The sequence below is a fragment of the Syngnathus leptorhynchus genome, chromosome 1 (genome assembly GCF_054491065.1).
Source record: "Syngnathus leptorhynchus isolate UIUO chromosome 1, UIUO_Slep, whole genome shotgun sequence".
In the NCBI taxonomy this organism is placed as follows: domain Eukaryota; kingdom Metazoa; phylum Chordata; class Actinopteri; order Syngnathiformes; family Syngnathidae; genus Syngnathus; species Syngnathus leptorhynchus.
Window position 1 is genome coordinate 20,903,864 of NC_141195.1, and position 72,089 is coordinate 20,975,952.

General features: G+C 40.5%; 2 protein-coding genes across 4 annotated transcripts in view; both read left to right on the forward strand.

The window, feature by feature from the left end:
• The first annotated feature begins 858 nt into the window (after positions 1-858).
• Positions 859-29,159, forward strand: LOC147062644 (FERM and PDZ domain-containing protein 4-like). 2 transcript variants are annotated; one of them, XM_085926182.1, is made up of 16 exons: positions 859-954; positions 16,729-16,845; positions 17,787-17,938; positions 18,310-18,412; positions 18,809-18,854; positions 19,052-19,156; positions 19,389-19,496; positions 20,106-20,237; positions 20,656-20,775; positions 21,021-21,157; positions 22,244-22,370; positions 23,087-23,176; positions 23,294-23,476; positions 23,582-23,720; positions 24,082-25,065; positions 25,152-29,159. In XM_085926182.1, the coding sequence occupies exons 1-16, from the start codon at positions 905-907 to the stop codon at positions 28,355-28,357; spliced, it is 5,799 nt and encodes a 1,932-aa protein (XP_085782308.1). In that variant the 5' UTR covers positions 859-904; the 3' UTR covers positions 28,358-29,159. The 2 variants fall into 2 exon arrangements, with proteins under 2 accessions (XP_085782308.1, XP_085782299.1); XM_085926173.1 differs by lacking the exons at positions 859-954; positions 16,729-16,845; positions 17,787-17,938; ... (2 more) ...; positions 19,052-19,156; positions 19,389-19,496 and having other exon boundaries at positions 20,101-20,237; positions 20,706-20,775.
• Positions 29,160-47,114: 17,955 nt separating this feature from the next.
• Positions 47,115-72,089, forward strand: part of LOC147062645 (interleukin-1 receptor accessory protein-like 1) — an 87,346-nt gene continuing 62,371 nt past the window's right edge. The window contains exons 1-3 of one of the 2 annotated variants that reach the window (XM_085922922.1): positions 47,115-47,309; positions 47,457-47,529; positions 57,548-57,643. In XM_085922922.1, coding sequence (XP_085779048.1) covers positions 57,562-57,643 — 82 coding nt within the window. In that variant the 5' untranslated portion in view covers positions 47,115-47,309; positions 47,457-47,529; positions 57,548-57,561. Of the gene's footprint in view, positions 47,310-47,456; positions 47,530-57,547; positions 57,644-72,089 lie in introns of those variants that run through there. The other variant, XM_085922932.1, reaches the window with a different exon arrangement.

A 72,089-nucleotide genomic window follows, 5' to 3' on the forward strand; every position in this document is an offset into this window, starting at 1 on the left:
GTCTCAATGTGTGCCTCGTGAATAACTGGTGACTAATTCAGGGTCAGCTGAGAAAGGCTCTAGTTTCCTGTGACCATGAAGAAGATAAGAAATATAGAAAATGGATTGCTGGATGAATTTACAAAATAATGGTTAAATAAAGCAACATTTTACCAAACTTGTTTTTTAAGTCTTTTTTGTTTGTTATATGTAAATAATTTTGGTACAGCTGCGGCTGTTGTGAAATGATCTAGTATATGAAGTTGGGAGTATTGTACCGGGTCCCTGTCAGTTTGTTTCGCATTGTTTGCAATGAGGCGGGTTTGTATTCCAGTCATGTTTGGACTCCACTAAGGCTACCCTTTGTCACAGATTCAGTTCATAACCTTTACAGACAGAATGTTCAGTCACAACCAAGGCATTGGGGGGGATCCAGTTAAAAGTGACACATTTGGATTTGCACACAGACTGTAAGTCCAGTGCCATTGGTGAATATTGCATATTGATCCTCAAGCTGTTTGTGTCAAGCAGCGAGCCAGAGCTTATCACACTTCTAGTTTTGTCATGATCTCTCTGTGGCACAGGGAAACAAATCCAAGCGTGTATTTGTGTGTGTGTGTCTGCCTGTCAGTCTATGTGTGAATGTGAATGAAGTTTATCCCCACTGGCCCAGATGCACGCTAAATCATCATCACCAGCAGTGCTGTGCAGTGCTGCTAAGCTGGAACATTTGGCAACAAGTCAGCAGTAAAAGAAAAAAAAAAGGAACCGGAGAAATACGGGACATTGAGTTGAGGAATTCAAAGGAAGTGGAAGTTGGACCCAGGAGCGTAACAAGCGATCTTCCTGCTGGCTATTTGAGTCTTGGTTGTGGTGAGAACAGGGCTTCCATCCTTCTTGGTCTGATCACTCATTCCTCAAGGAGATGGAGCCATGTGATGAGGAAGATGAACATGGGGGGATAAACACTTTCAAGTGAGTGCTTATTTATTTTGGAATTTCTACGAGTCAAAACTGCATTTATTGATAGACATCTCACTGGATTAATATGTCATGGGAATTTTTGGAAGTATTTAAGTTTGTTGACTTCAGGAAGTGAGTTGGTTGGGTGATTCTTAGTTACGTCAGTTTCCCTGAGGTACTCCATTCTTTAAAAGGATGTAAAGGTTTAGTGATATCTGCAACAAAAGCAGAATCATTGTGTAAAAAAGTAATTGTAGTAATAGTGCTCCACTACTCTATAGGTTGTGGTCATTTGATGAATCTATTTTTCTTATTCTCTGTGGTCTGCTTAAGCTTATTGTGCTTGTCATGCCATATGTCATTTCGCTTGTTGAATTGTCATGCATGTGAGTGTTACATAATCCTGAGGCGGCTCCAAGATGCAATGCAATCCAAGTTCTTGTAATTGCTAAACACACTCTGAGATTATGTCATCGATTTTTTGGCTACTTGTATATTATTAGTTTGCACTTACTGTGTATTCAAATGCATTGTTTGGCACTATCAGCTGAGCACCTGTCATAAAATCAAAAAGAAAACATGCAGCATCAAGAAGTGTGTTAATACACACACATTTTCAGTGAGCAGTTAATGTTTTTCTAAGGAGCTCCCAAATTGAGGTCTTGAATGGTAAAGGGAGCAGTTTTGTAGAGTTTGGTGAATATCTGTGTTCCAATTTTTGTGATCAGTCTTATATTTGCCAAAAGAATCCCCTGGTTGATTTAAATCCACGATGCCATGTTGGGAACGGATGTAATGTCAAGTCATTGACTGGGTCCTCCCTTGCACCCCCACTTGCTCTTGAATGGTATGCCAGATCGCTTACCTGTAGCTGGGAATCTTTTTTTTTTTTTTCCCCATTTTTGTCCCAAAGCACAACCACATCATAATGATGGTTTCCCTCAAAGAGCAGTTGTGACTGTGAGCCCATATAAATGTACAGCCTCATCACATATGGATAGATAACTAGTTTTGAAATCAGAAGCCAGTAAAAATCCATACCTCAGGCTTCTTAAAATATTTATATTTTATAGATTGTCTAAAATATATCATTTATTTCAGATAGAGCCCATGTTATGAACGCAGTCGTGCTGACGTTGTACGTGTGCAAAGTGCTGTTCCTGAAAATTCTGATCACACCATTGACCAGCGAGGCCGTTCCATCAATAGCTTGTTCGCACATTAAACCGCCCTCAGAGTGTGCAGCATGTGTGAGATGACACGTTTTATTGACAAGGCACCATCGTGTTTGTGAGTTCAATATATTTGTTGTTGTGTATGCCTGGAGGCTAATAGCGGGAAAATGCTCATCATCTCAGAGGGCAAAACTAGTTCCAAACACTGATGTAACTGTCCCTGAAGACCTACCATTGAGAAGAAACAAACTGTTGTAGAATTAAGTGCAGATATGAAATCCATTGTCTCGTTCCTCATACGTCCTTGTGAATAGAACAGGCATATTACAGACAGCTGCGAAATGACTAAAATTCAGATTTGACAGCTAAAATTTGTTTAATTTGTTATCACTTGTGCTGTTTATAACGCAAATGTTTCACAACTTGCAATACCAGGAGCAATTTAATGGGTTGTGGCTGCTTCCGTACATGAATACTTTATCAGATGGCTACGACTTGATTTAACAACTCCTATGCGGCATGCCTTTAATGCTTTCGTTGCTGTTGTTTTATGAACATTATTATAATAATTAAATTTATTAAATTTATATAAATGGTTTAGACTTTATGTGACGTGCACTGAATTTTGAGCAGGAATGACTTACAGTATTCCGTAAAACATACAGGAAGTAGATTTGCATACCGGGTTTCCAGTTTAGTAGTGTGCATGTGTGGCTGCTTGATGTTAAGCTTGAAGAGGTAAATGACTTCTTAGGGTCATCTTTGTATGCAGGTTAAGTGCTCTTAAAAGATTCTGTTTGGTGTGCAAACTACAGTTTGCTTGACCCCTCTAAAAATGCTGCAGATGCAAATTTTCTACTCATAGGCTCATCACCCTCACTACTTCCCTTTGCCGAGGAGAATATTTAGCAAGCTGACAGCATGAAGATTAAGGAAAAAGCAGTTAGATGATTTGACCTGGCCTATGGATGATATTGAGACTCGCATACTTGTGGAAAACATGTTGGCATACAAACTAAATACTCCTGGGTTTGTTGAAGTAGTACTATCGCAGGCATGTGAAGCAATTACCAAATCTGGGATGAAAATCAATTGTGAAGTTTGTGGATTTTTGGCACACCATGATGAATAAGAGCTGTGCCTTTAATGACATTCTTAACTGGCAGACATGTATATCCAACTGTTACTAACACAAATACTGATGTAAAACGAGAAAAAATGTGCAAATTTTGATAATGAGTCAAGGGTATGGAGATGCACATGATGAGGGGAAAATTACTTATGTGCGGTGCTTTTTTGTGGAGTGAGGACAGAGAACGGGGTGTTTTTAAAAAGGACAGACTAAGCAAGGATGGAAGTGGGTTTTTGTCCGACCCTGTAATCAGCCCCAACCGGGTCAAGTACCGACTGACAAAAACACACCTGTCGGTTCCGTCCTACAGATTGCAAGGCTATTCATTTATTTACATGAAGTCACTATCCGGGTTAAGGTAGAAATTCTTGTTTTTGAAACATTCACTATAACCCATGGACATGCCTGGACGGTAGTGATACTCACACATTTAATTCCCCGATTGAAACCGTGACTTCATGACACAAATAGACAATATTTTCGGTTGTTACTTTCTACCATAAATCAAATACATCATAGTCATGTCACTCACCATAGGAAAAAAGCCAAAGGTTTCCTCCTTGCAAAGATATGTTCCGCTTAGCTCCATAAGTATGTTTTTTTTGCTGTGCCTCTGAGCGGTATCATAAAAGTTTACCTCTGCTTGTCTATTCCCAGTGAGTTGTTGTCCTCCATTATTTTTTTTAGATTTCACAGCGAGTGTGAGTGTGTTTGTGCGTGTATTTTATATTTTATATTTATTTAACTTTATTCGGCTGCTTCTGCTTATTTATGCGTTTGACAGAAGTCTGCTAAAAATAGTAATATCCGGCGTTAACTGGAGTGTGTAATGAGTACTTTCAGACTGAATGTGACTGTTGAAAAAAGTATAAAGGCCACAAGTGGGTTTTTTTTCTCAAAGATCCTGTTGATGAGCGATTACACTGACATAAATAAAACCAACTCCTACCAAATCTTGTAATATATTATCATCTGCTGATGTTTTTGCGTCGCTGCAATGACTGAGAAAGGTTTTCAAATAATCGCAAATTGGTGCCCGTAAGTCAAATGAATGTGAAAAGTTAATTAGCCAGCTAATGAGGTTTAAATCATCACGATTGCATTTTTATAAAACCTCAGATTTATTTTGTTTCTCATCTGTTGGACTATGACTTGGTTTGTGTTTGTTTGTTCGGACTGATGATGGACAAGCCGTTGACAGAAACCTTTTACAATGACGAGAACGCACAGGGACGGGGGACAACTATATTGTGAATAAGGACGGGGGGACGAGGACAGAAGATGCCCAGCTTGGGGACGAAGGACGGACCGGCAAAATTTCATTAGGTGCCCATCCCTGCTAATGGCTAGTTGTCTCACAGGCTAAACTTAAGTGTTGCACATATACATACGTACAAGTAAGTTCACCATCGCAGATTCCGTTCAGTTCGTGGTGATTTTGCAAATGCACCGTTCATTTACAGTCCAACTGCAGGTGCTCCAATACCACTTTATTTTGAAGAATAATCACAGTTGGGATCTTAAAAATCACTAAATTAGCCACAAATTGCTATATGAACAAAATTGAGACTTAGACTTTGGCTAGCTCATTTGTTAGTCATTGAGATAATGACAACTATATGCAGAAAACCCACATCACTGCATGGAATAATTCAGTGGGACTTGGAATTGTTTTAAATTGGGAAGAAAACCCATAGACGTGCAGTACATAGTAGATCTCTTGTCAAATGATAGCTGCAGGGAAAAATTGCAACGGTTTGCTCTTCACTTTGTCTCATCTTTGAATACAAATCTCTTGCTACGTTAATGTTTCTACCGTGACCTTTATCTCTCACTCCCAAGCCTCTCCCTCTCACATGCATGCCTGTTCCCATTCTCACACCCTGCCTTGTTTCCAACCCCCCTTCCCCTTATGCCTCATCCAATCAGATTAGGCCACAGGAAAAAGCGAGAGATTGCTTGTTGGATTATTGGCAGTGCACAAAGGAAATTTGATGATCTCATTGTTAGAGGAGTAAGTGTGTGTGTGTGTGTGTGTGTGTGTGTGTGTGTGTGTGTGTGTGTGTGTACATGTGTGTGTGTGTGTGTGTTAACAAAAGGGTGATGAGCAATTTAAGTACATTAATGATGGAAAGGTACATGTTCCACTACCCAGCAAAAGTCTTGGGCAACATTTCCATTTTGGCATCCGTGCCTTGGACGTTACTGATTACAGGCAAGATTAAAGAAACTGATGTTATGGAACAAGGAGATGAGAATCCCAACTCCATTTTCACACACTTTGTGCATCAGTCTGTACATTTAAATGCACACATATTCAGATTACTGAAACATTTTCTCTTCCGTTTGACAGACTTCTCTAGGAAGTCCCATGAGATTACATGTCCTGGATGGAGTTCAATCTTTTCAGGGGGGCTAGTGCCCCTGTGCCCACCCTCTAGCTCTGCCAGTGATCACAGTAGGTGCTCTTTACGGTGTTGTGTGTCAAGAAGAAAAGGTTGTGTCTCTCTCTTTGGATACAATAAGGTGGATATACTGTAGTCAGGCTGGGAAATGTCTACTTCTTGATTAAAAAAAAAAATTATAAAGCCGGCAATTGCACTCTACCAGCATCCAGGACGTATCTCTCAGTCGGTCCATTCTGTGTCAATAACTACCTACTCATTAGCTTTGACTTTCTGTCACAGGCTATTAACTCAGTGGGAGTTGCAATTGAAAGCAAACACTTTCAATATCGAACAGTGCGTGCCAATTTAAGGGCAGGGCTTGTCAGTTCTATGTGATATGATCCTATTAAGATTAAAAATGGGATTGGGACAAATACTGTCTATACTTTAATGTACTGTTTCGTCTCTTTTGGGACATCATTCTAAGAGTAGCATCATTAAAAGTAATGCAGTACTATATGCTTTTGTACGTTGTATTGTTGTACACTAGCTGATGAGTTTGAATTTTTAATACTATATAATATGGTTCGTTCTTGTATCTTTCTCTGCGTTCTATGAATTCTCCATATCAAAACAACTAATCCAAACTACCTATGAATAAATGTTTTGATTATTTATATTTTTTTTACAAATGAAACTGCTACACAATATTTTTGTTTTCTTTGCTTTGAACATGCATGTGTAAAAATGATAAAACACAGTTGCTCCAACTAGTTCTGAGGCCATATCCTTCACAGGTTGTTAAATCAATACCTCTTGCAAAACATTATCTTTGTCTGACTTTGAGTTTGCTTTCACTTCCAAAGGCAGCAGTAAAGGGAGATATGTGCAGGAGAAGGTTAATGATTTTATGCACACGTCAACTATCACCCAGGGGTTGAATAGCTTTATAAAATCAATGCAAAGCACTCTTTTCCATCTTCACACTCACACTAACATTGTGACCTTCGTCTGTATTATTATTCATGTGATGTCGTAGTCCATCCCCCCACTGCAGCCATCTGTCCTCATTGTAATAAGTATTGCTGTTTTAAATCAGCCAAGGTGAGGAATGGCAACGCAAATTTGACAAATAAAAGAATGGTGCTGCTATCCAGCCCAAGAGATACATTGACTGAATAAAAATTTAGCACAAGCACTTACCGCGCTATAATGTGTTCATGACAGGTATGATAGAGTTTAATTTCAGGAATTTGCTTTCATCTCTTTATCTCACAAGAAACAGGGGAGTGTTCAAAGTTGAGGTCACAGTCTCACGGCAAACAGTAGATCGCAACAGGGTAATGAACGTGGTCCTCCCTAGCAAGTGTGGCCCTAAACAACCCCATAGACTGTTTATGCAATGGTCCTGTTTTGCTGTCAGCATTTTGGGTACATTTTGTATCATCTCGGTGACAACATATTTTGATAGTCAAATCCATAAGCTCAACAAAGCTGCAGTATTGCTCGGTGGGTGCACAGATAACTGTCACTGAAAAAGGCAACTTATGGTAACTGTCACATACTCAAGTTTAAGGTGAAGCTGAGGAAAGGGTGTTTGTTTATAGCAATTATGTTATGCAAAAATAAGGTAAGGGTGATGCTAGAAAATATACTGCGTTTATATATTTTCTAGCTTTACATTAGCTTTTTTTCTTCCACAGTACAATTCTGATACAGTGCTCAAAACACCTTGTTGTCATGGTAACACGAAGCCATTCTCTTGCATGGAGAAGTTGCTCATTTCCATGCGTCATATTAGCTTAACTAAAACTGAATGGATGATTTCAAGACAGCTGTAAAAAGAGGATAAGTGAGCCGTGATTCTCTGTATTTTCACCAAAGCTTGCCATTTCACACATTTATTAATCAATCCATCTATGTATCCATCCACGTATCCAACAGTAACTTACAATAAAATGGAGTGATATGAGGGCTCACCAGTTATTTGTCGCTCTTCTGTGTTTAGGAAATACAGTGGCACATCCATATGAACTTGAGAGGAAAAAGGCTTTTCATATTTGATGCCAAGCTGGCTGTTTTTGATTTGAACAAGGCCACTGAAAGGACAATTAAGGGTAATTAAAGATCCTTTTCTCCAGGCCTGGTGGTGACCTGCTTTTTCCACTATGGAGGAGACAAATATAAGGCCTTTTATCAGCATACAGTAAATGTCTTCAGGGCCAAGGTTAAGTTTTATTTTTGCCAACTCAGCACAAAAGTGCTACATTGTCAAGACCTGTGAATTCAATTGGGATGAAAGGATTTCTGCCTCAGTGGAAGTGGAATACAGGTCATAGGAAAACCATTATGCACATAGACTCATGGGCAACGGCATTATTGACACTATCAAGAATTATAATAAGATAAGATAAAGCTCATTTTTGTGAAATGTCAATTATTTATTGATGGAAGCAATTCTGAAACTTCCATAATACACTTTTGACGCACTATTATAAGATTGCAAATGATAATATTACACAATATACACGACCAACAGAGAGACAGACAGACAGATAGACAGATACATATAAATAATGTGTTCAAATGTGTTCATTTGATGAAGACATGACCAGCATATGCAGGAGGTGTGTGTTTCCCTGCAGTGCAGTACATTTTGTGAGGCGTGTAGGGCACAATGGATGCGCAGTGCAACATTGAAGGTCTATATTTGCATAGGTTGTGGCTGTTTTGATCATATTATGCACCAAGATGTTTTTCCACAGACATTCATGTTTACAGTTTGGACAGCACCGTTTATTCCTTTGGTGGCAGTCGTAGATCACAGTGCTGTAGCTATTTGCATTTATTGAAGACAATTTATTTTTGATTATTTTTATGTTTTTTAAAGTTAACGCAACTAGATACAACTGCAAAAAGCAGCTCTGCAGCATCTATAAATAGCTAGCATATTGTTTCCCTATAGTTCATGGATCATTGGTGTTGATGGACAAAATAGACAACTTGAACAATTGATTTTTGTATTTGATAATCCACTAAAGTCGATATTTTGGTGTGGTAGAAATTCTCTATACAAATACAAACAGTCTTTTGACGTCAATAAATGGAAAACATTTAAAATATAGAGGATCAAGTCAGGACAAGTCAGTGGGTGCAGGAGAATGCATGTTTAATATGGTGAGACTTGGAACTGGTGACTGATACCTTGAATGACACATGGAAGCATAACCCATCATTAAAAGCAGCATGCCACAAAGAAGAAATCGTGATGGTTGAATCTGTTCTGTTGCTAGTTTCTGTTAATTGTGTCAGTTTCTCGTTCATGGAATTCACAGTTAGGTACATGTGTTGCACTGCAACAATGTTATGCTCTTTATGTGGCTGATGAAGCTCGCATAGGCTTTAGCATGCAGGCTCAGGGAGTAACGGAATACACATACTGGCGTTACGTATTCAGAACACAAATATTATGTACTGTGACATCCATTCATTTCATTTGCTACATCCTATTCAGGGTCACTAAGGATGCTGGAGCCTCTCCAAGCTAACATCAGGTGAATGTTTTTCGCCCCCCAAAAAAGGTATCAGAGTACATTTTTCTGCTAACACTGAATATAGCCGACCCTAAATCACTTTGTATCAGAAAGCCTAACAATACTTGATGGGTCATTTACAAGCATTAAAAAATCATCGTCCCTTTTGCTTTTACTAGGTTGTAAATGTCTTCGAAGATGTCTATCAAAGAGGGAATGAAAAATTGCTTGGGTCACTTAATGTCTTACAAGCTCACATCGCTCCATCACTGGGTCGTTGTCTTACCAAGCGTTAGATACAGTTTCATTGACCCCTCAGCCATCTTTAATGTTCATTCCTTCATTTCACAGCCTCCTTTTGCCAATTCCCTCTTTGGCCTTCAAAGGGACTTGTAGTTTAGAGAACTGAGCCAAATAACATCCATCATTCATTTAACACTGTGTACTGCCTCTTCCTGTCCCTCCCTCTTTGCTGTGTCCCATCCCTCGGCCACTCTGATGTACTCCCTCCTCCCTACTTGCTACATCTACCCATACCCTGAGATGGAGAGCACTCACACAGGCTCACTGCAGCTCAACTATGCAAGGTGGGATGCAGCAGCCAGGACTCGGAGAGACAGGACTCTCTTTCCTTACTAAAAAATTAACAGCAAGACTGGGAATTTGGATTTTCAGAGGACACGAGGGAGAATTCGGCAGTAATGAGGTTGTTTAAGATGTTACATGAATTTTTGTTGTTGCCAAAGGCTTTTGTTGACCACTGACATGGATCCGGGTTGACACTGGATTATTTTACAAGTTGGAAGGATTTTGGATGCAGTTTTTAGCATCAGACTGTGGAGTGTCTGATCTTGGCCACATATTACACAGTAGCAGAAGAGCATGGATATGTTTAGTTTTTCTAAAGGGCAAAAGTCCTCTGGGTAAGTGTCCCTTTGGTTTTTGAGCCAAATGTCCTTTGTAATTGTCACACCTCCAAGGAACTATCTCAGAACTGTGGCAATGTTAGGAGAAAGTTGTTCGAGGAACTTAATTTTGTGTCAAGCATTAAGAGGCACAGTCTTAAGTAATGATCACCATCTTGCGCTGTAATACTCTTACAGGTTATTTTACAAGATGTTATCATGCTTGTTGTGAATTTAGAGACATTGAGCCTCCATAGTTGTACTGTAACGTCTTAAGTGCTTGGCCTCTAATTTACACGAGTTGCATATCACTTTGCTTTGTCATGTTTGCCATAAAAAAACGTTTATTTGACTCAGGCCCATTATTTTTCAACAGAATTCAAAATAACAGCGAACACTTCCAGAAGTGGTATTGCTGGCAGTTGGTTTCCAGATGGCTTGTGTCATTTCTGTGTGCGCCTTATGTTTGCATATGACACACAAGCCAATTCATCTTTCTAAACTTTAATAAATTGCTTGTCCCAATTGACTTACATGATTCCCAAGGAAGCGAGCAGGACCGACATGTGGTCCTCCTCTCTTAGTTTGCCATTGTCGATGGATCAGTTGTCAGTGGAATCATGAAGCCTAAAGGTCACGCTGGTATTTGCTCTGGAAGAAGTTTGCCTGTTGCGTTTTGGCATTTGGCAGCAAAGCCGGGTGAGCAAGCCTCCTTTGTGCCCTGAATATGAGATTAGGGTAACATGCCACATTACCCTCTGCCCTCTGCCATTGCATGCTGCTCTGTAGATTTTTATGGTATTCAGAAGGATCTGACCAATGAATTCTTAGGGTTATTTCCCAACTGGAGTAAATCAAAACTTCTTTGGCTGAAGCGTTTGGGTTTTTGTACCATAGGTTTCACTCAATGTAAGCAATTTAACTTTAACATGTCTAGAACAAACATGATCCTGTGGGCAGTGCCCACCATAAAAAAGCATCAAACAATCAGAAAAACATTAGCACCGTGTGTCACTCTCTCACTATTTGTAACTCTCCACGATGCACAGTTTGTCACGGATGGACTGGAGCAGGGCGACCAAGTGCAGCTTAGACCACGGTTTATTGGAGAACACAAACTATCCGACTCGGCAAAACTGACATGACTTAGCAAAATGATAACATGACTGACTGATTAACCGAAACAGACTTGAAAACAACAGGAACCAAAAAGACATGAAGACAACAATGATCCAACGGGGGGGTCAGACAGGACTTATATTCACGACAGGTAACAAGAGGCAGGTGAGAATAATCAAACGAATCATGGGCACACAGGAGGGGAGGGGCGAGCACACGGACAGAAACCATGACAACAGACACATACTGGAACGGCTGGGGACGAGACGTGACACAGTTGTCTTGATTTGCAATGGTATAATCCTCCAAAGGGGATTTGATTTGTGGTAATTGCAAGAGGGGCTGCATGCGTGTTTATTTTAGAAATGTTTTACGTCAAATATTGTGATTTCTCGTTTTATATGCTTTTTTTTTTCTTTTTTTTAGTTCTGATCATCTTATGCTTTCTGAGATTCAGCTATTAAGCCTCGAACCCGTTGTGTTTTTCAAAACAATTTTAACTATTATTTCGGAAGCACTTTCATTTAAAAATGGGCCCTCGATTGTCCATAAATCCAGTCATGTCTCACACCAGATGTGTCTTTATGATATTATTCCTCGCCTTAATATATTATCCAAACTCTGTATGCATCTTCAAGATATGATCACATTGTCTCTCCTTGATGAAAACAAATGGCATCACTTTCAGAACAACTCTTAGATTCACAAATGGCATTCTTTTCTGCAAATAAGACAACATAGCACGGAAAAGGAGATGGGGAAAAGCTTTTCCGGTAAGAATATGTCTCTATCTTTCTTCACAGAACCGTTTTCCCACATGATTGTGGTGAGAAATAGGAATTCCATTAGGAATTATTACTATTAAGAAAAAAAAAGCGCCATTTTTCTCAGTGAAAAGAGGTCACGTTTCAAGGTTCTTTGACCTCCAACGAGATGTATTTTTAAGTCACTGAGGCATTCTTCTTGAAATGCATTAAAAATTCAGACAGATTTTACCATGACCAGCATGCAAGATGTTTCAACGGTAACCTGAATGTTACTTAACTAAGAGCATTCTCAATAATTAATTACTTTATCTGGGTTTTACTACACACAGTAAAGTTGGGTAGAATACAAGAAAATACACATATTTATAGATTCCTACACTTGAAACAGCAACAAATTGATCAAACATAGCCCAGTAGTCATCTTTAATTCATCAATGAGACTGTGTTGTTTATATTTTAACTACGGAACTAATATTGTGCCAACCGTAGTAGGTGGTTCTAGTGCGATGCATGTGTGAGCTACCAAAACATGGAGATGCTGGAAATTGATCCCAGGACCTCAAGCATGCTAAGTATGCGCTCCACCACTAAGCTACATCCCCATCTGCCAATGGACAGTTGTCAGCCGCCATGGTGGTTATATGCGATGCAGGTGACTAAGTTTGCATGCATGGTTAATTTAAAATCAGAAAGATAATTTATTCAGATTGAGATACCATAACGTAGAAAAGCTGGGAAACGATCCCAGGGCCTCATGCATGCAAAGCATGCGCTCTACCACTGAGATACATCCCCATCTGCCAATCACTCTCATTTGTTTATACAATAACGTTTTGGAAGAGAAGATTTCTCTGTCATTTCAAAAGCCATTTCTTTCACCTAAACATAACTGAGAGACGGCATACTTAATTATGTCATTTGTTGATAGAGCCATACCGGAAGGCTTGTTAAGCAGTTACTTCTGCTCCAAATAGCTCCATAGAATACTCAAGTGTAACATGTATTCATCCATAAACATGCATGCATTATGTACACATGTGCATGTACAAGCATTGGGTTAAACATTTTAACTGTTCACGATAGTGAGTAAAGAAACAAGTACTCTTGTGTAAAAATGCATCTCTAGTATGCAAAAATCAAAGTTAGAGGAAAAGGTCTTTCTTTCGATTTATAGGTTGGTTCAGTTATTCAAGTATATCATACAATAACTGGCCTTTGCTTCATTTCTGGTAATTATATATTACCAAGTTTGTTCTAGTACATTTAATTTGGAAATCGAGGTTAATACTGTGACTGGTGTATGAATCAAATTCATCACCACACTGCACACGCTTTCCTTTCTTGAACTGTTCCAACTGAACAACTGGTCAATGCCTGACTGAAGATCACAGTGCAGGCAGTCAACCAGTAACTAACTGGTGGTGGAACTAGCCACAGGCTTACAGTCACATTCATCCAGTTGTTGAGCAGAAACTGAACACACACTGCCTGTTGAGGAGCAAACCATTGATCTATCAGTTTACTATGACACAGCTATTGTTGTTATTTTTTAAACAAATATTGTCCCTCAACTGATTAGCCCCCCTGACTTCCAGTTATTGGACTGAGTGTGGTATCTGAATGATCGTCCTCCGCATCCCCCAGAATGCAAAATCCATGCATGTTAAGTTAATCGACTAAAAAAGTTCCGCTAGTTTTGTCAATTTGCGCCTCCAGGATATAGCAGGCCGCTGGTACAAAGTCAGCTGGGATCAGCTCACCTGTGACACTAATGAAGATGGGCACTACAGAGAACGGATGGGTAGCAATACCGGCAAATTACCTGAAGCGCTTAGCTGTGCCACATCAAGCTATCCATCCATATAATGAATCGTAACCTTCCATTGGGTTGTGCGAGCCCTGCAAATTATTGATCTGTGGTTCATGTTGCCCTTTCATCACTCGTGGTGATCCTGTCAATTCAAGTCTTTATAATAACTTATCGGCAGCAGGTTTTCAAACCAAGCAATATGCTGTCAGAAAGTGATTATCTAAAGGTTGCCAGCTTCAGTTATATGGTCATACCTTCAATAGCAATTCATTTCGTTTTTATTTTATTTACCAGTTATAGAGTAAAGATGCAAGGTTGGTTTAATTTTAAAGTGCATTGTTTAACATGAACACAATGATCAGACGTTTGATGCGGCTGACACTGAACTAACTGACACAACCGTGCGCGACCTGTCTAATTTGTGTGTGTGTGTGTGTGTGTGTGTGTGTGTGTGTGTGTGTGTGTGTGTGTGTGTGTGAAGAACAGCTTTTTATCATTAGCTTGTAACGAATTACATCATCACAAGAAACCTGGTAGTTTTAGTATGTGGTATGTACAAAAAAATTGGAACGCTGCCCTAAAGAAAATTGAGAGAGACTAATTGTTGATAGAGGTGTCACTCTGTGGTGCGTCTTCAAGGATGCAAAAGATCTACATTTCATGGCTGGTTCATCAGAGTTGATTTAAGACTTGATAACACATTGCAGCCATAAAATAGTAAGAGTATCAACAATCACGTGTCAGACTGTAAATAGCAGATGAAATACTAGGCAGCTATTTCCAGATACATGAATGGGATGTGTGATATTTCATGACACCTCCATGAATATAATATTTAACGGTATAATTTCAAATGCAAATGCAGTTATGGTGAAGATGAATGTCTTGATTTGTCTCAGTCATAAAGCTTTGCACAGCACTTGTGCTTTTCTTTGACTGAAAAAGAAAAGCCTCTTTCAAATTGAGTTGAAAAACATTTCACACCACATCTTCTCTTTTTTTGTGGATGTTATTCAAATATTTCCGTTCCAACAGATACTCACCATGCATGAATGATTGCAGCTAACAAGAATGTTGGCGCATCTGTATGTGTGCACTCAGGAATATACTCACATGCTTTTGTGTGTTAAATCCACTAAAAGCCAAAACATGCTGTTGGCGAGTAGCAAAGCTAAATAAAGCAGGACCACTCAAATGGAACTTTTAACAACGTCCTCCAATGTTTCATTCATGAAGACATGATGAAGGTGTAGGAGAACAAGATGGGATGGTGAACGGCTGACCAAGGGAAAGTTTGTGAAATAACTTGGGAGAGTCTCACATTAAATAATTTAGTCTCAGGGTTTAAAATAGAATTAGTAAAATAATCATTCACAAGTCTTGCTTAAACATGTTATTTTGACAGGCAATTGATGCAGATACCAGTGGTCGACATTGTTTTGCTTAAAATATAATTTTGTTCAGCATTTTGTGTTACGTGATTGGCTGCCTGGCTAATCCAAGTGGCGATGTGACCACATCACAAAAATTGCATTGATGATTGGCTGACTAGCCCACGAGTCATTACTTCTTTATTTTCATACGTGTGTGAAATTCATCACTGCATTGCACTTCTTAAAACAGCTAAATTAGAAGACAGACGATCAATATCGTTAATGGCAGCCTATGAAAGCAAAGACCAGCGTAATCAATTATGCTGAGGTCATTTCAGTTTACCATTGAGCAATTGGGAATCTAATTAGACAAAATAACTGACTTAGCAACAAATACAGCTTTCCTTGCTGTCTCCCAATTACCATTTACATTTATTTGGTTTGCACGTTCAGTTCTTGATTGTCCCACGGTTGTATTTATTTATGATTGAAATACATGACGTCCACCACTCACATCCGCCAGTTTGTCTACCAGAACCTCAAGCAATACACCAAAATTGCATTTGTCTGCCTGCGCTCGGAATTAGACCTACTTTTCTCCAGTCTAACATTTTGTGTATTTTTTCGTCAACAAATTTGCAGATGGCCTGGTAGGTGAGGCAGAAATGCCTAGTGAATTGTAACAAAGTCACAAATGTGGCAACATTCAGAACCATATGATGATGATCTTAATTATATCACTGGTGGCTTCTCATTTCCTAATGGGCATTGTACCATGAGACAGAATCCATCTGAACCTCATTTTGACAGCAAAATGTATTGAACAAAGATGTTCAATAAATAAGCGACCGTTTCTTTTTCCAGATCTATTATGACATTCTCAGTGTTGCTGTTATAGTCCCATCCACAACAATACATTTTGAAAATCCTCTTACTCTCAATAAACACTCATGGACAGAGGCAGAAATGCACACACATATACACACACACACACACACACACACGCCTGGATTTGTTTTCCCTTTGATGAAAGGGGGATTATGGGATAAATGAGGCAAGGCCATGGCAGTTTAGTTCAGTTTGGAGCACAGCTGCTCACAGCTACACAATGACAGACAGATGAATGTTGATCAGCGCTCGTATCCTCGCATCCGATAACACAGAAGCTTCTGTTGGTTTTGAGGTTCCGACTCTTGGGGTTTTAAAATAGCAGTGGATATGATGTCTTTTGGACGACCAAAATCATGTATCCAAATTCATCACAGCGATTTACGAATGAATGGCTTTCTGCCTCTTGTTTTTTTACAGAGATGACTGACCCTTGAGAGATTTTTGCCACACTTTCAACCTGGACAAGTGTATTTCTAACTCTGTGTGTGTGTGTGTGTGTGTGTGTGTGTGTGTGTGTGTGTGTGTGTGTGTGAGTGTGTGTGTGTGTGTGTGTGTGTGTGTGAGTGTGTGTGCATAATTCAAGAAAACTATGGCTAAGCAGCAGTGAAAAATCATTAAATAATGAAGTTTTTCATTTATTTATAAGTCTGTGATTTGTTGAAATATTACTGATCGCCCTGACTTTGCATTTCAGTCACAAAAACAAGACATCAGGCTGGCCGCCACCAGGCTCCTGGGGAGGATTGCAGGGGCCTCTATACAGCTGGGACAGCATGAACTGCAACAGGGAGAGCCAGAACTGCCTCACCAAGTATGTATAACCTCAATATGCAACGTATTCTCTGCAGTGTGTAAGCCTTAAAGGGACTTTTGTTGCATCTAACAAAACTACAATCAACTGGAGCTGCAATGTTTGTGTTAGTTTCAACAGCCACAGTTGGACTCTGACAAAGCTGTAATAGTGGCTTTTGTGCAAAAAGGACCAAAGACACATTTGTGTCGCTGTCCGTGAATTTCGACTGTGGATGACCGGTGATACCATTACAACTGAAAAAGAATGAACTGTCACCCACTCCATCCATTTAATTTCAGTCCAGCGAGCCCTAATTAGAGTTGAAAGTGAATTGGAGTCTATGCCAGCTGGTATTGGGCAAGATGGGTTTGAGCTGAGATTCGAACCCAGAACTTCTCATTTTGGGCAGACGTGCTAACCACTCTCGCTCAAGATCAGATGGATTGACTTGCGCTCAACCCTTACAAAGTCAAGAGATTTAGAAAATTGATGTATGAATGGGTGAGAAATTTGTAGTCAAATATGCATTTAATGACTGTCCTTGCTGTCTAAAAAAATATGTGGTCTGATCTGTCAATTAATTCACTCTGCTTTCCCTCAAATTTCCTGACTATGGGAGACTGTCGATGTACATAAATGTCATTAACTATTCGACCTTTGGCATTCAGCCTTCCGACTTGTTCTGCCCTCTGGTTGGATTAAACCCTCTCCGACCCTGATGAGAATGGGAAGATCACAGATTGGAACATGCTTCATTACAGGCAGATTTGTTTTATATTGTATGTACAATACAGATAGTATATGTGATAATGAAACAAGGGTGGTGGGGGTGATGAGAACAGTGAAAGAAGTAAGCAAGGTAGCTAGTGAAGCAGATAAAAGTTGCCCCAGCTTGTACAACTGTGTTCCATTCATCAGAAGTGTATTTGCTGTTTATTCTTTCCATCATTCTTCCGAAGCCAAGTGTCCCAGAGCAGCTCCCTGGAGGAGGTTCATCTGGATGGGCTTCCCCCTGTGCCCCGCTTGGTGGAGATGAGGCGTGACCCCATTCTGGGTTTCGGCTTTGTGGCAGGCAGTGAGAAGCCGGTGGTGGTCCGCTCGGTCACGCCAGGTTTGTAAGGGCGCTTGGCTCAAACACTTCCCACTGCAGGAGCCAAAATACATTTCTGTTTCTTTTCCTCTGTGTGTTGGTATTTAGGTTGACTGTTTAAATGTCAAACGCCACAAAGAAGCATCCAAATAATCAATCACTACTTTGACTTTGATTCTGAAACGGAATTTATGATTTTTTTTATTTAAAGTTGTTAGGCTGATGATAAGTATGTAAAGAAAGACAATGCAATACATTTTCACGTGACATTTACAAAGGACCTAATTTGTTTATGCACAGCTCATTTTTGCAAGCAAAATTTGACCTGATTCCTTAGTGTGTATGTGTTTGTGTATTTCTTCCTGTGTGTGCATATGCGTGTTGTGTTGTAGGTGGCCCATCAGAGGGTAAGCTCTTGCCTGGTGATGAGATCATCGCGATCAATGATGAACCTGTCAGTTCAGCTCCAAGAGAACGAGTCATCGACCTTGTCAGGTGGCTGGAAGAATATTAGAGGCACTCTAAAAATGAACAGTAGTTCAAATATGAAGGGGCGCCCAGCTCCAGTCTTTGAGGGGCGCTGTCCTGCATCTTTTAGCTGTCTTTCTTCTCCAACACACCTGAATCACGTAATCAGCATCAGATAACTATCCTGATTGTTTGAATCAAGGTGTGTTGGAGGAGGGAGACATCTAAAATATGTTGGACAGCAGGCCTCGACGACAAGGTTTGGATACCTCTTGTATACAGTATTCACAAAAAGTTCAGAATCCTCGGCTTTGACTATCTGAGTGTGTCATCAATTTTTATGCATGTGTGATGTCAGTTAATTCCTATCTTAAAATTTTACACTCTTCTTTGCTGTTTATATGCTTTGTTGTCCCTCTTCAGGAGCTGCAAAGAATCCATTCTATTGACTGTTGTCCAACCATATCCAGTGAGTGCATCAGCTCCTTTTTTGTTTTAAGACCACATTTCCACCAATCATTAACTCTGCACCACAAACTGTAATTTTCATGTATACTTTAGAATGTGTTTACTATGCTTTTTTTTTTGCTCTACCCTTTCCCTCCCTCTGCTTGTTCTTCTTCTCTTCTTTTTTCACTCATTTGATTCTTGGACATCTGCCCCTAGTCCCCTAAATCGGCGTTCATCAGTGCAGCCAAAAAAGCCATGCTCAAGTCCAATCCAGTCAAAGTGCGCTTTGCCGAGGAGGTCATCATAAACGGCCAGGTTCCAGTGAGTTCTGACGCACACACACACACACGCACACACACACACACACACACACACACACACACACACACACACACACACACACACACACACACACACACACACACACACACACACACACACACTTAATGTATGACCTATATACAGTAGCGAGTCCCAGATCTGATTGAATCACTAAATTAACCTCATGCAAGGCAATGCAAGAACAAAATCTCATCATATTGTCACTTTGCAGAATCCAGTGAAGGACAACTCTCTTTTGTTCATGCCAAATGTCCTGAAAGTCTACCTGGAGAATGGGCAGACCAAGTCTTTTCGCTTTGACAGCAGTACCTCCATCAAGGTGTGTATATTCATAAATTCAAATAAAAGATGTTTATATACGGTCTGTTTTCTCGACACTGCAAAAAAGTACATAAAAAGAGACATACATAGTCCCTCAAGGGTAAATTCAAATACATTGAACCAGATTAGGGAAGATTCAGAGTTCAAGAAGTGCATGGGGAGCGTATCTCGGTTTTGCAGTCATTGTTCGGTACATTTGAAATCAATGATGTCTTGTATACTTAGGTTACAGTCTGTTTTCTCTACACTGCAAGAAAGTACATAAAAAGAGACATACATAGTCCCTCAAGGGTAAATTCAAATACATTGAACCAGATCCAGGCATGTAAGGGAAGATTCAGAGTTCAAGAAGTGCGCGGGGAGCTTATCTTGGTTATGCAGTCATGGTTGGGTACATGTGAAATCATTGATGTCTTGTATACTTAGGTTAAACGTGAATGAAAATATATTTTCACAGCTTTATTTTTTATTACTATTAATATTTAGATTATTTTTGTATTTTTGGTCTATGCAGCGGCAGATAAGAGAAGATAAAAGCAGAGCCTACAACTCTCTAGAAATAGATCACAGACAATTCGACAACTATCTGGATATTTTTTTCCTCCAGGATGTGATCCTGACGCTGCAAGAGAAACTGTCCATCAAATGCATCGAACATTTCTCCCTCATGTTGGAGGAGAGGATGGAAGACTCTGGAAACAGACTGCTTTTGCTGCATGAACAAGAGATGCTTGCTCAGGTCAAATATTTGCATGACTCGGAGGGTATTTCTCCATGTTTTCTCTTGCTCTCTTTTGCACTTTAAGGCTGACGTCACTCGTTATTCAAAGCTGCATTCAAACTGAAGTGTCGTTTGGAGTGGAGCCAACCAGGCAACTGCTCACATTGCACCTTCCTGAACATACAGTACATGCTTGCTTTCTCTGTCTCCCCGTCTCTCTTGCTGTCTCTCTGTCTCTCGCTCTCTCTCTCACTCCCTGTCTATCTCTCGCTCTCTCTTTCCTCACCAATTTAGTCTAATATTAAATACAACTTTTGCTCAGTCTCTGCCAACACATCTCTTTCCACCTTCTCTTCCCACCCCGACTTGTCGGCAACAATCCAACCCACCCCACCCACCGCACCACCTTGCTTCGCCCTTCTCATTCACTCTTTAGGTGACTTGCAAGCCCGGTTGTGATAAGCTGAAGTGTTTCTTTCGAATCAGCTTCATGCCCCGCGACCCGGTGGACCTGTTACGGAGAGATGCTGTGGCGTTCGAATATCTCTATGTGCAGGTGAGAGATTTGGCTATCATTATAGGAAACCAATGGCTGAACTTGGATAAAATTTGTTTGGCCATCGTTTAGATGGCCATCAGTGAATAGAACTAGAATGAATTGGGGGGTGGGGGTCTTATGCTGTTTCCCCACTAAATTGCTCTCATAAATGAATGCATTTCTTCCCTATGAATTACAGCTGGTAGTTGAGTGGATGTTTCCTTGTTAGACTTTAAACACACTGTTTCCTGCTTCTCTTGCAGTGCTGCAATGATGTGGTGCTGGAACGGTTTGGCTCAGAACTCAAGTATGATGCAGCACTGCGACTGGCAGCATTGCAAATGTACATCCTCACTTTGACAACTAAGCAAAGCCAGAAGGTCTCGCTAAAATATATCCAGTAAGTGCGTGTATGAATGTATATGTTTTGTGCTTGTTAATGAAAACATTTGCTGTGTGAGGATGTTTTATCCTTTATTGTGTGCACTCCTGATACGATGCCACAATGTCTAAGTAATAGTTGAACTCAAGTTAACGTTCATGACTAACTAGGTATAAATAATATCGAGGTACTTTCCCAATGGAAATACAAGTGAACATAACATAAAGAGGCTCTTTGCTGGAGGCTGAGAAAAGTCTAAAGAGGCCTGTCTAAAGAAGAATTATAAAAAAGAAGCAAGTCTCAGTAGAAGGCTGCAATCTTTCTCTGTTGCTCTGAGAGAGAGACAAAAATACGGAGATACAATGGATGGGATTAATAGAGGACTCGAACACAGCAGATCATAGCGATCCCTGCATGCTTATGTTTAATTAGGGGCTCGGGGGAGTTCTTAGCGTAATAGGGCATGACATCAGAATAATCTGATTGAACAAGTAGTAAGTGCTATTATCTGGTGATGAAATGACAGCAAAGTCTGGACGGGGGTGGGGGTGGGGGGGTCAAAGGTAAAAAAAGTAGGACACATTGAAGATAGATCACTGATAAGAAGACGCAGGCCAAAATTTGAGATTTGACAAGAGTCAAATGCACATGATTGAATGGCTTTACAAAGACGCCACTAGGAAGGAAACCAAGGGGGAAAAAGGGACAAAATAAGTCAAGAGGCACGAGGTAGCAGAAATACATAGTGTACTAAAACTCAGGATATCTAAGTATGCCAAATGTATCCTGAATGAGCCACATGATGGCATCAATGGAGGTACAAGTTCATCGGATGCTTCTTTACAGGGAAATAAATGTGACTATGTGAAAAGGGAGGAAAACAACTACCACTTGCCAAAAATGGGGCACGGTCCAAAAAACGGCTGCGGCGTGATATATTTGATTTATGTGGCTGAAGAATGTTGATATAAATGTTGGATTCGTGTATGAAACGATATATCGCTCCAACATAAACTCCATGGGAATGGATAAAGCGCACATATGTCCAGTAAAAGTTTATTGCTCCAAGAGTGACTTTTAAACAAGTCTCTCTCCCCTCAACAGAAAGGAGTGGGGCCTGTCGCTGTTCCTGCCTCCTCTTGTGCTGACCAGCACGAAGGAGAAAAACATCAAAAAAGCTCTGACGCACATTCTCAAAACCAACCAGAACCTCGTGCCTCCTGGGAAAAAAGTAACAGCCGCCCTTTCTTTGCAAACATCTAGCACACGCACGTAAACTCACTGTCCTTCTGTTTTCTGATGCACTGGCCAAAAATAGACCTTGCATCTCCACCACTCAACCTTGCAAAGGTTCACCCCTGTCATATTAAGTCACTTGTTGAACTCCACCTCCACCAACTGCTAGTGCAAGTAGCTTGATGATGATGTGTTTTTGTGTGTGTGTGTGTGTGTGTGTGTGTGTGTGTGTGTGTGTGTGTGTGTGTGTGTGCGTGTGTGTGTGTGTGTGTGTGTGTGTGCATGTCTGCGTGTGTGCATTCATTCAGTGAATTATGAAAGTATGTGAACTGTTATATGTCGCGAGCTGTCAGTTCTATGATTGACTGGTGATACTCAGCCCTAGGCTATTGCATCCCTATCACTGTGAACAAGATGCATGACAGAAAATAGATGGATGAAGAACCTGATCATTCTAGACAGCATGTAGCCTGTTAATAATGTAGTCTTTGACCAGTCATCCAAGATATTTGGGCAAATTAGTCTGTCATTCGGTACACATCATTGTATTATTGCAGCGATGGTGCCATGGCTGTGAAACTTTATGTAGTTCAGATGGGATTGCAGTATTTGCCATATTGATACCTATATAGAAAAGGAAAATGTTTGACCTCAGGTATAAGAAATTGCAAGACCTGAATTTGTGGTGATAAACATTACCTTTCTTTGCAGCTGACTGCATTGCAGGCCAAGGTGCATTACCTAAGGTACCTCAGTGAGCTCCAACTTTATGGCGGGAGAGAGTTTACATCAATACTTTTGGTAAGCATCAGCTTTGGATGGTTAAGCTCTAAGCTTAATTTTTGTTTTATTTAAAAAAAAAAGAAAGAAATCAGTGTGGGCTTTTTAATTTACTCCCATTCACTAAAACTTTTGCAGCAAGGTGAGAAACAAACTGAAGTGACCTTGTTAGTAGGTCCTCGTTATGGTATCAGTCACGTCATCAATGCACGGACCAACCTCGTGGCCCTCTTGGCCGACTTCAGCCATGTGAACCGAATCGAAATCCTCACAGAAGATCAAAACAATGTCCGGTTGGAGCTGCATGTTCTGGATGTCCGAGTAAGCAGTGTACGATTAAATGTCAATCTAATTAATTACTTTTTAATCATTCATTTTGTTTTGCTTCTTTGTGTTCCTTCTTTTCCAACATTTGTCCTCATGAAGCCCATCACTCTCATCATGGACTCAAGTGACGCAATGAACCTGGCCTGTCTTACAGCAGGGTACTATCGCCTCCTAGTGGACTCAAGAAGATCTATTTTCAATATGGTCCACTCAAGCAACTCAGGAGTGGATGACGACAGTAAGTCGTATTTGCAAAGCAAAACATACACTTGTCATCACCTTTATGTTTATTAACAATTGTCTAATGAAAATTGATAATAAATACTGTTAGAGATTCAAGCTGTTTTATGTGGTATAGAATTGAACTGTCATATTGTTAGCGGTTTGTGTTTTCTTAGTTTTTATTTTAGTAACATGATGAGAATTATACAAAATATATTTTCTATATAGTCCTACTTTCCAAAAAAAAACATTCTATATAGTCATACTTCCAAAATTAATTTTTGTTATAGTCCTACTTTATTAAAATATTGAAACTAAAATTGTGAGAACCAGGAACTGATTTGTAATCACATAAATCATAAAACTTTCATCAACAGGTCAGGACTGCGTCCTTGAGTGGCCATACAGCACATCTTTTGGGGACAGTCAGGAATTATCACAAAGCCAAGCGGACCTCTACAGGGACTCTCAGTACTCAGACAATGAGCCGAGTGAAAACAACCTCTATCCCTGTTTCCATCAATCCCAAATCCCCGACAGAGACCTTCCGACCCAGAGTCCGGTGCCACCTCCTCTTCCGCCCTCAAGACACAAACCTCAAGACTCACCTCGTAGTGCCAAAGTGTCATTTATTTTTGAAGGAGACCCACCTTTGAACAAGCCCCGGGGCTTAGTCAATGAACGAATTGAGGAGAGTGCTGAGGTTGCCGAGCACAGACCAACCTACTTGCACAATACTGACTTTGGGGCTCAGGGCAGGGTGTCATTTCACTTCAGTGGTCTGACACATGTCTATAGCAACATAATAAGTGGGGAAGGGGGTGATGAGCCACTGTTAAGAGACCTGTTTTATCGTGACACAACAGACGATGCGGAGGATGAGGACGAGGCCTCTTGTGAAGAAGACTCCACTGGAGGAACACCAGCGGGCGACGCAGAAGCGAGCGAAGGAGTGGCCACCGCAGCCGGCAAAGCTTCTTTTCTCATGCTTTCTGGGCCTACCGATGACATCATCGACCTTACATCGCTGCCTCCACCCGAGGGCGATGACACGGTTGATGACGATGAAGATGACTCGCTGCTGCAGACGCTTAACCTCGCAATTGCAGCTCCGCCACCAGGCTTTCGAGACAGTTTAGATGAGGACGTGGTGCCCGAGGGGAGGCTTCTGAGCCCGCACGTCAACGATGATATTCCAGTCTCATTAATTGATGCGATACCTACTCAAGAGGAGGGAGGAGCGGAGGGCACGAGGCATCTGGAAAACGAAGTCGTCAACACTCTGCAGGCACTTGAAGCACTGTCTGTCTCTGAGAATAGACCTGCACCACCTCGTCCACCACCCAGCAGAAAAAGTCCAGGTCTGTTGATTTATAATCAGAGTCATCAGTCATTTCTGTATGTGCCGGTTGTGTAAAACCACTCTCGCTCTCAACTTCTTTTGTAGGTGTTGTTTACACATCTCGAGGCTTTAGTCCCCAGTCTTCCTCAGACTCTGGAAACGAGACAAACTCCTCAGAAATGACAGAACTCTCTGAGCTTGCCGCTTGTCATCGACTCGGTGAGAGCCACATGCGCCTCTTGGTGGCCACGAGGGAGGGGTACCAGCCTTTACTTGAGGAGAAAACAGAGTTCCCTGTTTCACCCAGCACTGAAGGAACAACCCTGAAGAAGTCCCGCAGTCCACAGCACCTCCGACCACCTGCCGTCCCGCCAAGAAGGAGCCCACATTTGGACACGGGAGCATCATTACAACCAGACTTCCTGAGAGGGGCATCTCAGACAAACCTTTCCTCTACTCTTCAGCGGCCAAGCTCCACAACGCCAGGATGCAAGCATGACAAGAAGTCTGCAGACTCAAGCAGAAAATATAACACCTTTAGCACAAGGGAAGGACATCGACATGGGAGTGGTGGAAGCATTCATTTTGAGAATAATCAGCAAACGTCCTTCTGTGATCGAGGTGAAAGCCAGAGAAGACACAACTTGTTTTTGGAAGAAAACACACATGCTCAGGACCATGCTGTGAATAGCCGCCCCTGCGAGCATCACAGAGTTACCCGTCCTACTTCCTCTACACCTGATAGCCTTTTAGATGTGGCTACACTAGGGGAGCGTGCTACAGATAATAGAGCTGCCGAGCAAGATGAACATCTTGTTGTTGCCTCGTTGCTGTCCCCAAATAAAAACAACAGACTGGTGTGTTCTGACCAAGGATCAGATGTACAGAATGACCATCAACCCATTTCAAGACAGCAAAGTGTTGCACGTTTGTGTGAGTATCATCTTGCGAAAAGGATTTCAAACTTACAAGGTGAAGGTCACAGTTCTCTCCAGGGCTCCCTGTGCTCCTCATTGGATGCTGGTGGCAGTGCAAACAGCAGTGTCTGTGCCACCCCAAACGACTCGCCCCTTGGTCTGGGGGCCATTGAGTCAAAACACCATCGCCTACAAAGGCACCCAATCTCAAATTCCTCCTCGTCTTTACTCAGGGTCGTAAACTATGAAGAACTTAAATCTGGACAGAGCCTCCAAGCAAAGGATTTTCACCCTCATGCGGACCCTGTCCTCGTTCGAAAAATGCTGCCCAACATTCACGCTGCTTCTGCTGGTGCTGACCCCGGCCGTCCGTCCTCAGCCACACCCTCCAAACACAAAGAGACAATTACGAGCAAAAAGCCTTGTTTTAAAGGGCAGAGCCAAAAAGAAGGCAGTGAGGCATACAGACAATTGATCAACTACCTAACTGTAAGCCAAATGCACCAAGGTGGAAAGTTACACAGTGCGGGCATGGGGGGCGGTGTGAAAAAAGACACTCGTCGCTACATCACAAGCAACCCACAGCTTGTCGAAATGGTTAAGAATCGAGGGAGCACAATCCCCCGCTGCCAGTGTTTGCCGTCCTCCATATCGTCCCCTTTTGTTCGCCCGAATTTGGTAAACCCACATGCATTGCAGCTGATGAATAAAGATCAAAAGTCATACCACTCTGCCACACTTCCTGCCAAACTTAAAAGAAGTCCTGACACGCACACACAAGGCCCAAACGGTAGGTTAGATGTGAAGCAGGTAAACGCTGAAAGAAGAAGCTCCTTTTCTGGACTGCAAAGTGAGCTTGAAAGGAGCGGTATGGATCCTGATCAGTTCCTGTCGCTGTATAAGAAAGATGGCTACACAATGCATGAGGGTGGGGGAACCGCTGGTAGGCCTCAGCCTCGTTCAAGAATCCAACCGAGTGATGACTTGTGCAGATCAGACCCAAGAGGAAGGCATGCAGTCCTTCAAGCTTCTGCCCCCTGTGGTCAGCGAGCAGACCTCAGCGACTTCTCGCTGGGAAGGGGTCCTTCAGCTTTTACTAGACAGGCATCTACAAATACCCTGGCTGGCATTTCCTCTCCATCCCCACCACTTCATCCACAGTCTCCCCCTCCTCCTATATTAATTCCAGCACATGGCAACACTGCCCCAAGCGACTCTGGATGCACACAGGAGGTCACCCATTCAACCCTATCACGGCCAAATCAGAACCACATTCATGCCATTGGCTCAATGCCCTCGCAATTGGATCCTCTCAATAATTACTTGCAAAGAGGGCGGGAATTAAAACGCAGCTCTAGTAATGTCACCAATGGCTCCGGCAGTGTAGAGGTGCTGTTTGAAAAACCCAGTCGAAGCCAGAGCCAGCAGCCCTTGTTACCATATGTGCCCCAGCAAGGAGAAACCAAAGTCCAGAGAAGGTCAACAAGGAAGAGGCTGTCCAAGAGTTACTCCCAGGGCTCAGTGTCATCGCACACCACATGCTGGTCATCAGGCGGCAGGGTAGATAGCAGAAGGGCTTCGGTGGCATTTCCTTTGCAGAAAGACAAACAAATGAAGGGTTCTCAAAAACTGGACACCAGTCCTTGGCGGTGCAACGGACCTTTCAGCTACTGTTTCTTTAAGCGTAAAAGTGAGGGAGAAGATGATGAGAACGAGTGGGACACACCGAGACGAAGCCGTGATGGGAATAACTTAGAGAATGACTTTGCTGCGTCATTGGCCATCTACCCCTGTGGCTCAGTCATGGATGCAGCTGGAGAACAGCTGTACGGTGAGGTCCTTAACAACATGAGCTTTAGCGACCGCTTGGCTCGAGTCAACGCCCTCAAGGACCGCATGTACAGCTTCCCTTCCGGCTTCACAGACGTCCGGCGTGATGCCAGTGAGCTCATCGCGCTGGTGAGGTCCAGCATAGGTCGCTGCGATCGAGGCGTCCAAATGCCAATGCAGGCAGTGTCTCAATCCAAGCAACTCCTCTCAGTGGAGTCCAAAGAGTTAGGCCGGGCATGCCGAAGGATGGCGCAGGCGCACGGCAGTCCTGAAGAGATGCTGCTAGCTGTGACGTACAGTTTCCAGGTGCTGTGTTGTCTCTGCGAAGCGTGTATGTGTCTCGTAAAAGGACTCAGCGCCTCGGCCTCACACCAACAGAGAGAGGTTGTTGCAAAAGTAGACGAGGTCGTCATGAATTATATCTGTTTACTCAAAGCTGCTGAGGTTGCAACTGTGGGAGCACCGGGAGAACACAGTGTCAAGGCCCTGGTGAGACATTCTAGTACCATGTCAGCCATCGCCAATGCACTCACACGCTCTCTTAAAACGCTGCTTAACAAGTAGACTTTCCTTCACTCCTTTTGCTGTCAAAGTGTGGCCTATGCAGTCAGCAGAAGTCTGTTTTTAAATCCTCTACTCCCTTTTGAGGCTACTGCGGGAGTTGTATATGTTTAGCCGTTACAATCTACATCATCACCCGAAAACATGCTAAAAAACACCCCTCATTTAACTTGATTTTTATTTCAATGTATAATAAGAAAGCCATAAGGTTGATGACCTTTATATGATATACTGTATGTATACCCAGTAGGAACCCCTTTACTTGTGCATTATGTAATTTATTTTTCAAATATATATATATATATACAATATTTTGTATTATACAGTCATGTTTTGCAGTAGCAATTCCAGTCATCTCTTTAAGTGCAGTTTTGCCACTGATGCATGTGAAATTCCACAAATGCAATGCAAGCAAATGTGAGGGCTGTTTTTTGTGTGTGCTAATTTCAAATTTGTGTTTGTGAAAGTCGACTGGGTTTGGGTGAGATTTAATTATCTTGCAGTCTGAGAGCAAAGTTAGATGTGTTCGGGATTGAGTGGCTCGATAATTTCACCATATTTAACACTGCTTGTTATTTCATCACTTTATTTTTTTAAGAATTATAAATATTATATACAGTACTGTAAAAATGTATGCAATTTCTTTTGGGCCATGTTTGCTTTAAGACTGTTTTAGCCATATGAAAATTATTTTTACCTTTTTGTGTATATGTTTTGGGATCACCTTTGTGCTTGAAAATTTAACTCAACAATATGTACCCAATGCAGTGATGTCTGATGACAAAATAATGACTTTCTATTGATTATTCACAAACCTATTAAAACTAAATATTTTAAATGTTTGTGTGTGTCTGTGTTTTTATGATAATATAATGTACCAGAATGGCATACCCCCACCTAGTGGCGTTCAAAATGACTAACACCCATTTGTTTGGACAGATGGTCCACTTAACCGCTGCAATCAGAGATCCATGCATTGGTATAATGCAAGAGCTGGACCTGTAATTGTTACTTTGGTTTTGTTGACATGCTGGTGGGGAGAGTTAGCACTACAATTCACTTGATTTTAGTTTGTTTTTCTGGTATGCGTACACTACATCATTGTCGTAGGCTATGTTTTGGTTGCTGAAATTAATGGGGTCGACTAAAACCACATTAATAAACATTGTCAAAAGAATTACTCTCTAACAGAATCAAAACCGAGTTTGTCTGCACAGGCATAATTTTTGATAAGCACTTGAAATGGATGTCTGCAAGTGTACCTAATGGTATGGCCTTAATCAAGAAAGATGTAGCAAAGCTTTCAGCTTAATTCGTTTTTCCATTGGTAAAACTCAATTTGTACATTTCTTATCTTGCATTTTCATTCCTCACAACCAGGTTACATGCCAGGAGTGGGGCCAAGATATTCTGCAGAACAAACAACCTATGCCACAGTGAGACATGACAAGGCACAACACACCGCGAAACCAATGTTACAGCATTATGGCAGTGCACAGCCTCACTGTACTCCAGGACCAGTGCCCGACACTAAGAAGAGGACATGAACTGCTCAGAAGGTAATCCCTGAGAAACCAGCATAAACAAGAGGTGTCTGGAGTCTATGTTTCATTGTGTGTCCAAAATTATTTTAAATGCCAATTTGTTTCATTGAGTGTCAAAAAAATTGTGAAATGCCAATTTGAAAGGAATGGATAGTATCCACTTTACTAAAATGAACCCAATATTTGATGTTGTAATAGTGATCCTGACTTATTTTTATAAGAAAAATATCAAAGCAAACGTATATAAAACAATCTTGGCAACATTTCTGTTAGAAGTGACTTATTAGATTCATGTTTATTTAGTTTAGGATTATAATTATAATATTGTTTGGCTGCCTAGGCAGGTGTATTTTCAAAATGAAAAATCAGAGAAAAAGATACAATAATGACGAGACAGTAAATTAGTGGAAGAATATCGAAAACTTGTGAAGGTAAAGTGGCATGCCCTGATTCTGTCGTCACTCTAGTTAATGGTCCTCTGCAGTCTGGGCCTTTGTCAGCCACTCTGAATGAGAATGAGCTCCAAAGATTGAGAAATTGTTTGCCGCATTTGAGTGTAGCTCATCATTTTGGTGTGAAAATTTGATTGTGCAGTACAGTCACGGTACTATTTATCCGTCTGTTATAATCTTCATTGTTTAACGACGATACAAATGTCAAAGTTCACTCAACAAATAAAACCAAAATGAAATGCAAGGTCAGTGTTTGTCGGTCAAAATGGCACCAAGTGCGCATTTAGACTGTGAACCGCACTGGCAGGCGTTAAATATATTGTTTGAAAGCTCAATGGTAGGCAGGACGTTGAGAGGAAAAACATAATAGAAGCTGTCAAAATTTCAAATTATGCAGTAAGCTTGACGAGAAAACGATCACAGGAAATTATGCCGAGGCAAGTGCCCTCAAAAGAGCACCCCCTTCATCTTTGAGGAGAGTTGGACACACAAAGAGCAGTACAACTGAGTAACTCATGTTTCTTCAATATTGTTTTGTCACTTTGCAAATGGGGACGATCACACAAATGCTAATTATTTCACATTGGATACTTCTTCACTGCTTAATGGCTGCAATCCATTTTGACGTGTTGTCATCGCCAGAGTTTAATTTTCCTGCACTGAATATGTAGAGTAATTCGACACACATACATAAGAATCATTATGGGATGTAACCCTAACATCCGCCGGTCCACAATCGAGAACCAATTCTGATTTGTGTCAGCAATCTGGCTTGATAATCAAGGCAATTAATGTATTTTTTTCCACGCTATTTAGGAGCCTTTAGTATTCTTTGATTTACTGTAGGCCTCATTTCCTCTATAAATCTGTTTTATGCTTTCCAATCAAAATTCACAGCTGTTTTGACCATTCTGTCAATGATAAAACAAATACTGACTCTTTTAATTGTTGTTATTTATATCTGGACTTTGTGCAGGCATTACTTGACAGCCTATCAATATTTCAAGTCGACAAAATCTATAATATCAATCTGTTACTCCGTCATCACTATTTTAACAGCATGTCCGTCACTGCTAAATTTGTCGTGGCTATTCTAGGAAAGTCAGCCAGTAAGTCTGTGATTTTAAATGGCCTTCTGTGATTGCTAAATTACAGTTTGTCAGCAATAGTTTTAGGACCCTCAAATGTTCTCCTTCTTTGGTGGCAGCCGATCAGCATCGAGAGCTTACTACTTACATACGCTTGTGCGGCACAAGATGTGTTTCTACTCCGGTTGTAGGAGATAAATCAAGCACAATAAAAGTCCAAGACATGTGACTTTCCATCCGGCTCGTGACCCAAATCGGCAGGAATTGTTCACAAAATATTTCATTTCACATGAATAACCATAAAGGTTGTTATGCAAATAAATACACGTGTATACGTATTATTATAAGTCCTAAACATCCATCCATTGTAAATGTATGTAGTCATGACAACCAATTTAAGGTAATACTAGCATCTGCAAGTTCGTGAAGCGTAGTGTGTTGATATTTGACTTAATAAATATGCCTGCTTCTGAACAATTCGCAGTGTGAACAATTGTCATGGGAGAAAAAAGAAAGGGAGAATTTAATGGACCTGTGTTGACAAGGCCTAGTACTTGGAATGGACCCCCAATGGGAAGATTATCTGTCACGGCGGCCCCCCAGATGGAGGGTGGTGCCCAAAGGAAGAGGATAATGTATCTGATAAGCACACAGGTGTTCTGTTTCTGCTGGCAGATAGGCTCTTGAGACCAAAGGAGATTGGAAGAAAAAAAAGTCAAGAGGAGACAGGTAGCTGGTAAATCCCCATCTGTGTCCAAAGACAAGAAGGGATTTTCACAAAGAGAAAAAAAATCTATCTCTGACCACCAAAAGCTCCATTGAACTTTCATCTTGTGTGGCCTTCCCAGTCCAAAGAGACAGTGTAAAACATTCCGTGCATCACTCGTAATGAGCAACAGTGGTGTTTATTTAATCAATAAAATTTGCTGCTAGCACACTGAGATGTATAAACAAAATTTGGCTCCAGTTCGTATCTCGTAAAGTTCGTAAGTAGAGCGGTATCACTGTACTGTAAATCTGTATCTTGTGAGGATTTGTCCTTCGTGTATATATGGATGAAATAATATAAAACTGATTTCCTAACTGCTTAGATATGGTCATATAATCAAGGGTTTCTGTTGAAAAGAAAAATTTGATTTTCAGCAAAGCATGCTATTTTGCGAGTGCATTGTGGTGGGGGTTGACATATGCACAAGGGAGTCTATTTAAGTCCATTGTTTCCTAGAAACATAGTCCAGTTATGATCTTAATATACTGTTCAATCTTTTGTACAAGTACAGGTAAGAACATATTAGAAAGTCACACCTAACTCAATCTCCAAGCCAACGAAACAAAACTTTTCTTTGAATGTTCTCCCTTCATCAGCAACAAGAAATGATGCAATGGGTGTGCAAACAAGTATCTTTGCATGTGACTGCAAACAAGTATCTTGGGATGTGACTTATTTGGTGATGCTCCCTTTACCCTATGTTATTGGGATATTCATTCATTCACTCATCCAATCATATTTGTTGTTCTTTGCAGTTTATTTTGAGTGTGCCAGAACATGTTTTTAGTGCAACAGGTCAATCTAAAATATGGCTCCTATTGACTTTAAATTGTGTCTTATTTATGAGAGACAACATTCCTCGCTCCGCAAAGAGGGGGTGTGAGGATTAGAGTGGACGTAAGCACAAATGCCATCCAGAAGGTCTAAGACACACATCATGCAGTTGAAAAGCATTCACTCTAATCTCTGTGACATCCTGCTGCTTCACTGTTTGGACATGATGAAGATACAAGCTGAAGGCAACCTGATTGCTGGGTGAAATCAAACAATACAGCCTTCCAGATAGTGTCAAAACTATTTGTTGTGGTGAGAAAAATCAATCTCGTATTATGGTAAAAATAGCACTTAATACATCTTGAGGTATGTAAAGCCCTGAGGGCAGAATTCACAAAGACTGGCCACTGATAGCACTTTGAACTGCGCTTCTTCTGCACAAAAATGGTTTCCAAGTCCAATTTGCTTTCCAACAATGGTGACCAACTGCGCTAAACAGCAGCTCAACAGGTACTCTAATCGCTCAGCTAGAAGGAAGAAATCGTGCGTTCTAATTTGGGCAGTGATTGTAAACCAAGGAGAAAAACAAAGCAGTCAAGTGAAAGAAGATGAGCACGATGGCAATTGAATCTTTATACCATCAAACCATATCAAGATCACTGATCACGTGATATCAGGTGGTTTTTGATTTTTCATGTACGTTGGGATATTATCCTTTGGTTGTAAGTTTGAGGCAGATTGCCTGTTCCATGCAAGTTTCAATTGGTACTGCCGTTCAACATTTATCTTTTTAATTATGTAGAAATAGATCCATTCCACTATTTACTTAATGCAGGGCAGTGTAAAATTATATAATTTCAAATTGTTCTAGGAGTCGAAATGAATTCCTCGTGCAACAACCTGAACTTGAATGTGCTTCAGACAGACTGATGGGCTGAGTTGTTGAAGTAATGTCCTGTGAAAAGAGTTAAAACACAAATGTGACACAGGCTGGCACATCTGCGTTGTTGCCTGCATGACACAAAGCTGTCTTCATTTGCTCCCAATTTTGGATTGATATTTACTATAATTTATCGTGAAATAAAATACATTAAAAAATAGAATTATAATAGAAACAGTTTACAAAGTAATTCTTGGGTATGTCATCATAACAGGAAATGATGGCGCAAGCAAAAAAAAAAAGATGTGTGTGTGTGTGTGGGGGGGGGGGGGGGGGGGTGCAATGTGTGAGGCCTTCCCTCTGCTGCTTCAGCACCGATGCTGAATTCCATCCTTGCTTGACTCTCCCTCAGGGCTAAATCAGGTACATTGGGGATGTCATAAAGCAGATGCAGAACACGTGGGAGCTGCCTAAGGCTTTAACAAAGAAAACTTATTGGCTTCTCAGGGTCTCTGTCACTGGTCGATTGCGCAGGTGTAGTTTGAAGTAATGTTTTTAACGAATAGGCCAAACTTTTAAAGAGGAGCAGGAGAAAGTTTAACTCACAGCATCCTCATATACTGTAATGATCTGCTGGCATTTCACTTTTTGCTGAGCTTTGCACCACTTGTCCAGTTCACATCACAGGCCACAGGGGTCTGGCAGAGATCCACTTTCCCAGAAGCTGCATGAATGCCTGCTACTTGTTTTCAGCATTGGCAAGAGGGGAATATGCATTTGTTATAGGGTTCTTCTTCATTTAGAAACATCTTTATTAGCAATGCCTTGTTGTTGGAAATAATGATTTGTTTGTAGCAGAAGGGAAAGCTCAACAAATCTCCTGGCATGTCTCAACACGCTTGAATAAATTACATTTTAGTTTAAAATCTCACTGGTGATAAGCAGTGTGGGGACTTGTATTTTTCCAGTAACGGATGATCAACTCAATTATTATGTTAATTGTTACACTGTTGCCGTTACTGTGAAATGAGGCATGCTACTTGGGCACTGCATTATAGGGCAAACCTAACTAATATACGGGATACAAAAAAGGCAACAGGAACAGGAAAGTGAGTTCGGTTGTACTTTATTCTACTTTATAACAATGAACACTACTGTACTTATATTACTGTTAATCAATATTCATACACAAATCCATGAACGTTCTTATCCTCTGTATCCGAATTAGACAGTTGGTCAAGGTCACCATTATTGCAATGATCCAGAAAGCTTGTATTGTGCCTCGTAAGCATGATATTTTGCTGATGCCATTTTTTGTTTTGCACAAACTAATATAGTATTTATTTATCAATCACGGCGGAGGAACTATGTATTATTCTCTGTTCTCTGATTGGTTTACTGCCCGGCGTACGTGTTTTGTATGCATGTTTTCCCTTCATTTGAGGGTTTTCATTTCTGAGCAATGGGAGCACCGGTTTTCACACACGTCCATTTGTTTCCACAGTATAGGTCAGTTGCAAATAATACTATGTGAATACAAACATCAAAGGACTTTTTTGGAGTGAATACAACCTTAAAGCAATAAGCAGTTCCCGGAACCTTCTCATCATCCTTCTCGTCAGCCTTCACATCATCCTTTTTCCCAGAAGTATGATTAATTTCTTTGAAATTATTTTTCTCTAGTCTGTGAATTATACAGATTTTCCTTTTGAATATGAACTAGGATGTCATCGTCAAAATTACTGAATCTGTGTATTTGCTGTTCAAATACACGGATAAAAGCTAGATCTCAGATTGTGGAATCCTTCATAGAAGTATCAGCAACCACTCTGCTGTTTAATTTGAGTAGGTTTGCTTATTTACAAGTATTTAGAAAAAAAGGAACCACCGTGCCTGCGGGGGTTTTCTCCGGGCACTCCGGTTTCCTTCTACATCCCAAAACCTTGCATGGTAGGCTGATTGAGCACTCTAAATAGTTTGTGAGTGCAAGTGCGGATGGTTGTTCATCAATATGTGCCCTGCTATTGGGTGGCAACTGATTTTTGGTCCGTTAAAAATTTACAACAACAAAGATACAAAATGAATTACAGGAATAACATTTGACTGGTTAGCAATACTTTGCTCTTTAGTGTTTAACTTTACAAAAGAAAGGAATTTACATGTACAAAAAGATGGGGAAAAAAAGCATGAATTAATAATTTTAGCTTTAGATTCAGGCCATGAATACAGTACATGCAGTACAAAATAATGACTAACTTTGCTGGTAAAACATTATTTATGCATTTGCCCTTTAACATTAAATCGCATTTCTTCTACTCTATTATTTTCTTTGAAGGAATGACTCTGAAAATGAAAAACAGAGACACCTTTTGCACATTAAAATGTGTCATCTTTGATAAAGTTGCATTAGTAACTGGGTCAGTTCCGAAGGAGTCAGGACACGTGACAATATCACGTTTGTACATGCACAGAACAGTGTATGATTGGTTATTAAGGGAATAAGAAAGGTTTATTTAGCGTAAAAAGTATTGGGGAGGGTTTAAAAAGCTTTAATATTTTGTACTGGACCACAATGCAACAGGAGATCCATGTGCAACCGTGACTCACTTTAGTTTCTCTATGCATGATGTCCCCCGGGTTAGTGTCGTGTGATCAATTCTGAGATTGAACACTTGACATTGTTTGGCTAGGTAAACCACACTTCCAATTGACTTACAATACACCCAGGGCCTCTAGTGGCCAACAAGAAACAGTATGTGTTGGAAATTTCAATACATTGATATTTAAATTTCGATAATAATTGATATACTTTTTCCATTTCTGGGACTTTTGGTTTTCGCAGGTGGTTCTGGAATGCATCTCCCGCAAAAAATGAAGGATCACAAAGAAAAAAACCTATATCAAGTATTTTTAAATTATATTTATGAGTTTGCCTGCACCAAGGCACCCTGCTCTGCTGTTAAACTCTTAAATAAACTCTTAACAAATAACATTTTACAGAATATTCACACCCTTCTCACTATGTGCCGGGCTGAATTTGATGAAGGCTCATAGTAGAATCTTTCTTTTGTCATGCATGATGTAGTAATCCATCTTCTCTCCTAAATATAACCCTATCCGCCTCTACAACTCACCCATCACCCCTTTGTGCCTATTCCTCATTGTACTCTTCTCAGTTAACGTTTGTGGTCTTCAGCAGACCAGATATTATATGCATGAAAAAAAATGCAGTCCTTGCAGTTTCTTGCCTTATACAGTATGTACCAGTGGGGAAGTTGATGGATAAGTGTCACTTGCTTTAGCGCTTGGGGTGAGAGGCAGCTGCTCGAAGGAACCTGGAGATAGAAACCAAAGGCCACGAACCCAACTGCTTTTATGGTGTTAATGACTTTGCCCGACTGGTTTGCAATGCATGTGATGATCACTACACCTTCTTTCCAGATGCAGACAGGACATGGAAGTAGAAAAACAGTTTTTATATACAAACATACAAAGTAACAACAGATAACAGAACTGGATGCAGAATCCGTCTTTCGGTCCGTCTGTCCGTCCATCCATCATCCAAACATACAAAGTAACAACAGAGAGCAGAGGCACCCATCCATCCAGCATGGTGCACAAGGGGTTGGAAGAGATGGTGACGTCTGCGGCAAAACGTTAAATATTGGCTAGGTGGCCATCGTGACGACATGGTGGAAAGGTTCTGAATAGATTCCATAATTGCTCATGCCTGCCAAGTACTTATCTATCTACGTGGACTGTTTGGGAAATTATGTATATGTATGTAATCACGTGAGGAACAGAATTTGGACCCAGATGCAGACAGGACATGGGAGTGGAAAAACAAAAATACAAAGTAAAAACAGAAAACATCAGAGTAGACTACCACGCCTACCCAGACTGCACATGCATGCACAATCGTGACACTTCCATTGAGTTTTAACGAGTCAATAAGACTGCTGGGGTAACAATGGTTTAGAAATGCTCATTAAAATGTTTTGCACCTACTACAAATGGGTACAAAACACTTGCGACTGACATATTTTCCCACATGAAATCCCGTCTTTACACGCCAGGGTGCACGACTGTTTGTTGTTTGTTTTCTAGGTCATAGTACATAAATCCATCTGCTTCGACGAGATTTGTTAGAACAGCCTAAACAAAGTATGTCATTCCACATTGTTTAGGAAACAAGGCCATGGTGAGTCCTGGCGTGTCTCCATGGCCGCTTCCCTTCACTCCCTCTGGGTAGAGTGTGGCATATTTAGCTCCCCGGATAGCATGGATGGGCTATTGCAACCAAACCAATTTGACACGAACACAAGAAAGCATTCCATCTGTCACCTAGCCTTGTTTCTCTTTTACAGTTATCGAGACATAAGTATAAGAAATTAAAGCCACATACTCTATGTTTTGTGTAGGGTTTTTTGTATGTTATTGTAAACAGCATCAACTTTATGCAGTATTTATTTTGATTGAAATGCACAAATAAAGAGTTACCTTCTTGCAAGGAACTGATTACCAACTGTAATGCTACATTGACCATATATAAGTGGCGCGCTTGGTGACCAGCAGAGCTGCCCATGCAATGATGCTACTTGTTATTATCACCAGTGCATATGCTGTCCCCATTTAGTCGAACCCGCTTGCCATCAGTTTTCTGTACTCCCACGCTGGCAAGCTGATGCGACACCAGTCGGTTAGAGTCTCAGGAACCCCCGTGGGAGCTCAACGCTCTTGTTGCTTCATCGTCAATAATGCTCCCTGGCGCACATTCCTCCATGTCCATGCTGCCATTTTCCCCTCCGCCTTTTAAGGCCTCAAGATCTCAATCAAACAATCTAGTTTTCAAACTGACTCTACCTGTATTGAGTTTCATCTCTTTTACGTTGTGTCGTCATCCACCGAGTGAAAAAGTAAAAAAAAGCCAATTTTCATAAAAGTACAGAGGTATTCCAAAATGTAGAAAGTAAATCTCTGACAAATACGTGGGTCACTACAATGTAGTGAGTATTGTAATGCAAAGATCATGACAAGCATAACAACGGTGATTGAGGTTTTCATGTACTGTGTAGTCGAATTTAAACACAAGTGGGTGTTATAATTTGAAAAGAAATGTTGAAGAGTAAAAATAATAGTCCTGTAGAAATACTTTGATATGATTGATGTGCCAATTAAGTAACACTTGAAATAATAGTCGAGATTAAAAACAACCAGTGGTGCACTATAACATAATGCATTAATTTGATGTTGTTGGAGGATAATGTCAGCATCCACATTTTCATTTTCATATTATATTAATAGTGGAAAGTGTGTGCCACCTACGCAGCTCTGTCTTATCAGTCGAGCACATGTATCAAATGGATAATAATTTTCAATTTTGACGAAGCAGGCCATCACATCATCTTAGTGTAAGCAGAGCCTGTGTAAAGCACACGATAACACAATCATCTTGCATGATATGGGCAAAAAGATACTGGAGGTCTTCTTTCTATATTTACACTTTATTTATTTCTTGAGGTGTCCTGGTTTTAGTTTTCTAGTGTCCCTTCTGAGAAGTGATCAACGGGTTCTTGTTCTGCATAAAATATACGTAAACGTGAATCATATGAAGGTGGCCCTCCTTTATCAGACACTTTTTCACAGTCAGTGAAAACACATCTAAATCAGGTTTCAATTCAGGTTTTAATTCTGATTCATCTCCAACGGAGCCTTCAGCAACATTGTTTCTAAAGAGCAGATTATAAATCTCGGAGAATCCTCAATCCAACTCACATATTTGTATCTTTTGGCTGATTATTCAAAATGCACGATGGCAATAGGTCTTGTTTTGCTTGCATTTTGTTTGTTTATTACCAGGTTGAATTGGTAAGAATACAAATAAAGAATGCTGATTACTTTTTTTATTCTTATGTACTTGCATTGAAGGTTGATGCGACCATGATATCCAGCAGTTTGGCTTTGTATGTTCCGATTTTTCAATCGAACAAGTCAGTCTCATGTTTAGGAATATTTTGCCTTAGTAGAGAGAGAGCAATATAACATCTAACTTAATTCTCATTTTAGCTCTTGTACAAGTATTTGAAAAGATAATTGATGTTTGCTGTTGTTAGATGACACTCCACCTTCCTTCAGCATTTCCCACCCAGATGGTTACGCTGATTAGATGCCTCGCGCTTAACAGGCCTGGAAAGTAAATCTGTGGTACAGATTACAGTTTGACGACTGCAAACTGGCATTGATGTAGCACCGGGCATATTTCCAAAAGTACTGGAGATGATTAAGGTGTCACGGCTGAAGGTGTCAATCGATCAAAGCTTGCCTGAGTAGGTACATATCACTAAGAGGTCTTTTTTTTTTCTCAAGATGACTGCAGTGTTTACGTCATATCATGACATGGTTAATGGATTCCCTCCTCATGAATAGCTTCACTACAGAAGAGGAATGCTGATTTTACAGTATGTTTGGTGACCAAGGATAGAACGGTCGAAATAAAGTTCAACCTTGCACTCTACCCCCAGTTTTAAACCATCTTATCTTTGCACGCCCAAGGTTGTCTGTGCAGAAATAATGACTGCTTTTATCTGTGCTGTATTTGAATGCCCTTCATATTCCCATTCCTCAACAACGTTCACATCAAGCAATCACAGTCACAGATGGATGCTAAACATTTGAATTGCTAAGGTGACAAGACATGGACATTTAAATGAAAAGGTAACATGTCATTGTGAACACAAAAATGCAGTATTTCATGCACAAAATATACCTGGGGTTTGTCATCAGGAAACAGTTTGTTTACTGAGAAATTCAGTTAAGTGCAAATCCTTTCATCAAACCAGGGTAGCACAAAACTCATGTGTTAGATGCTGCTGCAGGATGGCGCTCGTAGCTGCAGTTTTGCTCTCTCTTCCGTTGCTCGAGCTGTAGATTGTTGGCTACACGTATTTTTGTGTCATGCTTTAGTCGAGAAAAGTGCCAAAACACCGTGACATTTTCTTTGAAGAGCAAGCAGGTTATGCTGTTGCTTTTCCTCATTAGGAAATGTAAGACTCCACCCATCATATCCATCCTTCCACACACAGTGCGCAGAGCAAATAAATAATGGATCACAGCTTTGGCAGTCCATCGATGCTCTGTTCAAAGAGGGAAAAAAATGTAGTACCTCAGCCTGCACTTACATAAATGTGCATTCCTTTTGCTTGTACTCAGTGTATACTGTATGTTGTTTCCACTTGGCCAACCTTAGCATGAGAAGGAACAAGGAATGATGTCAGTGGCAAGAAGGTGGACGTTCTGATAATTAAATGGCCTTTCGTGATGTACTGTATATTTGAAGTCATCCAGCAGCACATGCGTTTGTGGTGTAATAGGTGCTCCTGGCCGCTGGCACCGTTCCCAGGTGCTTACTAGAAGATAAGGAATCTTCAATCTCTAAATTTTAAGGAGACCACAAGAGACAGCCTGGAGGGTACTTAGTCTGACTTGATAAGAGTTGGGGACTGAGGCATCTTAATGGCTATATTTGTTGCACGGATCTTTGCTTTTTTTTTTTTTTTTTTTTTTTAAAGAAGCTGCAACTTACTATATGTTGTCATTTAAACTTGGTATTGTTTGTGTATTTGAATGTTCAGACTAAAAACTGTCAAACAAAAAAAATAATATCCTAGCCAAAGCTACAAATTAGTCAATCCCCCTTGTAAATTGTTGTTGTGCAAATCGTAAATCAGTTGTCATGAGTTGTCATGTCATGTCTACTGATAAGGCTACTGTTAGTTCTTCATTTTCTTTTTTTTTGTTTTTGTTGTTGTAATGATTGGCTTCAGTCATAAAGTGGAACATAAAGTGGACTGAATAACCCAAGAGCTATGAAGTAGATTCTCCGAACACCCAAGGGTGCATGCAAATGTGCAAAAACAAAAAAATCCACAACAAAAAGTTGTCGCAAAAAACACAGCAGTAAATGCACTAAAATAATGCTGAGGTGGACCAATTCACAGATGAAGGAAAATAATGATATGGGAGCGTGCTCTGCCTAGCCAAACGCAGAGTAGTGCATGCGCATCATTGTGACATTCCAAATAAACCTTTAATGGCAATGGTCTAATTGGTAATATTGGTATGATAATATTTGAAGTTAATTAAGTCTGACTGCATTAGGTTGGCAAGTTAATTCATTTGAAAACAACCATGAAAAAGCATTTCTACTTGTGTTACCAAACTACGGAATCTGACATCAAGGCACAAATGATAGTATATTTCTTACTTTATATTTCACAAATCCCTTCTGGCTTTTGTTTGTTTGTTTTGTTTGATTAATTTATTCAACATTCTGCATCTCAACATACTATTTAAACAACAGCACCTTTTTGGTGATGGGTGCTGGTGCACAGTGCTGATGGACACAGTTGATTTTTTTGCATGCACAATATTTGATCAATTGATTCTACCTTCTGTAATTGATGTGGATTTAGTGTGTCTTTTTTTCTGCAAACAGTGTTTTGGAGCCAGGAACAAAGTGACAAAAAGCCATGGGTGGTAACTGTCAACAAGACTGCGATGTCCCCAGACTGACAGGCCAATGTAATGGTGTGCATCATGCATAATTAAAACATTGTTTGTGCACTTTCTGGCTTGTTGAATCTGCTTGTTGACTTGAAGCATTTTGTTGTGTTGTGTGTGGTGCGTGGGAAGATTTTTAGTAGGCACATTTGGGCAGGGGGGGGGGGGCATAGATGAGAAAGATTGTACCTTAAGGATATAGACCACTTCCGAATATGTTAAGATCTCTTCACTTGTGTGTCTAGCCAAATGCGCACATTTCTTGCATGCACCAATTGATTGCTTGTTTCTTTTTCTCTTTTTTTTTTGTATCACTCGTCCAAGCATCTGCCTCCCATTTACTCTGTCACTCGGCCTTTCACCTTCATCCTAAGGGACAAACATTGTGGCGTGGTGTGAGTTGGTGGGTGGTGGTTATGGCATTTTGTCGCAATGTGTCTCTGTGGCAAATGTTTATATGTGTGCTGACATAGTTGGAGCATGGAGAAGGCAGAAATGAGAACGCCTTGCCACACACTCTTGGAGGAAGGAGTGATGGGGAATCTAGGTCATCGCCACTGATGCATTGCAAAGCGGACTTCAAACAAACCTGGCCTTTAGCATGATGGCTCTCTGCGAGCTGTGTTACATGCCATCAGAGGCCGATTGCCATTTTCAGCCGTCAGCTGAAGTGATGAATAGAGTCAGTCATTAAGAGGACCAGTAATATGTGTGCACCATACAAAGTATTGAAAGAAAAAAAATCCCCTTTTTTTTTATATTTACATCAAAAAAAGAACTTCTGAAATGATATTAGTTCTCAATAGCACAACAATCCTACACATGCACTTTTTGCTTGATTAATACATTTTTATGTGCAAGGTAATTTTGTTGGACTTGAGTACTGAGTAGCGAGGACAGAGTCTGTGACATCGGCGCCTGTGTGAAACCAATAACAACAACCAGGAGATGATTTGTCGTGCTGATGTTTTGTTTGCCATTTTTGATCATGCTGCTCTTACATTATTATTAATAAACACAACGGCTGCAAAGATTTCATGGCCCATGATGACAACTACCTAAAAAGCTGATATTCAGATTTGCAAAGCCTGACACTGAGAAGTAACTTGTTCAACTTTTCCTGAAGCCTGAGGTAGCTAAGATGCGTTCTGTTTTGGCCATGACATTACAACACAAAAGGCATAAGAAATGTATGAGCGCAAAGTCTAAATGAAGCGGTTCCCCATTAAAAAAAGAAAATCTGGCCCTGTAGTTCAGGGGAAAGAGTGTTTTGTGCTCAACCTTGCAGAATAATTTTAGAATAATGCAGTGAGCACTGCTTGCCCAAGCTATAATTAATGCAGGCAGGACAGAAGTTGTAGTTTCAGTCAATGTGAATGGTCTCAAGCAGATGGCAACGCCAGTTTGTGCAAAGACAAAAGCCCCGTAGCTTTCATTTAATTTCAAAGAAGGGAAAATATATGTGGTAGACTATTCTTTATTTCTCTTGCAACCAATCTGTGCTTTTCACCATTTTTCAGAAGCAAAATGATGATGAGTGCTGACCTATGACACATTAAACAAAAGACAGGGCTCTCTAGGATGAGTTAGTATTTTGAACAGTTGGATATAGGCCAGGATTGTACCTTGATCACTTGATTGAAAAAAAAATTCGTACAGTTTGGGGCTCTCATGTAACCTCTGCAAATTGGCTAAAATGTGTTGAACGCCTGCCCTTTTGAAGAGAAAAATAGGTTGGTTATTTTAATTGGAATGCCATGGGTGCGTACTGTGATTTAGACAGAATTCTGATTCATCACCATACTCACAGAAAATGAAATGCGTGAAAATGGGCCAATGCGCACGTGTCGTGAATCCAACGGTTATTTTGCGTATACACTCATCTGGTGCACAGAGTATGAACATTTCTTTGCATTTATTCATCAATGAGGCCCATTGTCTCCAGCAGCAATGGGTCAGTGTGTTAGTACATTCCGTAGCATCAGAATAGGACGGAATAGACTTCCCACAGGATGCAACAACTCCACCGGACGTCTTTGACTAATCTTTCTGGATATGCTTCACCAAAATTTTAGTCAATGTTTGGATTCTCATTGGCAGTCTACGTGTCAAAGAGCACCTTCATGGAATTTTAACAAAACCATGTCCCCAAACAGTCAAGGTTTGTCAAGCTCCTGTCCACCTATAAACTTCCTGCGAGCCTCTATTGCAATTTCTATGACAACTTTACATCCAAAAACTCCAACCACTTATCACCAAAAAATGTGTGGGCAATTTTAGGCATGTGATAATCATTATCTGACAATATTAGAACAAAACTCACAATTATTACTTATAATAATTTTATTTACTTGTTACTTAGGTTGCCTGTCCATAGTGTCCATAGTATGGCAACATTTTGTCACTTATTGTCATTAAAATACTTGTGGACATGTATAAGAATATGACAATCATATTCTGAAAATAACAAGTATATTTATTGTCGTGCTGTGGAGCAAAAAATATGAAAAATAATATATACGGGTGGTATATCCATGCAAACCAGCTCTCTATCCATTGGAGAACTAATGATACTGCTCTAAGAGAGGTGTTGAAGCTCATTAGCTGTACTCTAAATGTAAAACAGGAGAATGTGCTTCTAAGCCATGTGTCAAAGCCAAGACCCGAGGGCCAGATCCGGCCCTCCAAATCATTTTATGTGGCCCGTGAAAACAAATCCTGTCCGTTAATTTGAATATGCTTCAATTTCCATGACTGTCACTATTTATTTATTTTTTTTATTTTGTGTGTAAGGGGTCTAATCATTGTGGCTATAGATTTCATCAAAGATCCCTAACAGCTGGGCCACAGACTGGACCTCAAGCCATAAGAAACCAAACCACACAGAGAGACAAACCTTTCTCAGTTGAGCTCAGCGACGAGTGCACCTCACAGGAAAATACTCTGTGGTTGGCAGACAGCCCATGCTATAATTTGCCTTTCCACTGCGTCCGTTGGCGGTCAGGCCGTGGGCGTGCCACAGCCGTTGAGCGTTGAGATGTTGCAGACGACGTGACGAGGGGATGCATGTGTGTGTGAGGGGCGGGGGGAGGGGGGGTCAAAAGATGGTGCATCATGGTCTTGCTGACCAACGGCAGGTCAACAACATTAAGAGACTGTGTCATTGTGTCATAAACACTTTTGGATTTAGGAAGATGTAAGTGACAAGCTTTTGGAAATGTGTCTCGGCTGCAATCAGTGCCAGACGCAAGTTGATAGTTACAGTCTGCAGCACGTGTGGGAGAAGCATATGCTGAAATTAATTAAGGGTTCAGGGTTTTGCCCAAGGAGACTTTGACAGCAGTACCTGGGATTTTAACTGCCAACCCTTGTATCACTAAACAAATCACAATACCAATTGAGCTACAGAGGCCCAGATTAATGTTGTCTAGATAGAAGTCAGATGAGAAGGACATTGGTGGTGGAGAAAAGATTAAAGTGGTGGGGAATGTCAAAGGAAGGTTGGATGCATCATGAAAATGTCAAACATGATGGTAGCTAATTGTATTGGTATTGGTTGGCATTGCAAAAAAAAAAAAAAAACGCTACTGATTATAATACAGATATAATTGCATTAATTGGTAAAAGGGCCCAAAAATTTGGATTTAAGGCAGAGGAACCTATTTTATCAACAACTCAGTTCAATGGTCACAATGGAAATAACAAATAGATTTGTGGTTTCAAGATTTTCACTTCTGTTTTGGCCTCAATGGTGGTTTGCACTCCCATGAGAGACATTTAAATAATAAACTCTCCTTACTGCACTGCTACAACCATTGAAGTGCTGGCCTAAAACTTTTGCAGAGTGCTTTTAAATCACAGAAAATAAACACCCCAACAAATGTTGTTCCTCCCTTCACTACATTGCCACCCTCAAAGTTGCATATGAACAAGCTGATTGAGTCCAGGCCATCTGTGGCCGAAAACCTCGAATAGAAAGAGAACTCAATGCTGTGTTTGTCCACTCCTTTGCTCATTAAGGATCCACTATTCATGCCAGGCCCTTTGGATGACAAAGACAGCTCACAACTGCACATTTTCACTAAGCGGAGGCGAGTTTTTTTTCCCCCCCTTTTCCTCAAAAGCCTCCTTCATCCGAATTTCCTTCACAGAAACCTAAATCGGTTAAATAGGAACTTTTCTATTTGCCAGATTGGCCCACAGGGAGGACCTACTCACTTACTGTATGTCCCCCATTTGAATTACAAAGGACCCCCCCCCCCCCCACGGCCCACCCCTGTCAGTTCATCTTCTGTAATGATTCAGGTTTTGTCTCCTGCTGGCTTCAATTGAGTAATTGGTATCTCGTAAATCCAGAGTGACAGCAATTTAACTTTTTGGGCCGTGAGAGAGAATGAAAGAGAGAATGAAAGAGAGAGAGAGAGAGAATGAAGAGAGAGAGAGAGAGAGAGAGAGAGAGAGAGAGAGAGAGAGAGAGAGAGCGAGCGAGAGAGAGAGAGAGAGAGAGCGAGAGAGAGAGAGAGAGAGAGAGAGAGAGAGAGAGAGAGAGAGAGAGAGAGAGAGAGAGAGAGAGAGAGAGAGAGAGAATAGAAAAAGAGAGCGACAGAGAGAGAGAGAAATATACAGAGAAATATACAGAGAGCGAAATAGAGAGAGAGAGAGAAATAGAGAAACAGAGAGAGCGAGAGAGAGAAATAGAGAGAGAGGGAGAGAAATCCTGCCCCGCGCGTCGTCACTTCGGGACATCCGCGCCAATGTGGTCCTGAGCTTGACTTGAGCAGGCATGACGGAATGATCAACGATTGCCTCCCGCAACGTCGGTGTTAGTGTGGTGTTATCCACCGAGCGAACTCACCATCGTGATTCTTTTGCTTATTGACAGACTGCAGGTGTGCACACTTTGGCAATATGTAATGTTTGAAACGACGCAGCGATTTCTGGAGAATTGCACTACTTTGAGGAGTTCTCTCATTCTATATCTCGATCCAATACCCCCCCTCCCACCTTCCTCCCCCCAACGGCGCTCTATTCTGCAGGCCAGGGAACAGATTCCCCGCAATGTCTGTGAACTGACAGCGTAAAGATCGGAACCATTTGGAAACTGTGAAGGTAAGGTTAACATTTTTATTCTCAATGATATCCTCCCAAATTTGAAGTTGAGTGGTTTGACTTGACTGACCGTATTTCTCGGCAATTGCCGGTGCGTTTAATTATATTAAAGTCCCCCGTTACGCATCCGATCCAGTGGCTGCTTTTCCAATATACAATTCATGACTGCAGTATATAGCCTGATGCTCCTCTCCCTTTTCCAAACGTCAGTGAATGAACAGTGCCGCTGTCTCTTGGCGTAAATATCGGGTGGGCAGCTCACGCTGACGCGAATTGCTCATGACGTTGGCATTTGTTTGGACATCTCCCGGTGCGTCACGACTGCAGCCAGTGATGTGCACTTGCCCACAGACTCCGCACGCAAGCGAGGCGACAACAACCACGTATGGCCACTCCGCGTTCTGTGTGCGGAGTGCCCCCTTTCTCTTTTCCTTGATCTGTTTGGAAAAATGAGAAGTGGTTTAAGATTGTAAACATGGATGTGTTGCGTTATGGTGTGATGGTGTGCAACATTTATGTACAGTGTGATATGACATTCAAGTATCGTACAGTATGAATAAACGAATCAGAGCATCCTCTTCTTCACCTGTGGGATCTAAGGCTCTAAAAACAGTCCATCATCACTAACACCTCTCAAGAGGGACTGGGAAAAAACGTGGACATCCGAGCAGCTGCACGCCATATTTTCACGTCTACAGAATAGTTGGAATGACCCGGTTGTTAACATAGGCACAGGCAGAAGCTACATATTGAGCTGAGTCGAGTGCTCTCACTCAGAAATTGATTTAGATGAAGATAATGTCCCCCGGCATGGACACTTTATGACAATCATATTTATTACCTTGTGGTTCCCTGAGTGATCCCTGAAGACAAACTTATTATCACATGTCACAAAAGACACGACCACTCGCTTAGTTTATCCTCTCATTGACATATATTGATGAGCACACACATGTACCGTACTGTGATTATTTGTCAAGAGCTCCTTTCACCATTTACAACCTTCCATGGTGTGTGTTACAAACTGTCTCAAGATGATTATCCTCCTCTTCAATAAAGGGATTTATCTTTTTTCCTCTCTTGGTTACCTGCTTATGTGGCCCTGAAAGGAACAGCTGGAATTATGTCAAGTATTGTGGCATGTCTCGCTGAGACCTAAGTATCCAAAGACATCAAAAGGGTTTCCTTGCTTTTGTTGATAGTTTTAATTTTCAAGTGGCAGCTGAACCTCCTGTTGCCCATGGTTTTACATTGAAGAGTTTTTGAAAGGGTTTCGAATGAAAGGGTTCATAAATTGGGTGGGAAATTCATCAGTGCTGTCTCGTCCGGCAATACAGCCCTTTGTAAGAAATGATTACGGCAATTGATACTGATTTTTTTGTGTGAGGAACACTAAAGAGGACATAAAGAAGGTGTACCACCATCCTGGCCAAAAAAATTACATTTATGACTCTGAAGGAAATGAAAAATGCAGAAATGATCCAGCTTGTGTATAACCATAACAAACGCTGTATGGTACTGTATATTCCGCACCATAAGGCGTTTGGGGTTAAAAAGCGCAGACTCAATTTTCTGTACTTAATCCACACATGGGGAGCACTGCATTATTGGGCGCATACATGTCATGACTTACAGTAAACTTGGACTTTATTCTACTATTTAACCATGTAATCTACTGTATTCACATTATTGTTGATCGATATTTATACGTAAATTCCTCAAAGTCCTCATCTTCTGTATCTGAATTAAAAAGTTGGGCGAATTTACCATTAAACATGACAAGTTCCCTCTCGTCATTGTCTCGTCGTTGTCACTTTGCTCTTCCGCAATGATCCCAGCTTTCCAGAAAGATTGAATAGTGCCTCGTAAGCATGTCTCTGCCAATTCAGAGAGTCCTAAATTGCTGTTTGCTTTGCAAGAACCGATAGTATTTATTTATCAATGGCGGGGGAGGAAATTATTATATGCATTACGTACAGTCCTCTGAATGGTTTACCGGCCTGATAAATGTAAAACGTAGTGGTTGTGCCAGACAACTACATTTACAGATTTTGGAATTCATTCCACACAAAAGGGGCACCTTTGGTTTTTGAGAAGATTAAAGGCTTTTAAGTGCACCGTATGGTGTGGGAAAATAACGTACTTCAATACCTGTGAAATGTGAACATTAGAAGCAACGTGCAGCATACACAATAATGGGGGCAGCCCCCAGTTAAATCTTGTGAAAATCCAATCTCTGAGAAGATAGAATCTTCCTCCCCTCCACACGTACACTTCGTGTTCCATCGTAAATCACAATCACTCGGCATTGATCTAACTCGGAGCTATTTATTTTTGTTGCCCCTGTCATGTCATGAATTGACGAGTATGGCAGCTCTCATAGATACCGAATGTGTCTGGACAGAAAAAGAAGCAGTATGCCATCTAAAAATGTTTTAATCTTTCTCTTCTACCACTTTTCTGAATGATGAACATTTTTTTTTCTTTTACCTGCATGCAGGAGGTTACATTTTACAGACTGGTTACTAATGATGGGCAAATGAAACTTCAAGATGCTTTTAAACGAATGTTTATTACTTAAAACCAACTACTAAATACAGTAACCTTTTCTTTTCAAAGGTCTTGGATAAAAATTCCACTTTCAAACATGGCACAAAACAATCAAACAAAACAGCAGACACGTAGAGCAGGAACAAGTGCACCCATAGTGTAAGCCCTGTTTTACCATTTCACACAGTTGGAAATAAATAGGTTGGTAGTAGACCACATTGCAAACAATTGCGATGGTCATTTGGAACAGGGAGAAAATTCCCATGTAAGAATCTCTGCTCGGATCAATTACCTCACTATGCAGTTGTGTTACATCGCTAGAGGAAGCTGAAGTTTGAGGTCAAAGCTTTTTCTCACTCATATGAGAACCTTTGTGTGACAACTAAGAGGAAAGAATTACCAGTGTAGTTTATTTCCAGCCCTTCAGACGTGAACACCATATTTCAGAGTGAGCTTCCGAGGACCACTGAGCCTTGAAAGATGAACTTAATTTGCCATGGATGCCTGAAAGGCATCCATGTCGGCTGGAAATGGCATGCCAGGGGAAGCAAAATGAGCAATTTTCCTTTCTCATTTCCCCCTCCTCTGTTTGGAGTCCCTTCACTTAGTCAGGCATACAAACGTTGTTGTAATACTTTGTTAGGGCCGTGTTGATCGATCAAAGTATCGATACCAAATGGCTAGTATTGATCGCTTTCATTTATTTTTATGATTTCAGTTATTTTCAAATAATTATTTACTTTGACGGACATTTTAAGCTAGCAGTTTTTTTGTGGCACATCATAAAATATACTGTCTGAGTGAGAATAGCTTGATGATAACTGCAAGTAAACTACCTGCAAGCAGAGTATGCAATTTTTCCTTGTGTTCTCTCTGATTGCCAGTACAATGCCAGCGGAAAGGAAACCAAAATGATGGTAAACAAGGTTGCATTGATTAGCTTATTTGATGAAAAATCAAAAAACACTAGGAGAAGATGTCTCGACTAAAGGAATTTGAGACACAGAGACTAAGATTTACTACTACTCTGTACATTCCAATTTAAAACAACAATCTAGGATTGTTTCCATCAAAAATAGTGTGGCACGGTTAAGAAGTCAAAAACAACGTTTGATTTGCACAAAACATGTTATTTAATAGGACAAGCAACATAAAATAGCATAAATGTTTTTTAACCTGAAAGTACTAGTATCAGTATCAGTATTGCCATGAATAGCATCTAGAAACATGGTAAGCAGCTCAGTTATTCTCGATTTGGTGTCTGAATAAGCTTAGTGGTGCCTTTCCAAGTCAGAACGCAGTCAGCTCGCAACAGGGTTCTTCATTTACAGACCACTTTACCAGAATGGCCCAGGGGCACACCCCTTCTTGGCGCCCCAATATTCAATTCCAGCTGTTGAGCAAGGAGATGCAGATTGTCCATTATCATGTTGGAAGCGTATTTGCATTGTACTGTTAAGCTCTCAGCAGTAACTAACACGTCTCATTTTAGCAGCTGAGCATATTTGTGGTTGCAGTGCTGTTTGGTTATGACACTCTAGATACAAAGTTTTTTGTCATTGCGTCTTCATGTATTTTTCACACCCGACTGACTAAAAAAGTACACATAACGAAAATTATAGCATGTCTGTAATGGAGAAATGCTTCTTGCGAATACATTTTATACCACTGAGAGATGTTTTTTCAATTCATAAGGATTTATCGGTCGGGCACTACAAATTAGTATGTGTCACATCTAATATCTTTTCCTGCTATTGCCATTGTCTCTTTATGGTTGTCCTCTTGTGAATTGGATATTTAAGCCTTATCACTCACAAAGAAGACATAAGGAATACAACCGCCCCCCCCCCCCCCCCCCCCAACCTTAGCATAACTCCATGCAGAAGTACATCAGCAATAGAAAAACCCATTTTATAAATAAAATAAAAAATCAATACATTTACCGGTCACACATTGATTTGATTTGCAAGTACTTATTTCATATTCATATGTTTGTTTGTTTGTTTGTTTGTTTGTTTGTTTGTTTGTTTATATATTTTGTTGGAGTACAAGAATAAAACCAATTACCAGCAAAAAATTCCATGTGATTTGCTGACAAAATTTGCCAATGTTTACATTCTGTACATTCATTGTCTTGTGAACAAACAAGCCTTTCTTGACCCAAAACAAGTGGTTTTATTTACATATAACCCCTCAAGTATAGCCTATATAGTCTTGGGAAATCTGTGCTTCCCAGAATCCTGTTGGGTAGGGTAGATACCTTTATCCCCATAGGTGCTATGAGGCTGGCTGTCATGGTTGCATTTTATTCTACCCCATTCGATCCCTCGATTTATCTTTCCATCACCTTTCATCTTCTCCCTGAAGCAATGCCCGTAGAATTTCCCTCAACCCTCAAAGACCCCAGAGAGAGAGAGCGGGAGATGGGGAAAGAGAGAGAGAGAGAGAGAGAGAGAGAGAGAGAGAGAGAGAGAGAGAGAGAGAGAGAGAGAGAGAGAGAGAGAGAGAGAGAGAGAGAGAGAGAGAGAGAGAGAGAGAGAGAGAGAGAGAGAGAGAGAGAGAGAGAGAGAGAGAGAGAGAGAGAGAGAGAGAGAGAGAGAGAGAGAGAGAGAGAGAGAGTGCATTTATTGCACACCATAATTCCCTGACACTGAGATGGAATAACGTATCTTGTTAGCAGGCAGCGCAGGGACTCACAACTGGACCCACCTCTCCAGAATTTGCTGAGCCTTCATTTGTCATTTTGTTAGCCTAGATGGTTGCTAACTACACCCAACTCACAAAATACAAATTTGATGCTTTCTACCATATCTCCCTATGGATCATCCTCTGTCCGCATGTACGTATTTATTCCTTTTCATGTTAAAAACGTACTTTATATTTTTCGATTTGGTTCCTCATTCTGTCAGGTGTTAATATTAATTTAGCATTATCTTGTGTCCAACGTTGCATAAATATTGTAATTCAAATCTCATTGGGAAATCACCCCATCTGCTGCCTGTTTGACATTTTACAATTTTTCAGGTTATGATAATGGCCTGGCAATGAATGTTCATCAAATCCACGAGTACTTTAGCAGATGTTTTTGTTGAGGTATCCTTAGCAAATTATCAAACAACTCTCCAAGAATCTTGAGCTCCGCCACTCGGGGAAGGATCTAATCTCCAACCAGGACAGGACACTCCACGCTTTCCTGACAGAGGATCATGTTTTATATTTTGAAGTGCTGATTCTCATCACAACCACTTCACACTCAATTTCAACCCACACCAGTGAGAGTTAAAAAATGGCATCTTGAAGCCAAAGAACCACATCATCTGCATAAAGATGAGATGCCGTACTCAGTCCACCCAACGAGAACCGCTAACCACCTTCAGAAAGTCCGTCAGTATAGTTTATGAACAAATCAGTGGCAAAAGGCAGCATGATCCCATGATTGACATTGTCAAACATACGTATTCTTTAAGTCGACATAGCACCTTGAGGACCCCAATGAAGGTGTAGAGCTGGTCCACCTTTAATTTGTTACGTGACCAAGATTGTTATATTCAACTTAGTATGTATACACAGTATATGTGGAGCACGGTTCAGAGGGTGTGGGTTCGATTCCACCTATTCCTCCCTGTGTGGAGTTTGCATATTCTCCCCGTGCCTGCGTGGGTTTTCTCCGGGCATTCCGGTTTCCTCCCACATCCCAAAAACATGCTCGGTAGGCCGATTGAGCACTCCAAATTGCAGCTACGTGTGAGTGCGAGTGCGGATGGTTGTTCGTCTCTGTGTGCCCTGTGATTGGCTGGCATCCGATTCAGGCTGTCCCCCGCCTACTGCCCGATGACTGCTGGGATAGGCTCCAGCATGCCCGCGACCCCCGTGGGGACAAGCGGGATAGAAAATGGATGGATGGACGGATGGATGGATGGATGGATGGATGGACTGAATTGAGGATTTTCAAATCATTGCCTTCTGTTTTCATTGAAATTTCATCCAATGAACATCCTAATTTCTTTGGAATTGTGGTCAGTCCTATGAGCTTCTGGATGTCGACTTTTGGAATCACCTTGCTAAAATCAGCTCTCAGTTCACGCTTGGCACTTAGATCAGTGTTTACACTTTGATGATGTCAATGGAGAAACAAATGTCAGAGGAGTGACAATGTCTGCGTATCAAGGACGTCTGCGGTCTGTCCACATAGATGTTTGGTACTCCATGGGCATTAAACACTTGAAAGCTTCAGTCACAACCATTCAGATTTGAACGCAGAGAGAAGGAGAGAGAGAATGTAAAGACTGAGCCATAAACTCCTCTTCTCAATAACCGCCTGGGGAGTGCTTTTAAAACCTCTTTGCCGATTACAAAATTGTTTGTGTGGGTGTGTGAGAGGCGCTCCTTGGGGTTAACTGTGAAAGTCAACAGGGCACCATTGCGCTTCCTCAGCCCTCCTCAACAATAATTGACTTTTGGATGAGCAAGGAGAAAATACTGTTGGTGAGAGGTGAAAGGAAGAGATTGAGTGGACAGAAACAATTTCACAATAAAATTAAGGTTACAGCAGATGACTGTTATGGAGTTTTTCTTTAAAAATGCAATTTAATCGAAATCCAGATAATTTGGGGGGCGCTTATTTCTGGATAAGTTTAAAATGTGCTATTATATTGTTGATTTTACTGGATAAGTTTAAAATGTGCTTTTATACTGTTGATTTTATTTGATCTCTTCTCTAAAGATCTATTGTTTCTCAACAGAGTAGGAAGGACATTAGTACACTATTTCATGATTTCTGGATTTAAACAAAGTGATTCCCCTTGCTGCGATATCAAAAATTTTAATCATGTGTAACCAAAAATTAAGGACGGTACTTTGTTTCATTGGAGGTGTCTGACTTTGATTGTTTATTGTTATTTATTCAATTCATTATGCTTTTTATAAAAGAAAAACTGTCAGTTTATGCATAACGAGATTGCTCATTGCTCAGCACTAGCCACCAAGCACACACTGCAGATTGGAATTGTCATCTCTCCCGCTTCAAATTAAACCAAATTTCATATAGTTAGAGTCACAATTACACGTTGGCTTGTGTCATTTTCCTACTGCTGCTTAGCAAAGGTTTTATTGCCACTCCCACATTATGAAGCGCTGCATTAGCTTTGACAATGAAACCAGGATGAGAAAAAAAGATTAGCGTCTACCATAATCATGCCAAAGCAAGATTAATCTAGTATTGTACAATACTTCCAACATCAGTGTCTGAATATACACACACGCTCGCTCGGCTTCCTCTATGTCTTCTCCTCAACTCCCCCAGCCAATCACAAGTCACAATCGGTAGTTTGCTTTTAAGGCCTTCCAGAAAATCGCAAATGACTGAACTTCTGAACAACACAAATGCAATATTTTGAGTACAAAAATATTCAATGATTATTTTGCATACCACCAGAGGGGCCCCCCATGTTCAGTGAGTGGTATGCCTTCCACACTTTGAGAATAACTGGCCTAGGGTATTTATTCTCTTAAAAAAGGTGAAGAATTTACATTCAATTAGATTTGCATCTTCAATGTTCCCCGCATAAACCGGGTCGCCTGTCTAAACGCAGAATATCCACTGTGCGTGGGGTTTCATCCTCCAGGGGAAGCCAGATTTTTGGATGAGGCAGGGCATTTAAAGTACCAAATTAGCTAGAGGAATGAAAGAGGGAATGATTGCCATGATGACAGTGCTCAACATCTCAGACCAATCAAAGGGATGTGCTGGCTGACATTTGCAGAGCAAAGACAGAATTGACAATGCATGTCATCCAAAAGACACCACAATTTGGGAGCAAGTGAAAGGAAAAAAAGGGAGAACAAGTGGAGGCTCGTGTGTCACTGGAAGATGGGTGTTGTTGAAATCAAAGTTTGTGACACAAAACTCATTACATAGGAATCCTTGTCTCCAGTCTGTTAACGCTGATGACCATTTATTCATTGTTAATGCGCTATACATTTATTGGATGAAAATTATTAATGAGTAAAATTACCAAAATGATGGTGGTTATATATCAATTTAGTCAATATATTGATTAAAGTAAGCCTATCAATTAACCTATCAATTAATATCATATCAATTTCTAACAGAGGTCCGCAACGTTCTTCATAATGACAATTACTTCATTTTTGTGGTAATTCATAAAAAAGATGGAGTGTCACTCAAGGGTTATGCAGGTTGCTTCAGTAAGACGATGTGGGTGATAAAGAAAAAAGTGTGGACATATTGAAAAGTGAGCCTTGCTCCCACTAATTTCTCAATTTTGAATTAATTAAACCCAATAAATTAAACCCTCAAATTAACTCATCCGACACATTTCTTGTGCAGGCCTTGCTTTTGAAATGTGATGCAGTGACCAGTTTGTAGTCCAATTTTTGACATGTCAAGACTCCCAAGCAGATCCTAGCGTTTTTTTTCAAGCTCCAGTGCAGTAGATTAATTATAAGTATTCATGACTGCAATCAGTGTGAAATTCTCTCAGAACATCTTGAATTTATTAATGCCGAGCCGCTCACAAAGGAGATCATGCGGTGTGAGTGTGTTCAGTCTTGCCGGAGCTCAGGCAGCCTTTTCCCTCCGGCTGTCATAGTCCTCTTGCACAGCTTACACTGGCCTCCTCTCCTGGCACTCTCCTCCTCTCTGGGCTCTGCATGCTCCACATCTGACACTTTGAGTCTCTTTCAATGCTGTATCATCATGCACTGTATACAGTAACATGGCTGTCTTCGTCAGCTTCTGCCTTAACTAAAGAAAGAATTGTATTGCCATGTATTGCAAAAGCATGTTTAGTCTCTTGTGCATGCTGATGGGATGCCATGCAGTACTCTTGATTAACGTATTCCTTCTGTCTTCACTTCAAAGAGCAAGACTACAAATTTTGTTCTAATGATGCAGATTTGCACCAAACCCAAAACCTATTAAAAAGATACAAATTTGGATTGGTGCCGTCTTGCTTTTGTGAAGGTTGGGTTAGTTGCAGTTAGCAAGAGCATGACGACAAAAGGCCTTTTGAAAAGGGAGAGCACAGCTATGTCACCATCTTTGGCTGCTGGCCAGTTTCGCATGCCTCCAAAGGTCTCAGGGGCTATTGTGGCTTTTCAGAGTTCTTCTTAAAGGCTTTCTAATGCAGCTTTGTGGAAGTGTTGTAAAGCATCTTTGTCATTTGTCCGAAATACGAACTGGAGCTCCCTCATAGAACTGCAAGTGGTTGAGCGTTTTTTTTTTTTCTGTCCCCAAAAGCAGAATTTCCAGCTCAAAAATTCTAAACGGTTCAATTTATGACTTGCCTGCTGTCTATTTTCTGCGTGTACCACATTCATTGAAATTTTCTATACAATTGTTGTCTTCCTGTCTTTATGTATGGTGTTGCCAGTAATCTTGGCTGGTACCAATGGCACCTTAGCAAGAATATACAACATAATAACTGTTGCTCTCACATTCCTTTAGGACTGGGGAAAAAAATGAAAGCATCCATACCTTTTCTGGTCCTACTTCATGCAATTGTGGTCCATTGCCTGAGAGTGATGTCTAAGAGAGGCTCAGGTAAGTTTATTCTTTTTTGTATCTATGATACACAAAACTGCTAAATGCACCGACCAACAGACAAGACACATCCTAATTATTGATCTATCGGGGTTGAGCGAGACCATAAATAGGAGCAGCTTGGATATTTTAAGAGAGACCGCCATACTTTCACCATCACCAACTTCTTTATTGGAAACCATTTTGTTAAAAACCGTGCGGTGAGTATCAAGTGACTATGGGCGAAATAGTTTGTCGTGGGCGTACAGTGAGACAGTAAGAAAACTGGCACATCTTCATTTTCCTCCCGGCGTAAGTTCACATTCTTACACATGGTAAACTAGCATGTTTGGGAGTATGGGAGACGCTCTATTCCTTGCCGGGTGTTCAGGCAGACTGAGTGTGAAACTGCATACTGCACCACTTGTACATGTGGTGTGGTGTCACACACAGTTGCTCTCCAAGTGTCCACCTTGCAGTGGCCAACTTTACATCATTTACATGTGGAGATCTTCCGCAATGTGGACCTTGCATCCCACCTGCACCCCATTTAAAGGGAATGAGATTGGTCTCTAATCAAATCAGCAGTGTTAACTCCAACAATGGTCCAAATGCCCATTTCTAATTGCACTGTCTATGAAAATACGCAAGAAAGAAAAGTCAGACTATGTGCACAGTTGGACTGCTCTTTGCATTAGACTAAAATATGGCCCCCAGTAAGTTACTGTAACTGAAATTTGATAGTCGTGATAGTATTAAATACCATAATGTTGAATAGTAAATTATGTTCCGCCTAATCTTTCACTGAAATGTAATTAAATTTTAAATGTAATTATGATTCTTTCCCTCCCCCATCTCTGATTGTAAAATTGTTAAACAGAAAATCCTTAAAGAGCTTGAAAATTAGAAAATTGAGTGTTCATAATTGTCTCCCATGAATTTCTTAATCAAATGTACAATCAAAATTGGAAGTGGTGAACCTGATACAATTACACTATTAGATTAACTCCCTCCAGGATACACGGTTCACCCTCTCAGAAACACTTTAGAGCTCTATACCGCAGGAGATCTCTTTGAACAATGTGATGTGGTCAGTGCTCGATCATTACAATTCAGTTGTTTCATTGTGTCATTTGGCGTGACAAGCTATGATGATTGTGAATTACTAAGATGCTGTGATGTCCCAGGTCCTGCAACTGTGATTTATTGCCACAATAAATGGACACATTTGTATGTGACATCATCAGCATAAGCATGAACAATAGAACAAGTTATGGCCCATCATCCCCGCCAAAGATTATATCCTTTATTGTCACACGTTTGTGAGCAGGCCAATCAAGCAATCTAAACTGGTGTGGGATCTTCTCAGTTTAGCTTTGTACTTTGGTGGATTATATGATACTGGATGCATTGATTTGATGCATGATAGAGGAAATATGTATAGACCGTTATGTAACAGTGAGCACAAAGGAGCACAGCCCAGACTAACCAAACATGACGAATACGTATTATGTACAGCAGTCATTCCCAACCATGGTTTTGTTTAGTGCTCCTCATGCCATCTCACCAAGTGTCTGCATTTCAGTGCTTCCTTTGTGGTCTCAAATTAGCTGACAATTTTTTGTTTCTCACTATTTAAGACAGAAAGCAGTGATGATGATATCGATGAGTGAAATAGTGAGTGTTTTGTTTCATTCCAATCATTCAGAAACTCAAAGTGTTTTTCAAAAGTGCTGCTCGGTTATTTAGAATGCCGCAACAAAGAAGTCTCGTACGGTCATAATGAAGAGCACGTTTGCAAACACTGGCACTTGCTTTGCCTTAACCCGGAAGACGTTCATCTTTTGCTACTACCTTGTCGGCCCAGCAGTGTAGAAGAAGAGGTAAGGGCAAAAAAGAGGCAAAGCTCAAAGGAAATAAATTATGGTCATATTTTCTTTCCGGACTTGTGTTAAATATACACATAATAGATTATCATATCAAGGCTTGTTTTCTGTTCATTCATTTCCAATTTTTAAATGAAAAATGGGAGATGACTCAACTGAGACAGCAACACTGCCTCTTAGCATCATGTTTGGAATGTGTGTGTGTGTCAGTGTGTGTGAATAGCACATTCATGGTTTTGTGACATATAATGCACACATATACATAACCATGTTCAACACATAATAATAGCAGGATCAAGTCAAAGTAAAAAGCAAAGTTTTGCCGAGCTTTGTTTTGCCTGCAACACATTTTCCCACTTCACATCATCAACTTACTTTACACGTTTGTGCAAGAATCAAGGACGTCCTCATAGTCAATTAAATTTACTGTCTTCACACCCATCATAACGTCTAACTCAGGGAGGACATCCACATTAATAAGTCTGTTAAAGGATAGAATCTACCCTTTGCAGAATAAGGGCCTCTCTTAATTGTACGAGACAGTGACTCATGACCAGGGACGTCAGTGTGCACCGCAAATTTATTCACTAAAAGCCACTTGAGATTGTAATTTATATTTTTTTTAAAACTTCAACATGGAAGGAATCTGTTACTTGTGAATTTTGAGGCTGTTATTACTAGAGAACTATAAGCAAAAGAAACAAAAACATGGACTCAAACAATGAAAAAAAAAAAAAATTTAAACCAAAAACTAACCAGACGCTACATGATTTTGGACATTTGAAATTGCCAAAGTTGTTGATTTTCATCAGGCTGGACAAACAGTTTAGTCATAGGCAGTTATAGGCATATGATTTTAAGTTGCTCAGGTCCTTGTCCACCATTTCAGACCAATGCAGAATTGTCCATATAGCATCTATTGCACCTCTGTCATTTCCAAACTCTTTTATAGCCAATGTACTGTATATAAGACTCTTATCATTCACATTACATGGGGCCACATTCACCTATACACATGCATATGATGGGGAAATAATAAGGGAGAGGGGTTTGATATATGATTTCGAATAAACACTTCTCATCTCTTCCACTGTATATGACAAACAGTGGCAGTTTTGCGGGTCTACAGAGCTGTGAATTGCTTTTATAGCGTCAATGGCCTTTTGAAATGATTAGCTTCCATGAATGCATAAATAAAAGATGCAGAGTGCTTTTCTAGGGTGCATGATTTTTTTTTTTGCTAAAAAGACAACAGGACTGCAAGATTTTAGAGAACGTGAGTAGGGAGGGACTGTCACCACAGTGAATGCTGGTAAAGATTCCCAGGGTAATACTGTTGATTTTTATTATGACAGTACGGAGGTGGCAGCATCCAGTGATGATCTATTATCATCACCTGCTCACTGAGAGTCACTACAGATGTGGGTGGGCGGCACAGCTCTAGATCCCACCAGGAATCAAGCAACACAGCACACAGACAGCTCATGGTTACATTTACTGTTTTTGCATCGTTTTCTGCAAATGTGTAGTTAAAATGTGTTGCGCGCCACAGCCAATAAAAATAAATAAATAAATAAATAAATAAATAAATAAATAAGTAAATAAATAAATAAATAAATAAATAAATAAATAAATAAATATATATATAAAATCGAAATCAAGCATGCCCTGGTCGTCATTTTGGTTAAAATTTTGTCTCATGCAATGAAAGGATTTCTCTGTCTGTATTTATTTAGTATAACAGATTGAAAAGAGTAACACAAATGTGAATTCAAAAAAATATTATTGAAACCCCATTGTAATACTTTTCAATCGTTGGTTGTTGCTCTGTATTGAATTGAAAAGGTGGCCTGGTGAGACTACTTCATGAGCATGCCACCCTCAGTGCTTTTAGAGTGTTATACCAGAATCAAAAGGGGCCCCTTTTGCTGTTCACTGTGCTTTTTGAGGCTCTCAGTCACATTTGGGCAACAATTCTTTAAAAGCACACAAGGACCGCTCAGGAGAATGGCTCTGTTTGCATCTTTCATTACCTCTTAATATGCAAATGATGGATTAGCTTTGAAAGAAACCGTTGGCATGGAGACTAATATCTACCAGGAAGTTATACTGCCCCTTCATACCTACCCTTTTCAAGTCAGACAACTGCTATGCTAGCCCGGACATGCAAATGAAGTGTAATGAGCTCCTAAATCGCAGATGATGTGTCACCCTCAATGGTGGCTGCTTTGACATCCTTTAGACGTCAAACAAAATTCTAATGCTAGGCCGCTATGAATGGAGCTGTCAGATAACCATTTCCATTGTCCCCATGGAAGTAATTACTGTATCTCGAATCTTTACCAAGAAGAGGGCAGTGCCATTGAACTTTGGTCCTGGTGCGAAAGCTCTAATTCTCTATCAACATCTTTAATTGGTTGAATTAAGTGACCCATTTTCTGGATGAGAGCTGCATTTGCAGTTGAAGCTACTTCAAAGTATTTAACCCTTTCCGCTGTGGTTTAGGCTCATCGACCCACCAGTGTTTAGTGCAGGATTCGGAGACGCTGTCATAATCTCCTCTGATCTATCTGTAATGTTTGTGGGATAGTAGAAATAAATAATGACGTAGTATTGTCAACTGTTTGGATTGGATTTAGCAGACAGAGAATGTTCATTTTGGTTTAGAATACAAGTACAAGTGTTGTGTATGTATCCAAATTATTTTCTTGACAGACTTTTTTTATGCTGTAAGGGTTGTTGAGGCCCGCCTTTTGGAACCCTTCATGGATGCAGTTGCCCATGCAAGTCAAAGCACTGACTGCCTGTCCAATTGCAAAAATGGGGAAATGACTTGTGTATGTGTGTCAGGACCTCTTTCAAGCCTACCGAATGAAGTCAATGTGGGACTGTGCAGCTTGTGTAATTGTGTTGACAGAATAGTGTCTTGCCTCTTGCGCACATGCATGACATCCACTTGTTTAACGGGGCAAAGTGCCTCCAAAGTCCCTTGGCTTTCAGAGGCTTGTGGCACTTGAGTGAATGTTTAAACGAGCGCCAAACAATGCAGTGCTTTACTAAGATCTTTTTGATCATAAGGAATCTATTGTGCAGTCACACTTAGAACACACAAAAGCATTTACCAAGGCAGGGGTATTATATGCAGCTGAATGAATTGTTCAAAGGGATAATATTGAAAACAGTTTAAAATGTAATGGCACCTTTCTATTCAGGAAATTAGATGAAAGCAGGTTTAGAGCTTCCAAAGGGTTGGAACCAATTTTGGTCCATAACAAGACGAGAGTGGTCTTTCTATAGATCCCTGCCCTTAGAGCTGTTGGCTGCTGTTAGTGTTAATTTAGGTAGGGACAGGAAATTGTCAAGGCTGCGAACACTAAACAACACAGAAAAAGGTAGACGGGATGAACAAGGACACTGTTTGGAGACGCAATTATTCACATAATCAATTGGATAAAGGGACAAAGTCAGCAGTGTAACAAATTCCTATCCAGGATGCTTTTGCACAATCATTTGGTTTGGATGAGGAAAAAAGGATCATTCAAAACCATGCATCACATGATTGAACACTAATTTGCACACGTGTGGAAAAATAAACTAATCACAAAATGTAAAAAGCAATAAAAAACAACGTATATGGAGAAGCTGACGTCTGCTTATACTGTAAATTGTGTTTTCGTCCAACACCTCTTTTCGAGTCTGAGCTGTCGTTTTGAAACTGTGTGTAAAAGAGACAGAAAAAAAACAAAGATTAGCTGAAGTGGTTTTGATCAGTATATTGAAGTCTTTTGTGACAGTGATCAAATTCAAAGATTATGGTGATTCTTTAGAAGCCTCACTTTCCATGCTTCCAATGCAGTGTTACAGTATATGGATGTGAAATTTAGGCATAACGCTGGTTTTGTGGACCACTTTTATTTGTGTGTGTGTGTTTATCCAAACTAGAGTTGTATGATCGTCATCATTCATTCCAGTGCTCGCTAGTTGCCAAGGAAACAGAAGTGCCGAGGCTCAAGGATGCTGTTAAACGTTAGAGTGCGCAGAGCTCTGCGAGGGAGGAAGGAAAGAGAGCGGAAGAGATTTGTCGTGGTTGGTAGGCTATTGTCCGCCTCCCAACTTTATTTCATCTTTCATTCAAACTACAGAGTTGGTAGGTATGAAATTAAACAGCTCACAAACCACCAATCTACCGAAAGGCATCATTTTGATAGTGAAGCCAAAGTAACTGATTACGACCTGTAAGAAAGAAATGTTGCATCTGAGTCCTTATTTTCTTAGTTCTCATCACTACAAATCAGACACAAAACAGAAATAACATTTGATGTATTATAATAATAAAGTAATAAATAAAGTAATAAAGATTTGCTAAATCGTTTGGCCACATCCATTACCTTGTTTGGTAGTCCTGCTCCAACGGATGGGATGTAATTGATAAAAATACGTAATAGAAAACTGGAGTAAACTGAACGGAGTAAAAAATAGACCCCTAAAAAAATCCTAAAAGTTTCTCTGCAGCATCTGGAGAGGTTACTACAATCTTGGAGACTTCAAGTACCCACTAAAATAAGTGGATTTACCATGATACATGTCCTTTAAGTCTGCAATGGCAAGGGACTCGCAACAACGGAGTATCCGTTGTGTGTCACTATGCTGGATAGAATAGGCCCTCTGTGGTAATCTTCGAGCAGACAGGACCCAAATTGGACAAACCACTTGGTGCTAATGACGTAGGCTCAGCATTTGGCGCTGTGTGTAATTCCAGCTAATTACTGTCCAGGAGGTGATAAGACATGGTTGCTGAGGCAAAGAGAAGCGATAAAAAGGATCAGAGATTGGCCTAAAGTATTTTCCATTCTACATTGATAAAGAAAAAGTGTCTATTTGTTTAGAAAGTTTGAAGCTGGCCTGAGGTTTTTATTGCTGAGCTCCTAAATGTGTTTGAAAATATATTTTCTATTTGGGAATAGGAACTTGGCTTAATTTACCAATGTCTATCTAAAACATTATTACAATAACTAGTTCTCCAGTGTCACAGTGCTTTTTTGGGAGGTAAATTCAGTGACACAGTTCCAAATCTTAATATCTTTTTGGCATAGATCCTCTTCATAGTGTTCTTTTTTTAACTTTGTTGTTTAGTGTTTGTTGATGCCTCTTGGCCAGGATTCCCTTGAGAAAAAGAGGGTTTTAATCTCCATGGGATATTTCTTGGTTAAATAATGGTTAAATGGGGGGGGGGGGGTGTACCCCTTGTTTGATCAGATTTAGACATCTCTGGAATAAATGCAGCTTTCAAGGAAATCCCGAACAGCTAAATCCTGACTCCGCGGAAGCACACCTTTGTTCCAATCAGTCACAATCAAGTGCCTAATGTAGCAATGTATCTTTAAAAAATATGAAAGATGTGAAGAAAAAGATGGCAGAGGCATGCTGGATGTTTGGCTCAGCATGGAGGAGACTCAATACTGTGGTGGGGAAAAAATCTGTTCAACAGCATACTTCTATCTTCTGTTTTCACATGACCCAGATAGCAGTGAGCAGACTAGTGGAAGACAAACTGACATGTACGTGTCTGAAAAATTCCGAAATCCCCTTGTAGCAGTGTGGTGTTTTTGTTGGTTGGTTGGTTTATGGATATGATTTGTGTTTGTTTGTTTTTTTGCCAGAACCAAAACAAGGTGCATGAGAAGGAATATCACTGCAGAGGCTGATGCCCATGATCCCATTTCACACTCGCATTGGCTCCATGGATTTGTCAAGTGAAATAGTGTAACAATAAACAGGCTGTTACTCTCTGAAGGCTTCAGTAATGCGATGTCGCATTCGATGGGAGTTATGATGCACGAGCTGCATAGGCGCGGAAATGCGCACATTCAATCATGCACGGCTGTTTATTTGATGCATGTCTCCTTTTGTTCCCATTCTGTCCCATGTATATACAAGCCACCGGAGTGCAATGAAAGTAAGATACACGGCAGTAAAGGCACAAATATCACAAAATTAAAGCTTTCCAATATTGTTGACTAAATGGTAGGGTCAATTAAAGTAACTGTAATGTTAAAATGGTATTTAAGAGTAATTGCCATATGACTACGTGGATGGTTTGGCATTGAGTCTGCCGTATGATTATTATTTTTTTTATTGTAAATTAAGTTAGAACTTTTCGTAAGTCTAAATCCCATAGGCGTCACCAAATGTGTTTTCCTCTTGGATGAGCACTGCCAGGCCATTGCAGCATTGTTTATTTGGTGCATGTTTCGGGGTCTAAAACTTCTACAATTTGGTTGAGAAAATATGGTTGTTTTTGGGATTTTAATGACTGTTTAGATACTTTTGAAAATACAGTTCACATACTATAATACCTAGAATATCCTGGCAAAGGAGTGTGTTCCACTCCAGGACTTGACTTATCTCAGAGTAGTGAATAATATTTTTTTACAGAAGTGCTGACAGAGGAAGAGAATGTTCAACAAGACCCATTTGTTTGGGATTCAATGCCAGCCAGCAGTCACTTGGGCCTTGGTTCTTCTGGCAGCTGGATTTTAATGACGGTCCAGTGATTTAGTTATATGGATTTACAGCGTAGCTTTATTCTGCGTCAGCTGAAAAAGAGTGGTTGAGTGTGAATCTTTATGTTTGCCTTGGCTCCTCACTCTTTATTTATTTTTAGGCTGGGGCACTCTTGTTCCATAACTTCTAATTTTAGCCTCGCCTCTGAGTGCCTGCATCATTTCATAGCTTCTTACTTTTCATGTTTTTTGTGTCAATACTGAAAAACATGCCTTTACATCATCAGGTGGTATGCACAACGCCCCCAGCTTTTCTAAGAACACATTATGCAAGGAAAAACAACAAACTGAACAGATTAAAATATATTCAATGCATGACCTAAATGTGACACTTCATTTAAAACAGGTGAGCTATTGTTTGTCTCTATCTTAACACCTAATATACTTCATCTTTTTGTACAGAAAGTGAAAGAGAGATTGTGGTAAAAACAAAACATGTCAATGTGTCCTAAATCCAGTCTCCTATCAGATTTTTCCTACTTCATGTCTATATGCTCACAGCCTTGGGTAGACATTCTCTTTCGAGTGCTGTGAAGCAACACGCGTGGGATGTGATCCTGGCCAAAGCCACATCATTTATAACATGTCCACACGGAAACTGAGTCAATCTATTTCCCTTTTTGTTTCAAAAAGCTTCCCATAACACATCATTTCAACAAATGTGGGTGTCCACACTAAGATGATTAAACACTGTAGTATGTATACCAGGCCTAAAGTGCCCATGTAACGCCCCAAAGGAAGTCACGGAAAACGCTGAAGAAGCAAACAAGTTGTGACTGCTTTGAAACTGTAGTGTATTTTCTGTATAGTGTGGGTCTGTCCCGGTGGCCCTCGCAAGTGGGCACCAGGCAAAGCCGGGTGGCAATGGAAAAGGACTTCTCTGACACAGCCATCTTGGTTGGATCAAAATTTTATATCTGCTCACATGCTGATGTCACATACTAGTCTCCCCATTACGTGACGTCTGCATGTCTGTCTGTCCACGCGAGCGTTCTTCCTCTCCTGTGTCCTTCTCTTTAAGGGCACAGCCTGAATATGCAAATTAACTCAGCACAAATGCCTCTATAGGCTTTGTTCCCCTTGAGGCAAATGGTCACAATTACCTTCGTCTCCAGCCAGGAACTCATAACAGTGCTCATAAACTGAGTAGGGGGATGCAACCCTTTGTTTTCTCTCCGAGGTCTATATGTCTATATGTAAATCAATGTATTCATCAGAATGTAACTTAAAGTTTATTAACTTTGAAATGTCAAACTGGATTGTGTGTATGGGTATATATATATTCATGCTCCCAAATTGCTGGTACCGTTGGATGAAGCATACAAACAGTAAAAAATTGTCGTGGATATTCTTAACCTGATTTTCATTTGGAAAGAGTCTCAACAACTCCAGTGCCATGCCTAAAACCCCAGATGAGTTGTATCAGGAAGTGCATCTGATGAGAGAAGCCAAAGCAATAATTTGTTGTGATGTATTAACTGACATTATCATCAAATCATTTGTTTTTTCAGTTCATCAACAGAATCTAGCAGCATTCACAAGCAACATTTTAGCAATCTTCGAAAAAGCTCTCGTTTCATTTTCCACCCACTTGACTCCTCCATTGTTCCACCTCCTCCTGCCTAACCTCAACACTGTAAGGCAGATGATGGACAGAGCGTTAATCAGTGTGTAAATCACTCCTACATTAATGAATTAGAAGTCTCGCTGCCTTCCTGCTAAAAGTCACAATGAAATGTGGCTGTATCTTGAAATCCAGCAGATGATCAAGTGCAGATGAAAATGAACTGATGAATTAGCATATTTAATTATTATTGGACATTCAGGTTAGTTCATTTTGACAACTTTAGTCAAGTCAATTCTGACCCCCCCCCCCCTCTCTCTTTCTTCATTCTGCCAGAACCACTGCAGAGGCTTGCTATGCAGGCCAAGAAGATTATTCTCTGAGCCATAAGGGGCTGCTGATATGGCTGCAGCTGATAAGACAACATCTTTCCCATCAAGCCTCCATGCCTAAATAATACTTGTGGCAGTTATTTTTCAGATCAGTTGCTCAGGCCTGTTGAGTAAGATATACGGTCGCCACTGCTGAGTCCATTGCTTTTGAAAAGGTCATTTTGGTCTGCAATAATGGCTCTGTGACTGATCAACAAATTGTTGACCAGATATCAGGAAAGAACTGCTAAGTTTGTTCAATAATTGTAGATAGACCATCAATTGGATAAACAATGTTTGTTTTTGTGGGAGAGGTTTTATAATTTGTGCCTACATCTGTCTACCTCACTTCAACAGTTCCCCTATAAAAAGTCTGTTCTCGCTTGCATTGTTATAATGCAAACACTTCATGTCTCTTAACTTCTTCAGTTTGACAATGTAAATCTGAGCTATCCAAGATTACAATCTAAAACCTGCCACGCTCAACACCTAAGTACAAGACACTGACCTTTGGCGTTAAAATTATTACCTGATGTGTTCACCAGTACAGATTGTGATGACTCTCATTCATAGTAACACATTCAAGATTTTCTTTTCTCCTTAACTGTCCTTGTGCAACCCTTTGACACTCTCATCATTTCTATTTTGAATCAATGTGTGGAGGTTTTAGCGGGCAATTTCTTACTTCTATTTTTATTCCCAAACCAACCTCAGCAATGAGCCTACCATTCTTTGCAGAAACACATTTACCAAAAAAATAAAAATACCTTGAAGTTGGAAATGAAGAGTATGAGGAAACAAGGTGTATTGCCCAGCAGAGATGTTGTGTATAATGCATCCAAAGGGTGTGGATTTATTGCAGCCTCTTGAGGGACTTAATGTGCTGAAGTATTTTCCTTACTCACGGCTTAATGGGCTATTTGTGTTTGACTTGCTTTCTCGCGGTGCTTTCTTATCTGCCGTGTTGAGTACAAGCGCTCATGCAAGCCTGTTTACGAGGAAGTGATGCTCCCACTTGGTGTCTGCACACAATATTCCTCTCCAAAACATGTCTCAAATTAAAGTTTATAAGCTGGATATGAACTGCCTCATTCAGCATTAGATACCCCATTCCCTGTGCCTGGATATTGCTCCCTGCTGCCATTTCTGCACTGTTCTGCTACAATCAGATACAGCACATTCCTCCTGAAAATCCCAAGCTTTATTCTTATGAGACAGATTGCAGGTTCTAAGCAAGTTTCCAGCATCTCTAAGCTGACAGAATGTCTTCAGAACAGCTCGGGATGCGCCACACCAGGAATCTATGAGTGGTTCTGAAGGTTTGACAGTCTGCCACACAAGTGCTCGCGTGCATGTGCACAGACACAGCAGTGGCCAATTATACACTACTGTGACTGAGAATGGCTGGAAGGAAGCATGTCCCCCTAGGCAGAGCAAGTTGCACCTGACACAATGTCTGCATGTCCAGCGACAATTATTGCAACAGTTCCATTCTTTCACGTCAGGGAAAAAAAGCCTGGTTTGCAGGCAAGTTTTTGTCACCATACATCATAATCAAATGTTATTGAACTACGCTTCTGTGGTGTTAATTCTTGGCTGTACATTTAGAGACAAAATTTGAAAGCACTTCTGGCTTTGTTTTAAGCATTAGTAATCTTGATGGGCAAGGTGTGTGTGTGTGTGTGTGTGTGTGTGTGTGTGTGTGTGTGTGTGTGTGTGTGTGTGTGTGTGTGTGTGTGTGTGTGTGTGTGTGTGTGTGTGTGTGTGTGTGTGCGTGTGTATGTGTGTTGGAAAGAAGTGCGGCCACCTCACAGTTCGGAGGGTGCGGGTTCGATTCCACCTCCGGCCCTCCCTGTGTGGAGTTAGTAGCGTGTTCTCCCCGTGCCTGTCCTCCGATCAATGCAGCATCCCCAGTAACGATTAAGGCAACCTCCAAGATTCCCTTCAATGCACCGACTTCGCATGAGCTACAGGAACTTTCCGACATCCCAGCTCAACTACCTCTAATGCACCAACTGCCTACTGAGGTCTTCATGACCTATTGTGAAAAAGTACCAATCGGCGAGCACCAACTGCACAGGAAACCAAGACCAGTTTCTCAGAACAGGACCACCCACAAAGCGAAAGGCCTGCTGTTTTCCCAAGTGATGAAAACATTGAACCTGTTGAGCAGGCATTTGCACAAATCTGCACTGGAACTCAGCGTCCACAAATGTTTGATTCAGCAAATGCTTTGGAGACTTATTAAGGCTTACCTGTATCAACTTCAGGTTAATGAGCATCATAATCTTCCTCTTGAATCTTGTGAACAACTTGAAATCGGTAGAGGTAAAGCTTTATCACTCCCCAAAGCCTGTGCTAAATCATTCTTTTGTTGATACAGAGTTTCAGTGCAGCTCTCCGGATAGACTTTCCCTGGCTTTACGAAAATGCTTGCTTCGTGAGTTTGGTGTTTTTTCATCAGCGGTAATAATAGCAAGTCTTCTATTGTGTGGTTTGTCAAGAACAGATCTTGTCAAGAAACCTGCCAAGAGTAGAAGACATTTTACTGGAATGGTGTGATGGTTATAAAGCTTCTCAAAATGTCAATAGCTGGATTTCAGACGGATAAAAAAAAATCTCCTTGCAAGGTGGCAATTTTGCAAGTGTCTTCCGATGTCAATTGACAAGCTTTGGCAAGGGAATTGATATATATGATTACAAAAACAGCACAGCATAGGCTGTCAAATGGTGATGGCCTCACTTCTGTCCAAATGACACTTGAACCGAAATAGGAATAGTAGTAAAAAAGAATAGTAGTTTCCTTTTCACATGATTGTTATTAACTAAACTCACATTAGGACTTTTCAGCGAAGCAAAGACATTTGAATCTCAAATTGTTTGGAAAGTTGCCAGTACATGTGGGGAGGCGACAGGCGAGCTTTCTTAATACGCCATCCAACCCAAAGCTTAATTGTTTTGCCTTGCCCGGAAGAATAAATAACCCCCTCGAGATTAATAATGCTGCTCTCTGGAGTTTTTGCCATAAATCATGGAATAATAAAGTGTTGAGGAAAAATAGAACGGAACTTAATTTGCTTCTCTACTGACTGCAATAAAGATTATTGCTTTGAGGTTCAGTGAAGTTTTTCCAAAAGTTAACACAGCCAAGTTGAGAAAGCACATTTATTTCATAACTTGACATTACATTTGACTGTACAATTAAATTCAACTCAATTAAAATTTAAGTATACAGCACTCAGACAGCAGCTGACATTTTACATTGTTAATTTAAATTTATTAAGAAGTGTGACACTATTTATGAGAATCCTCGTTTGTTAATTATTGTGCGAGTGTGGTTTGTAGTCATTTGGGAATTTGATTATTTTAGATTGCATTACTTAACCTTTATTAGTCCTTCAATAGGGACATTTGCATCCTTTCAGCAGCAATAATGGTTATAGGAAACAGAAACCAAAACAAATAGCAGGCAAGTGGGACAGATACCCTCATTGTATGGGGTCAAGCGCATTAATACAAGATACGTACATGAACCTGTACGCAAGTTGTCTGTGCTGCCAGCCACAAGTGAGTAAATATCAGCAGGCTTGGAAATTCCTCTCATGTCAGCTTTGCTGGCTTGTCCATCTTACTGGAGATAGATGTAACATTCCATATGATACCAGATGTCAAGATGGATTGACATTGTTTTCTCCTTGCTCGACATTCTTTCCTGGCACAACATTCCCATCCTCAGCTCTCTGGGAATGTTGCGTCACACTCCGTTGTTGCGTCAGCATGGAGTACTAACAGCTGATCCATATGTTTTTTTTTTAGCCATTTATTAAACAGGACAAAATATCAAATTCACCAAATGAGAACAGCCAAGGAGTTTTGCAAGCCACAATTTATGCCCAGATATTTACATGCAGATTAATCAGCCAACCTGGTTTCAGCGGTTGATGTTGATCAATGGACCGTGCCAACATGTACAGTTGTTGCATGCCATAAAAGAGGTTACATGTCTTTAATTTCTCTTTTATGTGTTGTAATATTGTTATAAAATACACTGCTAATTTTTAATAGCAAAAATTCTTTTTTTTT

Coding starts and splice junctions, on each gene's coding strand:
- LOC147062644 (XM_085926182.1), top strand. CDS start 905: ATGGAGCCATGTGATGAGGAAGATGAACATGGGGGGATAAACACTTTC. Junction 17,939..18,309: donor GGTCCGCTCGGTCACGCCAG/GTTTGTAAGGGC, acceptor GTTGTGTTGTAG/GTGGCCCATCAGAGGGTAAG. Junction 18,413..18,808: donor CGAGTCATCGACCTTGTCAG/GTGGCTGGAAGA, acceptor GTCCCTCTTCAG/GAGCTGCAAAGAATCCATTC.